This window comes from Anopheles nili, chromosome 2 (genome assembly GCF_943737925.1).
Source record: "Anopheles nili chromosome 2, idAnoNiliSN_F5_01, whole genome shotgun sequence".
Lineage (NCBI taxonomy): Eukaryota > Metazoa > Arthropoda > Insecta > Diptera > Culicidae > Anopheles > Anopheles nili.
The window spans coordinates 63,427,094-63,497,915 of record NC_071291.1 but is presented as its reverse complement, the minus strand read 5'-3'; the positions used below and the strand labels follow the sequence as shown (position 1 = coordinate 63,497,915).

Sequence of the window (70,822 nt, the reverse complement as noted above, 5' to 3'; positions counted from 1 at the left end):
GAGTAAAGGTCAAGTTCACGGGGGGGAAAAAAAGGAAAGTATGCACTAGATGGCCCCGATTGCTCGAGTGAAGCAGTTAATAATGGGGCAGGAAGCCCACCCATTGATAATTGAGTGCGAGGCGATGCCGGGAAAACCCTTTTGCTGGTTTACCGAACGGCGTTTTGTTATTCCTTACATTCAAGTGGCGGGTGGTGCGAAAAAGATAAAAAAAACACTATTATACTCGCATATGCGCGCTTTCGTTGTGCTCATTTTCCATTGCTGCGCGAGATAACAAGCGTCTATCAGTCATTCGTTGAAGCGGGTTAGTCACAGCACTAAAGCACCTGCAGCAGAGTTCCTTTTATGGCAGGAGGTGCCGTGATGACGAGCTTTTGCAAATATTACGATATTACGATAGCCCTCAGGGACCGGTACACGACCACGGCACTGAAGGGAAGCACACAACACGCTAACGAGAAGGAAATTGCTACGGCGGTGCCAACCAAGACAGTCAGGATAACACGTGGTTGGAGCCGTTAAAGGGTGGTGCATCATCGCGTGTTATCAAGAAAATAAACAACCTGGTGGTGAAATTGGATTTAAAGTGACTAATGATCGCGTATCTTGGGTCCTTCCATCGAAGAATGAAGCCTCAAACACAGATATGTCCCTTAAAAGATCGATAACGGTGATCAGCAAAAAGATCATGTAATGTTTTAGTGCTTTAAAAAATTCCACACACCACCATTTATAGGCACAAGCATCCTCGAGGAAAGTCGATCGATTCTTGGTGCATGTTGAGCCCAGCATAAATCATTTCGAGCTCCAGATTTCCCCCAAAAAGTGACCCACCACCGTCTGACCGGTCTGACGTTCCGTAACAACGCTTGACGTAATTCCTCCCTCTCTCTCTCTCTGTCACACACACACACACAGGACCAGGTCCGGGGGCCATCAAATCTGATTAGACCGTCCGCGGTTCGCTTATCGATTCTCGTTCGAGCCGTTCGTAAGCGATTCGTTCGGTGAGGGGTGGGCAATTTTATTGGCGATGATGCTGGGGCCGCGAAAAATCGACCACCAGCGAGAAGAGGAGCAAGCGAGAGAGAGAGAGAGAGTATATATTGTGCTCTCAACCCGGGGCCCTGCGATAGCTATTATTATCGCACCTAACAACCATCGATAATGCCTTGCGCAGAGACCTAAAGCTGACCGTTGTGGTGGTGATTTGTGGAAAACGATTCTCTACACTTTGGGGCGGGAGTAGGGAAAAATAGTAAAAAAAAAAAAGAGTAGCACTTCCAAATCAGGGTTACAACATTATTTGCGTGGGAGGGGGAAAGGCACTTAATATGCGCACAATAATGTTGTCAACGGGGGTGATTGATTAGTGCGCACGCGAGCGCGGAAAAGGGTATTATAATCTCCCATTTTTGGTGTTCGTTTTTGTATTCTTCCTTGCGGCTTTAGGATGTAATCGACTTTACAGTTGTGTTAGCTACAATACCTCCAACGCTGGGGGGATGGGAAGAAAAAACAATGCGAGGGTGGAATTCCTACCAAATGCCCCCCCATTTTCGAGATAAGAATGGCAATAAATAGATCGTCAAATTGGTTCAGGAAATACAGGAATACAAGCGCATATCGGCGGGGATAGATTAGGAGCTGGTATGAACAACCTGCTCTTTCTTAACCTTCTTTTACGCTACACTCTACCATGAGCGTAGAGATGAATGAAAAAAAAAACAAGAAAAACAGCAGTTAATGAAGCCTCTAACAAAGTGTTCCTTTCAGATGTCTGCTCGAGAACTTAACCGCAAGAACACGCCCTTAAGCGAGTTCACCTGACCGTGGTCTGTTGCGAGCCCTCGATCCTCGGCCGCAATGAAACGGAGAAGAAAAAAGTGAAAGGAAGTGTGCTATGTTCGGAACACCGGATGGAGCAACAACCTTGCGGGTATAAGAAGAAACCCTCGCACAAGAACAACTTTAGTGGCTTTCGAAACCTTATTGCAAAATGGAAGCCCTCGCAACCCTCGCTCTGGGGAAGAAGAACGGGGACAAGGCAAATACACAGTGTGCGTCATAAACTGCTTCAAACACGCTACACCCTTACTGGTGGGGGGTCTGGGGCGAATCCTTGCGGTCACGCCGGAAGCAAAACCACACCACCAGGTTGCGTGGAGCAAGGCGAAAAAAATAATAAGGGAGCAGAAACGAAAGACCACAACGGGCTGTTAATGACATTCCCGTCGAATCGGGGGGGAGGAAAAGAAGGACGAATGGACGAAAAACCACGGGAAGGGAACAACAATTTTTCAATCTGCCAACCACCGATTCCCGAAGTTTAGCACCGAGAGAACGGGCAGTTTAGCATATTTACGCAATCCTTTAATCCATCACCGGTCAACTAAAAAAAGGGGAAAAAATGCCACCGGATTATGACTGGATCTCGGAAGGGTTTCAAAAAAAAACAAATTTCACCACGTCGAGACAGGAAAGGCCCTCAGCCCCAGAAAAGGCTCAGAAAAGTTTCCCACACGCGGTCGATTTGGCCAGCAAAACCGAACCGGCCAGAAAAGGAAACCATTGACCGTGGCCTGACCGGGTGATTCGAAGGAGGTGGTGGGTGGTGGCCACTCTTTTTTACTTAGGGTTGAGTGTGTGTGTGATTTTTTTTTCTACTCTTAACGCCCATGAACTGGCCGGCCGCGGTCATGCGTCCACAAAACACTTTGGGCATGTCCCGGTGGTGGGGTATTTCCCTCCCGGTGGCGTTTTAGTCACTTCGGTATGCAAGACTTGTTCGACTTGTGTTGCCTCCCATCCTCCCAGTCACCGACCCCAGTGTTAGCGATGAACCGGTTTTTGGGGACTCTTGGTGGAAGCGTTTATTAGGTTGAAAAAAAAAAACATTGCTTAAATTACGAATTAGCAAATGCTACACTGGAAGCTGGATAGCCTTTGTTTTCTTGTATGTTCAACAGAAAAAACCTTGTTTTTCACCGAACAGAGTTAAACACCTTCAAACAACACCATTAACTGTGCGGAACTAATGTTGCAACGACGGTGAATGGCTGACAAAAAAAAAGGGGATTGCATTTTAGCTCTTCAGCAGACGGCTGTTTGCTCAAGTGCGTCGTTAAGAAATACTTTAAACCGAGCAGGGTTATTCTGTAGCAGATCGCGTACTTGTTTGAACCGTTCGTCCTTCGTCTAATGCAATTGAAACCGATGTGAGGCCATCGGGTCGCATACAAAGTTGCGGAAAATCACTCGAATGCATTCTGGTACACACATGCTGGTGATTTATGCAAAAACAAAAAATGATCATTCTTTTTTTAGCACAATGAACATTTTTTACACAAGGCCACTCGAGCCCTTAGAAACTACATCGGGATGTTACATTGTTAAGCCACATCACCCACTCACACAACAATTCTATTCCCCACTGATTGCATTTCGTGCAGCATGAGCGAGACGATCAGTTGATCGACGATCATTAGGCGGCGAAAATCCCATTATTCTGGGGTGTCACTTTGATAACTGTGCGCTCGATTGCTTCACTGGTTGGGGTTTTTCTCTCTCTCTCTCTCTCTCTCTCGCTCTAGACTGTGTACAGTAGAAGCAAGGCCAAGGCAACACACGCACGGAATTTTGCACCACAATGCAACAGTAGATCACTCACGGAAGGTAACGATCGTGCATTCAAGATCGCTCCCAGACGGACGGGCGCGTTCATCGCTTTTTTGCGTGTGCATATTTAAAACGCGAATAAAAAAACCCATTGCCCACCCCTGCGTGGGAAGGTTTCCACGGTGAGAAAGCATTTTCCATCGACAGCGAAGACGTTCGAGTGGTGTTGATAACGATCCATTGATCGTTCGCCCTCTCAACTGAATGTCCTTCCCGCAGAGCTCACCTGATAACATCGCCACTAAGCTCGATCACATCCTTCACGTAGTACAGATCGTGCTTCCGTTGGTACGCCTCATGAATCAGCACCTTTTCCGCGTGCTCCAGCGAACACTCGCGATGTGTCGCCAACAGCAACCAATGCCGGCGCCAATGCATCACCAACCGCAGGACACCGAACGTCAGCAGGAACCCAACGTAACACAGCATCGTCTTGCGCAAACACCTCGCATAGCCGGTGATAAACATCTGATCCTCCTCGCCATCATTCAGGATATCGTGCACGGACGCCTGCAGGCTGGACTCCTGCAGCAGCTCGGCTAAAGTAGACACACCGTCAGGATGGGTTTTTTCATGCTCAAGATCGTACCGCTGATGTGCCCGCTGGGGCGCGTGCCTGTGATTCGCTGGCCCCTTAGACTTACGCGCATTCTTGATCTGTACCGCCGTCACCGGCAGCCCAACGTCGTCGTCCTGCTCGTGCTTCCCCGGTGTGGCCACCACCACCGTTCGGTTCGGTTCGTCACACACGGCATCATCCCCGGCAGCAGGGCCGTCAACACCGACGTCGTGTGGCCACCGGTCCGTGGCACGTTGGTGATGATCGGTGAGCGTGGTGTCCAGCTGAACGTCGGCGGTGGCTGGTCCACCGGACGCCGACCCTGCTGCCGCGTACCGGTCCGTTCCGGACGCTCCTTCCGCCAGTGGCATCATGGGGGTGGCTCGGGAATGCGCTTGCGGCTAGCGTTGCAAACACAAGCAAACAAAAGGACACAAAGCCCCCACCCGCCCCAACGATTGGGGGCTGTATCAGGGTGGTTTCACCCGTGCGACACTCCGGCGCGCGATCAAACTGGCCACTGTGAGCTGAGCGGGCGCGAAATCAACGCAAACGCACCGCCACCGGTGCCTGGAACGACTGCCGACGGTGGTGGCAGCACGCTGCTAAACGGTGCCGACCACCCTCCAGGGAGAGGGGGTTGAAATGTCGCTGTTTGTGTGCCCCCGGTGATCGCTCCCCTCCCACACACACACACGCACACGTGGAGGAGGTGGGGAGCGCGTACGCCCACACTCACGCTTGTGTCAGTGCCGTCGTCGGTGGGTGCTGCAGCACTGCGTCAGGTTCCGGCGCCAAACTCCGGTGGTGTTGGTGTGGCCACCGATGCACCGATAACACCGATAAGCTTATCACCCGGGTACGGGGGGTTATGGTGGTGGTGGTGCGGGGTATCTCCACGCTGGTCGGCGCTTGTCAGCTGCGCGATCCAGCCAACGGTGAGGGGCGCGTACGTGTGCTATCTCAGCACAAGGATGTCACTCTCCGGCACGGCAGTACAGATCGGGCGCATTGTCCTGGCCCTGGTGGCAAGCGACACAACGATGACGTGCGAAACGGGGTGAGTTGGTGGTACCGGGATGCAACCGAATGCAGCACAACACGGGCAAGATGACGTTTGTGATGACGTTGGTGACGTTGACAGAACAACAGCGAACTGAGGCGCTGATGAAGGTCGCGCACTGGTTTTGGGTGTTCCTTTTTAAGGATAACTCGTTACGTTGCGTTCGCCACAGGTTTCTCGGTGCATCGATCACGTTCACGGAGGTTGCGAGACAAAGGAGCGTATAGCGGTTTTTACCTGCAAGGATGAGAAGCAATCGAGACTAATGAGTGTTTGATGCCAGGCGGACAGCTGACTAGACGATTTAGGGCAGGGGCAGGGACACGGGTGAAACCGATCGCGGGGCCGTTGCCGTCTAATCACATCTGCCACGTCTGTTATGGCGCGAGGTTGCCGTTGGTATAGGTTTAAGGAGCACCATGCAAATAACAAGCATTTACACAAGCTTCGAGTCGTGGCTCTTGCAGCTTTATGCATTATTTTACAGTGCATGTTATTTCAATAACAAAAATAAACCAATTTCAAAATATCATAACATCGCTGGGAAACGCTTTAAAAACTCAAAAAGCAGATTACAAGCTCTCCAAACGCTCGATAGAATAAACTACAACTGCTAGGTATTAATAATAACCAGTCAATTTTGTTTTCCATCGATCTTGTACTTCTTCTGATCAAACATGCATGATCACCTCCTGCACCTGGAGCAGTGCCAACTATTCGAAACGATCATTATTCATAGGAAAGAGAAAACCGCTTGCTGCAGTTCGCGTGCGTGACGGTCGTGACGGAATTTCGTCGCCATTGGCAACCAAAAAACAACCAAAAAATGATGTCAAACGTTTTCGCTTGTATGACGATCAATTAGGATTCGCTTCGAACGAGCCTGAACCTGTGTTGCGTAACGAAAAACGCACCGAAACATGTGATTCACTGCCACGGTGGAGAGTGGCACAAAATGGGTTCCGCTTAATTTGTCCGCTTATCATGACGAATTACTGCGATTCACCAATTTGCTCTATCAAATAACGATAATTTATCGCTGCACGAGGCAGAAGATAGCTTTGATCTCGGTGTGCCACCGCAACATTCAACAGTCCGCGCTGGCGTTCGTTCCACCTGGTGCTATGATAAGCGACGGAAGCTTCTCGCGGGTGTAACAGGCTTCCGTCCCGTTATGACCCATATGGCCCTTCCAAAGCAGCGTGGATTGATGCGTCATAAATTCCGGCAGTTGCGCAAGGGAATGCCCTGAGAAAACCGATAAGAAACACCCTGCGACACGAGCTGACGCAAAACACGCTTATGCTTATGGAAATGAACCGCATTAAATTTTGGTCCGTTCGTGCCGGGACCCGGTGGTGGTTCCTTCGGACGACGGTAAATGGAAATTTTTGCTCCTCGTACGGATCGAGCAGCAACAAAAAAAAGGGCTCTCCAAAAGGACCTATTCGAAAGAAAATCAATGCTCGAGGGTGATGAAGCACGGGCTGCTGGCTGTCTAGAATGAAACGCAAATCGGAAAAACAAAATCACACACAAATACGCACCTTCTCCTCGCGCGGAGGGGCTGTGCGCTGGTCAAGCACGGCTTGGTGGGGGGGAGTTGAATGGAAAAATGGAGAAGGGCAGGAAGTTGGCACTTCCTGGTTTTCCCAACCGATCGATAAACGAGCGCTCACGCGCGGTGACGTTGGTGATTTCGGTGTCGAATGCCGACGCCGCCGTCGTGTGTTGATATGGGTCGACCGACACACACAGACACACACGCTGGCTGCCACGAAAATATCCTCCGTCTTCGTCCTGAGGGAGCTGGATCGACCGGGCAAGGAGCGATTTCCGCGGTAGACTACACACACGCACGCACGCGCGCACACGTGGGAGGATGGATTTTCCGCGAGACACACGCACGGTCTGTGGAGTGTCTGGCTAGCGTTGGTGGGGCTGGGTTTCGAGTTCCCGTGGGGGAAAATGTGCGAAGGATGGGAAGATTTGGTTGGTTCGTTCGATTTTCGTTTTTCCGTTTAATTTTCGCTTGATGACTTCTGCCGCTTGTATCAACTCTTGTCAATCACACAAAAAACCGTACGGGAAGCAGGTATTTTGTATGATCCCAAGGGACCGCGGCATGCAGTATGGTCGTTTTTTCTGTGACACGTCGCGAATAAAGATGCTAAATTGTGCTGCGAATTAAATCAACTACATCCTCTCGCGGGATGGCAGGGGGCGCCGGCCAGTTTCCAGTTCCGGTGTCGGGGCACACACACACACACAGGCACACGCGCGCGCGTTCACCGCACCGTTTCGTCCTTTGCTTGTTTCCTTTTTCACCGCCTGCTGGGGTCGGGAGCTAGCGACGGTTCATCGTCGTCATTGAAACCGAACATAGCACTGGCACGGGTGTTGCAGCTGCACCACTGGAAGGTTATTTGACGGCCTCCGCGATTACTTTTTTCACGGTTGTAGTCTCCACCTTTCGGGGTGGCCAGACGATCGCAGGCGGCTGTGATTTTTTTTGCTTTTGCTTTTTTGCTTTTTTAACTCCCGTACCCCCCTTCAAGCACACGGACACACATACACACACACAAACACACGCGGGCGCACACCGAGCGCGTGGTTTCACGCTGCTTCCGGTTGGGTGGCGCAACGGGGCTTTGCTTCCTCTTCCTTTTGGGCCTGCCGGAGTTAGCGAACGGTTTCGCGAGCAGATGCTGCGCGCTGGTGCGAATTGACACGTCTTACAAGCGCCGCAGACAGTTTCACCACCCTTTGCGGGATGTTATTTTTTTTTCTTCCTCCCCACACGCACTTCACGCTGTCGCGCGCGCACTACACCAAAAAAAGGGAGAAAAAACAGGACGTCACCGACACGAGGAGTGCACCTGCGGGAGGCGGCAGAAAAACCTCTAAAATTCCGAACCCAGAAATAGGAGCGATAAAGTTGAGTTTGCCGTTTTTTCACTTTTTTCGTTTTTGCAACACGCTGCACGGTACAAAACGCCACCGTGGAAGTGGAACCGCACCCGGGTTCTGAGCCGTTGCACTCCGCCGAACGCACATCCGCGATATGTGCACCGTCGGTTGAATAATATCGCTCGTTATCTAGATTCACGGGAACAGTTCTCGCGCACACACAGCGTGGTTGAGGATGAGTTCTTCTTCGTTCACTTCTTCGAGTTGGTTTTGCTTCCGCAACGGTTCTGCCGCGGGTCGGCTGGCTCGGACCTTCCGGAAACCGGTGGTAATCTGCGGACCGACGAATCGCCGCGGTACGACCTTGTTTTATGCGTGACTAATTTTCGCAAACCTTGCGCGAGGGCTGCAATTTGAAGAAATTCCTCTTTACAGCCTTGTTTTGGCAGTTTCTGAAATGGCATCTAAACTGTCATCGGTGTCGGTACAAACGTCAAATGAAGGGTTTACAGGATACGGTAGAAGTTGTGGCGTGAATTTCAAATACAAACCGACAATCGTTAAAAACGTTTAACCTTCCACCTACTAAACGTTTAATGAACTATCAAATTTTCTAAATTCTTATATGTTTTGAAAATTTTATCATGCTAAACAATATGACTAATATGTCCAGTTGTTTTCAAACGCTGACAAAAACTACCTATGCAAAGATGCGGTAGGTCTATATTGTCGGTGTGATTTAAACATCAAGTAACGTGACCTGCGTACAGCATTGCTGCATATATGCTCTTTTATATACGACTAACCGTGATAATATGCTACATAAGAGGCATCTACCTTTATTTCAGGCGTCTTTAAACGCATTGTTCTTCATATTCACTAATCAAAACTTATGAACAAGTTTTCGTTCCGTACAATGGTTGAACTACGCGTGTGGCGCGAATCAAATTCTTTTGGCCTTGCTCTAATGCATATGCACAGTGCTCCCACGCGCAGAATACAAATGCAAAGGAGCTATCTCCGGTTTTGCTGTGCGGATTCGCCGACAGTCATAGCAAGTGACTCTAAATTGGCGTTGATGTCATTCTCCCCATGCCCACGCTTTTCGCTTGTATGCCTTTATCATCAAATGACCTTATCATCAAATGGTTTCGTACGCAAACCAATTATGCCGATGCTACTGATTTTCATTCAATTGAGGCAGTTATGTAACAGACCGCGCGTAGATGATTTGAGTAAAGAAGCTGTCCTATGAGTGTGTTGGAGGCACATATGAATGGGCAATTATGTGTGTGCAATGTTGCATAATTTAAGCGTAATGATTTTGCTCAATTTATCAGCTAGAAAGAGTTCCACTGGTGTTGCTGGAGATGGTGATGTTGATGAATGAAGGTGACCGTTTCGTACTGGTAATGTTTTATAAACACTAAGCTTCAATAAAACAATGTGTGATGTTTTAAGAATGTTGTTGAATCATTGTGAGAGTTGATGAAAGGTTATGTGAAAAATATGAAGATCAATTGAGTGTTTTCTAAGTTCAACGGTAATAATAAGTGTTATCTAATTCCTTTTTCAAGGATTTGTACAGTAATATAGTTATAAAATGAGTAAGAATGAGAAGCTTTTACAAATCACGTTTCTTATGTATTCTCCTAGATGGCGCTGATCACCTATTGAGTAAGCTTTGTAACAAGACTTTCGAACAGAACATATTCAAACATTCTCGGATTAAATTATTCTAAGCAGTGCATTACATGTATAAAAGTGATCAATATAAGCTTGTAGATATAATATAAGTTTAATATAATCATTGCCAAACAAACTCAACTTAAATTGGCAACCTCAAAGCACAAAATTAAAACGTTGTAATTTGATAAAGTTTTTTTGTGTACAAATTGTTGTGTGACGAGTTTGTGTTACATTTGCTCAGCGATTTGCCTAAGTCAACAAATAATGTTTAGTCTCTTAAGCACAGGGACAAATCAGATTGCTGCAGGGAGCTCGTCGCATTTAGGACTGTTTGAGGCTCCCCGCTATCCCTAATACAAGCCAAGAAGTTCAGCGTAATGGACCTTAACATCCCCACGCGCCTCTCGGATGGGAAAGTAAACATTTCAATATAAACACAATCCCGCTGGATTTTCTAGGATTTTGTAGCAATATTTGTAAAGAGGTTTTTTTTACTATAGCACAGCATAGCATAGAACATATTATGTATTCATCGGACTCATTTTTCAAACAAAATTTCTTAGCAATTGAAACAGATGTTGAACAAAACGTCCATGCTTAGCCCTCCCAGTTTAGCTTAAAGTCAAGAAAGAAAGAACAGCATTACGGCTTTACCCCAAACCAAGAGGCAACATTAGAATATTCGATTTCGCATTCATTGCCCTTCTTGTGGTATATTCGCGTTGCATCCAAAAATAAATCCATTCATGCTAGACATTTTTTGAGGAGTGTCCTTAAAGCCATTACGACAGCTTAGATTTTTTTACCACACATACACAATCCCCAAGCATTTGTGAAAAAAAATCGCCCATCTCTGTAAACCCGCAAAGTAGTACATGCAAAACGATCCTTCCCGGAAGTGTTTTTGTAGGCTGTGGTTGGAAAATGGAAAAATGGGTTGGTAACATGAAACTAAAAATGATGAGATTTTTTTTCTTATGCGCAGCTTTATCTGAGTTCATCTTTCTATTGTTTTTTTTATTTATTTCAATGCTCTATTTTTCATGCGTTTTGGATATAAAAATGCGAAAACTGCTCAATAAGAACATAACTGCTCAAAACAGAATAAGTATTCAAATAAGTGCAAATAAATGATTTAATACATTCAAATTTATAACATTTGCAAATCAATATTCGTTGCCATTTCAATCGTCGCCATTTGCAAGTGTAACGTGCGCTGGGAAGCATCCCAGACCGATGATTCCCGTGCCGAATCCCGGACCGTGCCTCCGACGGTTGAATGAAAATTTTAATATTTTCCCAACAATAATCGAGCGAATTGAAACGCGTCATAGCAGCAGGCCATGAGACCATGTCGAACCAGCTTACGTGCAGCCGGGCGTGGCATATTATCATGATGTTTCGCTTCCATCGTCCGTGGTTACCCCTGGCAACCGTCGACGCATCCTGGCCATGATGCCGGAAAAGTGCACGAGACACAAACCTCACACCGAATTTCCATCACAAAATTGATGCCGGGAAATGTGGCTTGTTCCTTTACAAACTGGGAGAGCTGGGAGTTTAAAAATGGTTAATTAATTGCATCGTTCACTACAATCAGCGCAACCAGTAGGAACCATGGAAAATCAAGGCTTTTAGCCCTTTGGGAGGGTTTATTGTTGATGCGGACGTGCTGATGAACAATTTACCGACGGAGGGTCAAAAGGGATGAGCATTTAACAAAAAGAATTATCATATTAATTAAAATAGACATCTTAAGCGGCCTTTGCATCAACATCGTTGTTTTATAATGTCAGAGTGATAATTGTTATTGGGCTAAATGGATCACATTGAACGAATCTTTTTGAATGATACTGAACCATTTTGAGCCAACAGCAGTTATAAGCCTACAACATATTCAATGAGCATATAATAGCTATGCTAAAGATTTACCCACAGTTGTATGTTCTCTCCCTCACTTTATTAATGATTATGTCTCGCGTGCATCTGACAGAAGTCATTTCCGAGCGCCCAAAAGTACTTAACTCCATCAGGATGATGTGGAAAACATGCCAATGCCACCACCCACTCTCACAGATCCGCCTGAGTAGCTTTTTAATTGAGTTCGCGACTATTCGACCATCAAGAGGATTGCATGTCTTCATCTAAGCCCTTTTCCGGTAAAAATTTCCACTAGATTCCCACCCTTCAGGATATTCCACAGGCGACGCAACCAGCGGAAGGCGGCTTATCAGCGAACAGGATCATATCTCGGTTTCCACCGCAACCGATCCACTCGACCTCGAGCTAACCAGAACATGGTGTGGCTTAATGCGCCGTTGTTTATCACACGTTAGGGTTCGGACGAAGGGCTAATCGACGGATCCTGGCACCACCACCAACACGAGACGCCTCCCAACACGTGCACGTACAGTCCTTCAGGGTGTGGGATTGTTTTTGTCACTTTGATTTCGCGTAAGGAGCTTACTGTTTTTCCGGAGCTGTCGCCTAGGCCTGCGGGCTATTTGGCTCACTTTCTGACACCCCGAGCGGGTTCATTAGCTGGTTTTGAGAAAACACCACCCCTTTTTGGAGGTGGGGCGTGTGATTAAATGTCCTAGCGGCAATCAATATCAAGAAAAACATGGTAAAAAATTGATCCTAGTCTTGTTTCAGTATCCATTCCGAAGAGCAATGCATGTAATAATTCGATCACTAATCGTCTCACATAGTTTGATCGTGAAAAGGATGCAATTCTATGACAGTTCTCACCGTCGAGCGATGAAACCTATCGAAGCAATCACAGACTAACGTTCTCACAAACAGTGCAAACATCCCATTTCCGTGGAGAGGTTGCAACCACAGCCTACTCAAACAGACACGCCGTCCCAAGCGGCGGGATTGAGTTTCCACTATTTACACATCAATTAATTCGAATAATGACTTCTTCCGATTGTTCCGCAAACGAACCTTTTTCGGTCCTGGAGAGAGTGCACCCGAGAAATGAACAACAGCTGAACCAACTCTTGCCTGAAGTGGTTCAGGCGCAGTACTTCCAGCTTCCCAAGCCCAAATACTTCTGCCCGAAAAGTGATCCTCGCCCAGAGACACTTTTACCGCTCACGAAGGGCCACTTTTTGTTCCTGACCCGTTGCATGATGATCTCGTTATTGCGCTCTCTGGAGGTCGAGGTTTTGCGCAAGAGTGCAACGCAACGGAACGGATAATTGGCAAATTAGACCTGGCCAAAAGCTGAGCCATTTACCGCAGCTTAAGGCTCTCGAGGGCGATTGTTCAGTTGCACGGCATGAAATTGGGTTTTGGGATCGACAATTCGCCATGGATCATCTGCTCGTGACGATTGGTGGTGAAGACGAACACGCTTCATTCCTTTACCCATCTCTATGGGATCCTTAACGTTGAGTGAACAATGCCTTTTAAGCCTTTATGAGGCTTATGCAATCACTATTCAGCATCTCATGAGATAAATCACTCGGAAACTTCCGTAAAATTGATTAATTTCACTCCTCCGTGACACATTACATATGTTCTTATTTGTGTTCAAGGATGAAGCCACAAAATGTCACCTGCTTCGGGTTAATTGCCGACGGCACCAGTCCTTCGATGGCGTGATAGTCATCACTCAAGGACTCCAGGATGACACCTTCAATCGAAGAACATATTTCTCCCGACAATGGAGTCGTTTCAACCCCCGCAGGGCAATATGCATTAGGCAAATGAGACAATATTTGTGACACATTTTTCCCCCACATTTCTGCACCTTTTATCGTGGCATTAAGCCCCGTCCCTTCGTAAGACCCCGAGGGCGTGTAGGAAACGCTGGTTTCCATCTCATACGTGTGGGATGGCGTCACCGTGGCTACGGATCCGTGTCCCTTTTGCCTAACGCTTTGCATAAAAAACCGGTGTGCATCTTCATTCCATTGAGCTCGTCGGATCAACCCTCAACCATCCGAGGACTACGATGATGATGTCCCAGTAAAGTCAAGCGTAACGCCCGGAAGCAGTAACGCAAGAGCACCAAGCAGCAAGTGTTGTCGTTGCCATTTGTCGGAGCCTGTGTGGGCTGTTCGGAAAAAGGGCTGAAATGATATGCCACCCATTCCAGACAGGTAAACATGGCGCCCTTTCGAGAAGGACTGGGCAAGGATAATACACACCATCCCGGGGGTCTATTCCTGGTGTGGAACCAGAAGTACATAGCGTTGGATGGGTGGCACGAAAAGTTCTTTAGGTTGAGTAGGGTTTTCCTCGACAAACACCGGATTTGGGAGCTTTTGTAAAAAAGTTTTTATTTGCGCCCAACCATCTTCCGTGACAGTGCTCTCTGGAGGCAGTGGTGAAGGGGAGTTCTGGGGGATCTTTCCACCCACCCAACATCTCTCCCTATTCCACACACGCCCCCTTGTACACTGCCGTGACCAGGATTCGAACCTGGGTTACTACGGCCACAACGTAGGGTCCTAACCACTAGACGATCACGGCTACAGACGGTGGCTTGGTTTAGCCCCATCGAACCCCAAACAGCTTCGAATCAGAGACCTCTCTCCCCACTCAAAGCACGCGAATGTAGAGCGCGTGGCCAACGCCAAGTGAAAGGCACCGCCCGAGAAAAGCGTCCAAAGCGAAAAGACACACAGATGCTGTGGTGGGGAACGAAAGCAATTGCTGGTTCGGATTGAAGAAACGAAAGCATGGTGCTGAGAGATGCAAAAAGAGATTATATGTTGTTGGAACGTGCTTCAATTGGAGTGTTATTCAATGGTTCAATGTTCAAATATGGTGTCATTTACCATTCGATTTTCTTGTTGATAAAATAATACACACCTGCAATGGTTTGTGGTACAGTTTTCCCCAACAAAATAGTGGGTTTTTCTCGTGTTTTCGCCCGGGATCGAACCGGGGGCCTTCCGCGTGTTAGGCGGATGTGATAACCACTACACCACGGAAACTCATGTCTATTGCAATCCGAGGCTTGTTTTTCATTCAATTTCTAATACATAAAGCATGCATTTTCCAGTGAAATATCAGTCAACGGCTATGTGTATCGAAAAGAATCACTTATTCATGGACTAGTTCAGGTTTATGAAAATTAAAATCAATTTAAACAGTGAGTTAACATAACCAAACTTTCATAATTAAAGCATACATTTATTAACAAAAGACTGCTACTGCAATCACGCTTCTACCGAAGACTTTCTCAACCATCTCAAGAAAGAATTGTTCTCTCCATTTCTCGATTCTGAGAATAGCAGTTCTTGGAAAACATAACCAACCCAACGAAGCGATCAAAGCACTGCACTCTACCCATTTTCTCGAAGGCGTGGCCTGCGAAAACCCCGTGAAATGGTCTCGTGCACTAGGTCCTTACCGAATCTCTTCCAACCTAAAGCGCTTGGTTGGAGAAACTCTCCTCTTTCACCGTGCACATGCACAACGAGATGCAAATGCATCCAACTCACAGAATGCACACAAATGCAACTGAATGCGTCGAACTGTGGTGTGTTTCGCAACCGCAACCGAATGCAAATGGGAGGCGAAATGAAAACATCAATAAATCAGCACGACCCGATTCGATAATTCCTTTAGCCGTGCAACGGACGGTGAACAGGACATTTGAGGTCCTGTTCGAGCCGGAGGGCAATCGGTGGTTCGGTTGAACGGTTATTGATTATTTTCATGACTCATTAGGATAATTGACTCCCTGTGGCGCAATATGGGCAGAAAAGCAGGCTTGTACGAGAGCGAGTGAGGTATTTTGTAGATCCTTTTTTTATTAGGCCTCCAAAATTCAGCCTCCAATCAGATGAAATATGCATTCTCATCGGAAACGCATGCCAATTGGTCCCCAAAAAATAACCATCAAATCGGTGCCTTATACAGTAGCTAGTTGCTACTGTATAAGGTTCTCAGCCCAATTTCCCATCCAGTAGCACTTCCCTCCACAGACGACACCGAAAGGATTCGAAACAAAACACATCCCTTTCGCTCGCGGAAAACAAACAACTTGCCAAATTAATTGTAAATACGCCACCGCACGCTTGCACCCGGGTGTGTGGTTTTTCCATCCCGTTTTTCTTCCAACGATCCGGCGTTGATTGAATGGGAAAACCTCCGTCCGTGTGTTGTCTTGTGGCCATGGTTTTTTGCTTCCCCCATGATGCCTGTCCCTGTTTCGTTCTATCGCCATTCCTCGAAGCCGATTGGTGAAGGAAAACAACTCCAGGGCAGCCTAAATTTAATTATAAATTGTTGTTTTTCTTCCAGCTTCCATCCAACAAGGGCCAACTGGTAAGGCCATTCGCCAGGACCTCTCTCCCGATGGATGGGAACCAGCGTCATGCGTTACGCTGAAAAGGAGCCTTGCGGCAAAACTGCAACCGAACGATGCGTCGAATTCACGTAACAAACACGCTTTCGGGGGTCATGTCGACATGTTTTTTGCTAATCTTTCACTGCACCATGTATGTGCGTGTGTGAGGATGATATGGATGGATGAACTGGACTGGTATGGGCTCTGATCGAGAGGCAATAAAACAACCGGAAAGAAGGTTATCTGTGAGAGTATGTTTGGAGCATCAGCAGCAAATATTATTAGCCATTACTCAACAGAGCTACAACAGCTCTCCATAACACACGATATAGCCAAGCTAACTAACAGATAAATCTACTCCCTTCCGTCTTTCATGCTCTTATTAGAAAGGCATGTCCTGGCAAGCCCAAAATATCCCGAGCTTACGTCACCAAAATCGATAAAGCTCTCGATTTCCCCGGAAAAATAAACGGTATCGATCGCTTCCCGAAAATCCACATCAAGCGATTTGAGTCGACGAGATTGGATCCTCCCATCGGTCGCTCGCTAATCGGTTAATAAGGTTTTGCCAAATACATAAACTACCACCCACCCGAGCAAAAGGACTCCACGGACCCTCGGCACCATCCTTGGAGCAGGATCCTCGCGCAATGGCCGTCCTAAATACATTATCTAACACCAAAGGTCGTCCTATGATGGTGTGGGTGTGCCTGTGTGTGTGCACCAGTGTTTAAGGTCTTCTTCCAGTACCTCCACCACCACCCACTGGGCCACCACCACGACGGAGCGGAAGATCGGAAAATCGGGGATTAGAGTGTTTTCCTTGGCATTTAGCCAATCGCTTTTCCGATAAATACGATCTCCCAGCGTCCATTTTACTCTCACCTCTCACTTGATCGCTCCGTCTCACTCTCACCAGCACCACTCTCTCTCTCTCTCTCTCTCTCTCTCTCTCTCTCTCTCTGTTTGGGGCTACAGTCTCTTATGTGTCCTTGCCAATCAACCAACGCGCATGGCATCGGCGTGCGGAGGAGGATGCGCTTCCTTTTCGCGTGCGCGGAACGTTATCTCCTGCCATCCATCATGTTTTTGCTCTCACTCTCACGAGATTTTTCGTCTCACTCATTCCCATCGGTTTTCCCATCGCGAAACACCCGCCTTGGCGTTGCTCCTTTTCTTTGGGGTCATATGGAGACGGTTTTCTCAAGAAAGCTCCCATCTGTGATGACAAGATGTGTGAGAGAGAAAGAGCGTTATTTAGAGCACATTTTCACATCTCTGTTTTCAGCTGTGGGTCTTCTCGACCCACGGCCCGATGCGAAGAGAAGCGATAAATACATAATCCTTCTAATTTTCCTAAATCGGTAATCGTTTGCACCCTATCCGACGGCCTTTGCCGGGTAAATGAAGACAGCTCCTAAACATGAACATGACGACCGATCTGGGATCTCGTGTCTGATAAAAAAGGATAAGATTTCGGTTCTTGTTCTACGTAAAATAAGAAACGGGTCCTTCCTTGGGTAGGTTTGAATATATTTAGAACTCAGTAGGCTGTGGAACCTTCGCAAGGAGGATCCCTTTTTCCGATGACATAACTGTTTCCCAACCAAACCAGGGCCAATTCCGTCGGAGTAAAGAAAATGTCTTCCCCATGCAGAATCACAGTAAATCAGATTTGGAAAATAAATAATCGCTTATGTGCGAACGATGCGCGTGTCCTCGGCGAAATGAACCGAGCGTGACCAAGCGAGCGAGAGAGACAGAGACAGCGAGAGTGAGAGTGAGATGGTTTCGATTTCATCTCTCACTCACTCATCTCATCATCACCAGATCCTGGCGCACTGGTATCCCGATTGAACTGGGCGCTTTTCTCGCGTGAAAATGCAACCAACGCGAGCAGCTTTCCCACTCTCACACAAGCTTTTCCAGCTACGCTTTTCCAAGCCAAGGCGGACCCGGAAGGTCCGCGGATTATGTGCGGATCAGTGTCGCACGTCCAACCAACGCCCGGGCGAAGCGGAAGGACGTGCCGTCGGGGTCTCTCTGTCTCTCTCGCTTTTTTTCCCGTTTCCCCGAACATCACAACCTCGGCACACATAAGCAGTAAATTTGTTTACCTTGCTGCTTCCATTGAAGGATTTGCCGCTTAGTGACGGGTGGGAGACGAGGTGGCGTGGAGGGACGGCAAGGACGACTTTCCTGCGACTCAGCGGACCATCCAGCTCAGGATGGCACCGAGGCTCACTTTCGAACGAACTGTCGGATCGCATGGATGCATCCTTGCTAGCGGAACACACCTTTTCGAGTGATCCTTGTGTGTCCTTTTCGTATCCAAGTAGCCCAGGAGTCAGTGCAACGTCGGGTCGGTTCGTTAAAACCGACCGGAAATGGTAAAAGTGCGAGTTCCTTAATTGAGCCTTCCGGAAAAAAGGGGCTCCGATCTAAAGCCCGTCTAATTGATCGTTTTGTCGAGGACTAAGCGCCGGAAAAGGAATTACACACAGTAACAATACCGAGCCTCCTTTTGGCGGTGGAACAACAATAGCACGTGGAAGTGAGTTTGCTCGCGAAAGGACACGTCGGGGACTTTTGGAAGGGACTCCGTGTAACGGCATCCTTGTAAACCTACGCTTCTTGCGTTACATCGTCCGTGTGTGTATTTGCGTCATTCGGAAGTAAACAATCCCAAACGAACAATAGAACGTTAGAAACCCTACAATAAAAGGTCCCAGTGAGGTCCCAGTCCTCACCACTTGCTCACAGCTTCTCACGTGCAGCTTCTCACCATGATGGACTGGGACATTATCGACATGTAAGTAGATTACTATTTATTGTTCTTGCCGCGCGTTGTGTCAACTAATTGTCCTCGAGCACCCTCGAGGCGCTTCGGAGGGATTCCCTAAATGGACGTAAGATGATATCCACCCTCCGATGTTGTTTGGAAGGCTCGGACGCTGGTCTTTTCATTGAGCCGGAACATGAGCCCTTTTGTGTGTGACTTTCGGATTTTTGTCGGCATTTTCGGACCAATTCTGATTCCATTTCTTTCTACTCGACGTAGCTTCAACTTCGACATGGACGAACGTGAGCTGGACATCAGCATCCGGTCCATTCTGTTGGAGGATACAATGCTTCCTTCGAGCCAGGACCAAACGGCACTACCATGCGAGTTGGATCCCGTTCCATCGAGGCAATGGTCGTCATCGTCCTACTGGAATCCATCCAAATGCACGTAAGTACTCCACAGAACCCTCTACAGTGGGATTAAGACATTACGTTCGCACCATTTGGGGTAGTTAAATAGTCGTGTTTGTCCGTAAACTGTAAACTATTTGCTCACGGCACTAACGGAGTGCATGTGGTGTGGATTAGCCGCCAGTAAATATTCTCCCGCTTATGGGACGAAGTCGACGACGAAATGTTTGGCCTATTTTCCATCATCTCCTCAACCGTGTTTAGGGACGTTGTAAGGCTTCCTTAAAGCAACCAAGCACGGATGTGAACATGAGGCTGATTGATATGATATCAGTCTCGGGTCTGGATGTCAGTTGAGAGATGAAAAACCCATTGTCGGTTGCGAATAAAGCACGTTTCCATGTTCGCCGATCCACACCCCACTAGCAGCTTCCATGAGGGACGAATGCAATTTATGACCCAACTTGGATGGCTTCATTTAGGGCAATGAATGCGTAATGAAGCACTTTACAGTGGAAAATAGTGAGTTTTCATGTCTGCATGGCCATCCCCGGTGTAGGTGGTTGCTGGTGGTGAAAAATAACAAATGAATCCATAAACGTGCGCGATGTTTTTATGTCCCACATTTTCCTCACATTTGTGCATGTGTCATGGAACAAGAACACATTCAAATCCGAGTGAGTTGGATTGATGGCCGTTTTGAGTGTTTCCATGGATACGGTGAATCAAAAAACGTTGCTGACGTGATGATTAGTGAGCTTGAGATTTGTTTTCGACATGACCAACTAATCGATAAGCTAATTACTCCATGGGACATAAAATGTTCAACTCCCAGCTCCATTTCACGACTCAAAAGCCAATGGTCATCTTTCCCCGTTGAAGCCTGTTGCACGGACCACAAGATCCTCGCCAAGGCTTCCATCTTCTCACTTGGGAACGGCGTGTGATGAAAACTTAGTCGTGCCATGCATCCGTCGAGTAAAACCAGCTCTCAAACCCTTTCTCAGGTCGGTCACGTGGACGAGACTCATGAAACATTCAACTCACTGGCCGTAAGGACGCTCTTGTGTGTTCCTTTGAAACGCAAAGAGAAACGGCAACTACTTTTGTGGAACTTTCCTTCAACTCAATCCCGATGCCGTTGCAAACCAAGAACCGGTATTCGCTGGAAATCCATTTGCCAAAGAGATGGGGAAATGGAAAAACAATCGGAAAATGGCAGAGAAAGTTTCATTGCTTGGTAAATGTTTAATGAAGCGCACACAGGATCCCGGGATCAATTCTTGGCCCAAATCGATAGCTCGGCTGTTTGTTATTTGGGTTTTGTTTGATGAGGCGACTGGAGTGAGGTGAGGTTCGAAGAGAATTTTCCATCATCCCTTTTGCAAGAACGCTCTTTTGTTTAAGGTCAGGAAAATGTTCAAATGTTACACATTTACAGAAGACAATATGCTTCATGAATGTTTCAACAGAAAACCTCTCATAATGCTGATAAGTTTCAAGGAGTACGTTAAAGGATCCCTTATATCAAGAGAGGATAAAAATTGATTTAAGAAAAATCACTGTTACTTTTTCATAATACTCCCGTGGCTCACGTAAGACTTCATCGAATCAACAGCTGCTAATTAACCTCGCTACAAAAAAGGTTCAAGAAATTTCTTGCAGGAGGATGAGGAAATTATGCAATTTTTCATTTGCAACAGCTTTTTTTCCGTGGCATAATCTTAGATTTCGACCCCGTTGCAATTAATTAGAGCTGGGTTTTTATTTGCCTGATTCCCGTTCTCTTCCACAAACTCCACGCACAACCAAGAAGCCATATCCTGTCGAACAGTGGTCCGGAGGGATTCTTCTGGCAGGAAAAACCTTCCCTAAACTTTCGCGAAATCAACACGTTTCATTCGAGCTCAAACTCAAGCGAATAGAAGAAAAAAAAAACGATTCAGCAAACAGTCGCGTTGCGGTACATTAAAAGATAATGAAATAAAAACAGCCAGACTCGTGCTGGCGTCGAGAAAACCCTTCGACATCTTGGAGACTAGCGAATATTTAATGAGTAGCCAGGGAAAAACAATAACGCCAGATCCGTCGATCCACTCGCTCAGCTAATTAGCGGTATTTGCATAGGCACACACCGTGACCAAAAAGGGCAGTCACGAACGCCAAACCGGACGGAAATTATGCGCCATCCCCGTGAAGGTGCATAATTTACGAGCGCTTTCACGCGGTGGATCCGGAAATGTTCCGGAAACGCAAGCTATCGCTAAATAAATATCGACCCGAAACGTTCTGCGGTCGCCGTATTTGAATAGTTTATTTAACGGTCCACCCCCCACCGACATTATGCATAATTTCTAATAACACAACCGACGTACCGATAGTCGATCGTCCGTTTAGTAGAACACACCCTGCATCGGTGCCATGGAAAACACGGGAAAATGACATTCTCGAAACGGCCTCCTTTGATGCATCCCAACTCATCTCGGTGGATCGAATGCCACCACATCCTTGCAAAAAGATAGATGAATTTTCCATCACAGCAGCCATCGAGCAGCTACTTCACCCTCCAGCCATTTTCCACGCGCGCTTTTCCAACAACAGCAAAAAGCGCACACAAACGAAAAGGGGCGTTGCCGAACCTTTCCGACGGATCGACCAATCAGCCTTTTGCGGTGCTGTGATGCCTGCAAGGACGATGGCGCGCGTGTATCTTTTCCCGTCGTGATGGTGGCGCATCACATCCGTTAGTCGGTGGCATTAGGCTTCCGTTTGCGGTTTGGTTGTGGATTTTTCCTTCACTTCAACGCTGTTGGGTGTCGTTTTCCCGACGGCATCTGGCTCCCGTGGTGAAAGGTCTTCATCACAGGAACTGATTGTTGTTTCGCTTGCAGGACACCGACGGAGAAGCTCGAGGAGGACTCGGATCAGGACTCCGGACACGGTAGCGAACTGTCGGAGGTATCCGCTTCCAGCACTAAGGTAGGTGTCAGTGATTCCTCCGAGTGTTCCATTCGCTTCACTTACTAACTGGAGGCTGCTTTCAATCCCGAATTCTTCCCACAGGACATGGCCATTGCACGCACACACGGCAGTGACGCGGAAAATGACATCCACGAGGACGCGGTGCCACTCACACGGTGTTGTCCACACTGCGACAAACAGCTCCCAAATCGGGCGGCACTCGAGCGACACCTGCGACTCCACACGGACGAAAGGCCCTTCCGGTGTCCCGTTTGTCCCAAGGCATTCCGGCTTTCATCCACGTTATCTGCACACAAGCGACTTCACGATCAGACCGGTCCGAGTTTGCGGTGTGAAACGTGCGATCGGACATTCACACAACCCAGTGCTCTCTCGAGCCACCGGTTGCTTCATGAATCCGTTCGTCCACACGCCTGCAATCTGTGTGGGAAGCAGTTCGTGAGACTGCATGCCCTCAGGACACATGTCCGTGGGCATGCCAACGAACGACCATTTCAGTGTGACCAGTGTGGTAAGGCGTTTGCTGAGAAACACGTGCTTGTGCGCCATCGAAAGACACACAGTGATGAACGGCCACACGCGTGTCCGGTGTGCGATAAAACCTTCAAGGAACGGTACGATCTGCTTCGGCACTCGCTCATTCACAGTGGATTGCGACCGCACCAGTGTCCTGAGTGTTCCAAGACCTTCGTTCAATCGAACGCGTTGGCCAAACACCGGCGGTGTCACGAACGGGAACGTCACGGACGAAACCGAATTGTCCTGGCGGTGGCCCGGGAACCAACCGTTTGCTGTTGAGGCGATGGGTTACTGGCAAGGATGTGGACAGGATGTGGACAGGATGTGGACAGGATAAATACGACTGAGGTGGGCTGCTGAGTAAATGTTATCGTTGTGGGGGAGGGTTGAACTGGATGGTGTGGAGTGACAGAGCAGTGTCAGCAGGTGTGCCAAAAAAGGAGAAGAAGAAAAAAAGGATACAGATTGATGTGACAGAACCAATATGAAAGTGTTTAATTAGTGATGAAAGAAAAACCAGAGATTGTGTGATATGTTTTCTTTATTTAAAGCATTAGGTGGAAGAGGCAATTTGTCTGTTAACATGAATTGTGATTCCTAAAAATAAATAAATAATTTCTGGCTAATATACTGGTGGAACATACAGCTTTTGGGATCTCAGATGTGTCGGATGCAGTGATCAAAAACTCTTAAAATTCCAACCACTTATGATTATTTCTTAACATCGTTGCCTCCAGTCCTATTTATCATTTCTGTCATTCCTTAAACAAATCAGCTACATTTCCCTCATACATTGCAACAGGTTCACTACCAGACACATCTCGATAAACACGTTTTCGGGACGCCCAATAACGTCCTGTACTTTAATGTAAGGATTAAAGATACATTTGTAGAGATTTACTCTCAATTATAGTGAGCTGACTCACACTATAAGCTTTATAATACTCCTTATTAGCTTTCTAAACTTGTATACCTTCTAAACAATACAACACAACCTATACAATAGAAGGGAACAAATAAAAATAACTGATATCATAGCTGATTGGATATAGGTTATTTAGCTCTGAGCAGTTAATCGCAATCAGTAAATAATGTGTGCGCTTGTTTGGTTTCTGGTTCAACATCCATTTTGGCTGTTTTGAGACGCGCTTGTTCGTATGAATGCAATGGTGCATTTTATGCATATTTATGCATTGGTGCAATGGTGCATATTTATACCTAAACCACTCATGCACATGCAGTTTTGTGTAAAATTTAGCTACGGTTCCTAAGTTTTGTGTGAGGTAAATAGTGAGAATTGTTTCGAGCCTATTGCTTTAGAGAGTTCCAGAAACACGGAACTGATCCATTGGAGTTGGATGTTTAACAGCTATGCAACAGTTTTAAGATGATAAATCCATCCTATTGGCACTGCCTGTAAAATTCTGATTGCGCAAATTACTTGCCTTGATAATCCTCGTAAGACAAAAACTCTACTGTAAGGTTTAAATACACATCTACCAAATGTTGACTTTTTTTCGGATTTTAAAACACAATAAACAACAATAGCTCATCAATCATGCTTTTGTGTAAAATTTTCAAATGCTAAACTAGAAAGCATTTATAATACCCTTGAAAGAAAGCAATATTGTATCAATTGAAGCATTTTATTTGTAACTCACTTACAACGGAGTTTAATTATTTGATAACTTTTTATTACCAATTTTCAAGAACTTAAAATATGTGTTTCAGTAGAAATAAATCCATATATGTAATTTAAAATCTTCCAGCTTCTGCGTGAAACTAGCCAGACAGCGTTTATTTCACCGTTTCAAAGGACAATCGATTATTTAAATTAAGAACCCGTACCAACAGTGTTAAGAGATAAGCCCTTTATCTACAAAATGATGACCTGGACGTTTGTACCCGACGATTGAAACGATTAATAACGGAAAAGAAAAAGAAAAACATCACACAATCATAAAGCTAACAATCACTTTCCAAAAGCATTATTTCTATAAGTTCCGTTACTTCAATCTGTATCGTTTTTTTCTTCTCTTCTTCTTCTTTGGCACACTACTGCTGACACTGCTCTGTCACTCCACACCATCCAGTTCAACCCTCCCCCACAACGATAACATTTACTCAGCAGCCCACCTCAGTCGTATTTATCCTGTCCACATCCTGTCCACATCCTTGCCAGTAATCCATCGCCTCAACAGCAAACGGTTGGTTCCCGGGCCACCGCCAGGACAATTCGGTTTCGTCCGTGACGTTCCCGTTCGTGACACCGCCGGTGTTTGGCCAACGCGTTCGATTGAACGAAGGTCTTGGAACACTCAGGACACTGGTGCGGTCGCAATCCACTGTGAATGAGCGAGTGCCGAAGCAGATCGTACCGTTCCTTGAAGGTTTTATCGCACACCGGACACGCGTGTGGCCGTTCATCACTGTGTGTCTTTCGATGGCGCACAAGCACGTGTTTCTCAGCAAACGCCTTACCACACTGGTCACACTGAAATGGTCGTTCGTTGGCATGCCCACGGACATGTGTCCTGAGGGCATGCAGTCTCACGAACTGCTTCCCACACAGATTGCAGGCGTGTGGACGAACGGATTCATGAAGCAACCGGTGGCTCGAGAGAGCACTGGGTTGTGTGAATGTCCGATCGCACGTTTCACACCGCAAACTCGGACCGGTCTGATCGTGAAGTCGCTTGTGTGCAGATAACGTGGATGAAAGCCGGAATGCCTTGGGACAAACGGGACACCGGAAGGGCCTTTCGTCCGTGTGGAGTCGCAGGTGTCGCTCGAGTGCCGCCCGATTTGGGAGCTGTTTGTCGCAGTGTGGACAACACCGTGTGAGTGGCACCGCGTCCTCGTGGATGTCATTTTCCGCGTCACTGCCGTGTGTGCGTGCAATGGCCATGTCCTGTGGGAAGAATTCGGGATTGAAAGCAGCCTCCAGTTAGTAAGTGAAGCGAATGGAACACTCGGAGGAATCACTGACACCTACCTTAGTGCTGGAAGCGGATACCTCCGACAGTTCGCTACCGTGTCCGGAGTCCTGATCCGAGTCCTCCTCGAGCTTCTCCGTCGGTGTCCTGCAAGCGAAACAACAATCAGTTCCTGTGATGAAGACCTTTCACCACGGGAGCCAGATGCCGTCGGGAATACGACACCCAACAGCGTTGAAGTGAAGGAAAAATCCACAACCAAACCGCAAACGGAAGCCTAATGCCACCGACTAACGGATGTGATGCGCCACCATCACGACGGGAAAAGATACACGCGCGCCATCGTCCTTGCAGGCATCACAGCACCGCAAAAGGCTGATTGGTCGATCCGTCGGAAAGGTTCGGCAACGCCCCTTTTCGTTTGTGTGCGCTTTTTGCTGTTGTTGGAAAAGCGCGCGTGGAAAATGGCTGGAGGGTGAAGTAGCTGCTCGATGGCTGCTGTGATGGAAAATTCATCTATCTTTTTGCAAGGATGTGGTGGCATTCGATCCACCGAGATGAGTTGGGATGCATCAAAGGAGGCCGTTTCGAGAATGTCATTTTCCCGTGTTTTCCATGGCACCGATGCAGGGTGTGTTCTACTAAACGGACGATCGACTATCGGTACGTCGGTTGTGTTATTAGAAATTATGCATAATGTCGGTGGGGGGTGGACCGTTAAATAAACTATTCAAATACGGCGACCGCAGAACGTTTCGGGTCGATATTTATTTAGCGATAGCTTGCGTTTCCGGAACATTTCCGGATCCACCGCGTGAAAGCGCTCGTAAATTATGCACCTTCACGGGGATGGCGCATAATTTCCGTCCGGTTTGGCGTTCGTGACTGCCCTTTTTGGTCACGGTGTGTGCCTATGCAAATACCGCTAATTAGCTGAGCGAGTGGATCGACGGATCTGGCGTTATTGTTTTTCCCTGGCTACTCATTAAATATTCGCTAGTCTCCAAGATGTCGAAGGGTTTTCTCGACGCCAGCACGAGTCTGGCTGTTTTTATTTCATTATCTTTTAATGTACCGCAACGCGACTGTTTGCTGAATCGTTTTTTTTTTCTTCTATTCGCTTGAGTTTGAGCTCGAATGAAACGTGTTGATTTCGCGAAAGTTTAGGGAAGGTTTTTCCTGCCAGAAGAATCCCTCCCGACCATTGTTCAACAGGATATGGCTTCTTGGTTGCGCGTGGAATTTGTGGAAGAGAACGGGAATCAGGCAAATAAAAACCCAGCTCTAATTAATTGCAACGGGGTCGAAATCTAAGATTATGCCACGGAAAAAAAGCTGTTGCAAATGAAAAATTGCATAATTTCCTCATCCTCCTGCAAGAAATTTCTTGAACCTTTTTTGTAGCGAGGTTAATTAGCAGCTGTTGATTCGATGAAGTCTTACGTGAGCCACGGGAGTATTATGAAAAAGTAACAGTGATTTTTCTTAAATCAATTTTTATCCTCTCTTGATATAAGGGATCCTTTAACGTACTCCTTGAAACTTATCAGCATTATGAGAGGTTTTCTGTTGAAACATTCATGAAGCATATTGTTTATTGTAAATGTGTAACATTTGAACATTTTCCTGACCTTAAGCAAAAGAGCGTTCTTGCAAAAGGGACGATAGAAAATCCTTCTCGAAACTCACCTCATCCCAATCGACTGATCAAACAAAACCCAAATAACAAACAGCCGAGCTATCGATTTGGGCCAAGAATCGATCCCGGGATCCTGTGTGCGCTTCATTAAACATTTACCAAGCAATGAAACTTTCTCTGCCATTTTCCGATTGTTTTTCCATTTCCCCATCTCTTTGGCAAATGGATTTCCAGCGAATACCGGTTCTTGGTTTGCAACGGCATCGGGATTGAGTTGAAGGAAAGTTCCACAAAAGTAGTTGCCGTTTCTCTTTGCGTTTCAAAGGAACACACAAGAGCGTCCTTACGGCCAGTGAGTTGAATGTTTCATGAGTCTCGTCCACGTGACCGACCTGAGAAAGGGTTTGAGAGCTGGTTTTACTCGACGGATGCATGGCACGACTAAGTTTTCATCACACGCCGTTCCCAAGTGAGAAGATGGAAGCCTTGGCGAGGATCTTGTGGTCCGTGCAACAGGCTTCAACGGGGAAAGATGACCATTGGCTTTTGAGTCGTGAAATGGAGCTGGGAGTTGAACATTTTATGTCCCATGGAGTAATTAGCTTATCGATTAGTTGGTCATGTCGAAAACAAATCTCAAGCTCACTAATCATCACGTCAGCAACGTTTTTTGATTCACCGTATCCATGGAAACACTCAAAACGGCCATCAATCCAACTCACTCGGATTTGAATGTGTTCTTGTTCCATGACACATGCACAAATGTGAGGAAAATGTGGGACATAAAAACATCGCGCACGTTTATGGATTCATTTGTTATTTTTCACCACCAGCAACCACCTACACCGGGGATGGCCATGCAGACATGAAAACTCACTATTTTCCACTGTAAAGTGCTTCATTACGCATTCATTGCCCTAAATGAAGCCATCCAAGTTGGGTCATAAATTGCATTCGTCCCTCATGGAAGCTGCTAGTGGGGTGTGGATCGGCGAACATGGAAACGTGCTTTATTCGCAACCGACCCGAGACTGATATCATGTCAATCAGCCTCATGTTCACATCCTTGCTTGGTTGCTTTAAGGAAGCCTTCCAACGTCCCTAAACACGGTTAAGGAGATGATGGAAAATAGGCCAAACATTTCGTCGTCGACTTCGTCCCATAAGCGGGAGAATATTTACTGGCGGCTAATCCACACCACATGCACTCCGTTAGTGCCGTGAGCAAATAGTTTACAGTTTACGGACAAACAGGACTATTTAACTACCCCAAATGGTGCGAACGTAATGTCTTAATCCCACTGTAGAGGGTTCTGTGGAGTACTTACGTGCATTTGGATGGATTCCAGTAGGACGATGACGACCATTGCCTCGATGGAACGGGATCCAACTCGCATGGTACTGGCGTTTGGTCCTGGCTCGAAGGAAGCATTGTATCCTCGAACAGAATGGACCGGATGCTGATGTCCAACTCACGTTCGTCCATGTCGAAGTTGAAGCTACGTCGAGTAGAAAGAAATGGAATCAGAATTGGCCCAAAAACGCCGACAAAAATCCGAAAGTCACACACAAAAGGGCTCATGTTCCGGCTCAATGAAAAGACCAGCGTCCGAGCCTTCCAAACAACCTCGGAGGGTGGATATCATCTTACGTCCATTTAGGGAATCCCTCCGAAGCGCCTCGAGGGTGCCCGAGGACAATTAGTTGACATAACGCGCGGCAAGAACAATAAATAGTAATCTACTTACATGTCGATAATGTCCCAGTCCATCATGGTGAGAAGCTGTGAGCAAATGGTGAGAAGGACGCTCACTAGGACCTTGTGTTGTAGGGTTTCTAACGTTCTATTGTTCGTTTGGGATTGTTTACTTCCGAATGACGCAAATACACACACGGACGATGTAACGCAAGGAGCGTAGGTTTACAAGGATGCCGTTACACGGAGTCCCTTCCAAAAGTCCCCGACGTGTCCTTTCGCGAGCAAACTCACTTCCACGTGCTATTGTTGTTCCACCGTCAAAAGGAGGCTCGGTATTGTTACTGTGTGTAATTCCTTTTCCGGCGCTTAGTCCTCGACAAAACGATCAATTAGACGGGCTTTAGATCGGAGCCCCTTTTTCCGGAAGGCTCAATTAAGGAACTCGCACTTTTACCATTTCCGGTCGGTTTTAACGAATCGACCCGACGTTGCACTGACTCCTGGGCTACTTGGATACGAAAAGGACACACAAGGATCACTCGAAAAGGTGTGTTTCGCTTGCAAGGATGCATCCATGCGATCCGACAGTTCGTTCGAAAGTGAGCCTCAGTGCCATCCTGAGCTGGATGGTCCGCTGGGTCGCAGGGAAGTCGTCCTTGCCATCCCTCTACGCCACCTCGTCCCCCACCCGTCACTAAGCGGCAAATCCTTCAATGGAAGCAGCAAGGTAAACAAATTTACTGCTTATGTGTGCCGAGGTTGCGATGTTCGGGGAAACGGGAAAAAAGCGAGAGAGACAGAGAGACCCCGACGGCACGTCCTTACGTTTCGCCCGGTCGTTGGTTGGACGTACGACACTGATCCGCACATAATCCGCGGACCTTCCGGGTCCGCCTTGGCTCGGAAAAGCGTAACTGGAAAAGCTTGTGTGAGAGTGGGAAAGCTGCTCGCGTTGGTTGCATTTTCACGCGGGAAAAGCGCCTGGTTCGACCGTGATACCAGTGCGCCAGGATCTGGTGATGATGAGATGAGTGAGTGAGAGATGAAATCGAAACCATCTCACTCTCACTCTCGCTGTCTCTGTCTCTCTCACTCGCTTGGTCACGCTCGGTTCATTTCGCCGAGGACACGCGCATCGTTCGCACATAAGCGATTATTTATTTTCCAAATCTGATTTACTGTGATTCTGCATGGGGAAGACATTTTCTTTACTCCGACGGAATTGGCCCTGGTTTGGTTGGGAAACAGTTATGTCATCGGAAAAAGGGATCCTCCTTGCGAAGGTTCCACAGCCTACTGCGAGCTAAATAAATTCAAACCTACCCAAGGAAGGTGCCGTTTCTTATTTTACGTAGAACAAGAGCCGAAATCTTATCCTTTTTTATCAGACACGAGATCCCGGATCGGTCGCCATGTTCGTGTTTAGGAACTGTCTTCATTTACCCGGCAAAGGCCGTCGGAACGGGTGCAAACGATTACCGATTTAGGAAAATTAGAAGGATTATGTATTTATCGCTTCTCTTCGTATCGGCTCGTGGGTCGAGAAGACCCACAGCTGAAAACAGAGATGTGAAAATGTGCTCTAAATAACGCTCGAGCTCTCTCACACATCTTGTCATCACAGATGGGAGCTTTCTTGAGAAAACCGTCTCCATATGACCCCAAAGAAAAGGAGCAACGCCAAGGCGGGTGTTTCGCGATGGGAAAACCGATGGGAATGAGTGAGACGAAAAATCTCGTGAGAGTGAGAGCAAAAACATGATGGATGGCAGGAGATAACGTTCCGCGCACGCGAAAAGGAAGCGCATCCTCCTCCGCACGCCGATGCCATGCGCGTTGGTTGATTGGCAAGGACACATAAGAGACTGTAGCCCCAAACAGAGAGAGAGAGAGAGAGAGAGAGAGAGAGAGTGAAACGGAGCGATCAAGTGAAAGGTGAGAGTGAAATGGACGCTGGGAGATCGTATTTATCGGAAAAGCGATTGGCTAAATGCCAAGGAAAACACTCTAATCCCCGATTTTCCGATCTTCCGCTCCGTCGTGGTGGTGGCCCAGTGGGTGGTGGTGGAGGTACTGGAAGAAGACCTTAAACACTGGTGCACACACACAGGCACACCCACACCATCATAGGACGGCCTTTGGTGTTAGATAATGTATTTAGGACGGCCATTGCGCGAGGATCCTGCTCCAAGGATGGTGCCGAGGGTCCGTGGAGTCCTTTTGCTCGGGTGGGTGGTAGTTTATGTATTTGGCAAAACCTTATTAACCGATTAGCGAGCGACCGATGGGAGGATCCAATCTCGTCGACTCAAATCGCTTGATGTGGATTTTCGGGAAGCGATCGATACCGTTTATTTTTCCGGGGAAATCGAGAGCTTTATCGATTTTGGTGACGTAAGCTCGGGATATTTTGGGCTTGCCAGGACATGCCTTTCTAATAAGAGCATGAAAGACGGAAGGGAGTAGATTTATCTGTTAGTTAGCTTGGCTATATCGTGTGTTATGGAGAGCTGTTGTAGCTCTGTTGAGTAATGGCTAATAATATTTGCTGCTGATGCTCCAAACATACTCTCACAGATAACCTTCTTTCCGGTTGTTTTATTGCCTCTCGATCAGAGCCCATACCAGTCCAGTTCATCCATCCATATCATCCTCACACACGCACATACATGGTGCAGTGAAAGATTAGCAAAAAACATGTCGACATGACCCCCGAAAGCGTGTTTGTTACGTGAATTCGACGCATCGTTCGGTTGCAGTTTTGCCGCAAGGCTCCTTTTCAGCGTAACGCATGACGCTGGTTCCCATCCATCGGGAGAGAGGTCCTGGCGAATGGCCTTACCAGTTGGCCCTTGTTGGATGGAAGCTGGAAGAAAAACAACAATTTATAATTAAATTTAGGCTGCCCTGGAGTTGTTTTCCTTCACCAATCGGCTTCGAGGAATGGCGATAGAACGAAACAGGGACAGGCATCATGGGGGAAGCAAAAAACCATGGCCACAAGACAACACACGGACGGAGGTTTTCCCATTCAATCAACGCCGGATCGTTGGAAGAAAAACGGGATGGAAAAACCACACACCCGGGTGCAAGCGTGCGGTGGCGTATTTACAATTAATTTGGCAAGTTGTTTGTTTTCCGCGAGCGAAAGGGATGTGTTTTGTTTCGAATCCTTTCGGTGTCGTCTGTGGAGGGAAGTGCTACTGGATGGGAAATTGGGCTGAGAACCTTATACAGTAGCAACTAGCTACTGTATAAGGCACCGATTTGATGGTTATTTTTTGGGGACCAATTGGCATGCGTTTCCGATGAGAATGCATATTTCATCTGATTGGAGGCTGAATTTTGGAGGCCTAATAAAAAAAGGATCTACAAAATACCTCACTCGCTCTCGTACAAGCCTGCTTTTCTGCCCATATTGCGCCACAGGGAGTCAATTATCCTAATGAGTCATGAAAATAATCAATAACCGTTCAACCGAACCACCGATTGCCCTCCGGCTCGAACAGGACCTCAAATGTCCTGTTCACCGTCCGTTGCACGGCTAAAGGAATTATCGAATCGGGTCGTGCTGATTTATTGATGTTTTCATTTCGCCTCCCATTTGCATTCGGTTGCGGTTGCGAAACACACCACAGTTCGACGCATTCAGTTGCATTTGTGTGCATTCTGTGAGTTGGATGCATTTGCATCTCGTTGTGCATGTGCACGGTGAAAGAGGAGAGTTTCTCCAACCAAGCGCTTTAGGTTGGAAGAGATTCGGTAAGGACCTAGTGCACGAGACCATTTCACGGGGTTTTCGCAGGCCACGCCTTCGAGAAAATGGGTAGAGTGCAGTGCTTTGATCGCTTCGTTGGGTTGGTTATGTTTTCCAAGAACTGCTATTCTCAGAATCGAGAAATGGAGAGAACAATTCTTTCTTGAGATGGTTGAGAAAGTCTTGGGTAGAAGCGTGATTGCAGTAGCAGTCTTTTGTTAATAAATGTATGCTTTAATTATGAAAGTTTGGTTATGCTAACTCACTGTTTGAATTGATTTTAATTTTCATAAACCTGAACTAGTCCATGAATAAGTGATTCTTTTCGATGCACTCAGCCGTTGACTGATTTTCTACTGGAAAATACATGCGTTATGCATTAGAAATTGAATGAAAAACAAGCCCCGGAATGCAATAGACATGAGTTTCCGTGGTGTAGTGGTTATCACATCCGCCTAACACGCGGAAGGCCCCCGGTTCGATCCCGGGCGGAAACACGAGAAAAACCCACTATTTTGTTGGGGAAAACTGTACCACAAACCATTGCAGGTGTGTATTATTTTATCAACAAGAAAATCGAATGGTAAATGACACCATATTTGAACATTGAACCATTGAATAACACTCCAATTGAAGCACGTTCCAGCAACAGATATTCTCTTTTTGCATCTCTCAGCACCATGCTTTCGTTTCTTCAATCCGAACCAGCAATTGCTTTCGTTCCCCACCACAGCATCTGTGTGTCTTTTCGCTTTGGGCGCTTTTCTCGGGCGGTGCCTTTCACTTGGCGTTGGCCACGCGCTCTACATTCGCGTGCTTTGAGTGGGGAGAGAGGTCTCTGATTCGAAGCTGTTTGGGGTTCGATGGAGCTCTACCAAGCCACCGTCTGTAGCCGTGATCGTCTAGTGGTTAGGACCCTACGTTGTGGCCGTAGTAACCGGGCCCCACGTTGTGGGGGCGTGTGTGGAATAGGAGAGATGTTGGGTGGGTGGAAAATCCCCCAGAACTCCCCTTCACTACTGCCTCGAGAGAGCACTGTCACGGAAGATGGTTGGGCGCAAATAAATACTTTTTTATAGAAGCTCCCAAATCCGGTGGTTGTCGAGGAAATCCCTTCCCAAGCTAAAGAACTTTTCGTGCCACCCATCCAACGCTATGTACTTCTGGTTCCACACCAGAAATATACTCTTCCCCGAAGATACCCCGGGTTGGTGTGTATTATCCTTGCCCAGTCCTTCCCGAAAGGGCGCCATGTTTACCTGTCTGGAATGGGTGGCATATCATTTCAGCCCTTTTTCCGAACAGCCCACACAGGTTCCGACAAATGGCAACGACAACACTTGCTGCTTGGTGCTCTTGCGTTACTGCTTCCGGGCGTTACGCTTGACTTTACTGGGACATCATCATCGTAGTCCTCGGATGGTTGAGGGTTGATCCGACGAGCTCAATGGAATGAAGATGCACACCGGTTTTTTATGCAAAACGTTAGGCAAAAGGGAAACAGATTCGTAGCCACGGTGACGCCATCCCACACGTATGAGATGGAAACCAGCGTTTCCTACACGCCCTCGGGGTCTTACCAAGGGACGGGGCTTAATGTCGCGATAAAAGGTGCAGAAATGTGGGGGAAAAATGTGTCACAAATATTGTCTCATTTGCCTAATGCATATTGCCCTGCGGGGGTTGAAACGACTCCATTGTCGGGAGAAATATGTTCTTCGATTGAAGGTGTCATCCTGGAGTCCTTGAGTGATGACTATCACGCCATCGAAGGACTGGTGCCGTCGGCAATTAACCCGAAGCTGGTGACATTTTGTGGCTTCATCCTTGAACACAAATAAGAACATATGTAATGTGTCACGGAGGAGTGTAATTAATCAATTTTACGGAAGTTTCCGAGTGATTTATCTCATGAGATGCTGAGTAGTGATGGCATAAGCCTCATAAAGGCTTAAAAGGCATTATTCACTCAACGTAAAGGATCCCATAGAGATGGGTAAAGGAATGAAGCGTGTTCGTCGTCCTCACTGAGCCTCACGAGCAGATGATCCATGGCGAATTGTCGATCCCAAAACCCAATTTCATGCCGTGCAATTGAACAATCGTCCTCGAGAGCCGTAAGCTGCGGTAAATGGCTCAGCTTTTGGCCAGGTCTAATTTGCCAATTATCCGTTCCGTTGCGTTGCACTCTTGCGCAAAACCTCGACCTGCAGAGAGCGCAATAACGAGATCATCATGCAACGGGTCAGGAACAAAAAGTGGCCCTTCGTGAGCGGTAAAAGTGTCTCTGGGCGAGGATCACTTTTCGGGCAGAAGTATTTGGGCTTGGGAAGCTGGAAGTACTGCGCCTGAACCACTTCAGGCAAGAGTTGGTTCAGCTGTTGTTCATTTCTCGGGTGCAGTCTCTCCAGGACCGAAAAAGGTTCGTTTGCGGAACAATCGGAAGAAGTCATTATTCGAATTAATTGATGTGTAAATAGTGGAAACTCAATCCCGCCGCTCGGGACGGCGTGTCTGTTTGAGTAGGCTGTGGTTGCAGCCTCTCCACGGAAATAGGATGTTTGCACTGTTTGTGAGAACGATAGTCTGTGGTTGCTTCGATGGGTTGCATCGCTCGAGGGAGAGAACTGTCATAGAATTGCATCCTTTTCACGAGCAAACTATGCGAGACTAGAGATCGATTTTTTACATGCATTGCTCTTCGGAATGGATACTGAAACAAGACTAGGATCAATTTATCAGCATGTTTTTCTTGATATTGATTGCCGCTAGGACATTTATTCACACGCCCAACCTCCCAAAAGGGGTGGTATTTTCTCAAAACCAGCTAATGAACCAGTTCGGGGTGTCAGAAAGTGAGCCAAATAGCCCACAGGCCTAGGCGACAGCTCCTGAAAAACAGTAAGCTCTTTACGCGAAATCAAAGTGACAAAAACAATCCCACACCCTGAAGGACTGTACGTGCACGTGTTGGGAGGCGTCTCGTGTTGGTGGTGGTGCCAGGATCCGTCGATTAGCCCTTCGTCCGAACCCTAACGTGTGATAAACAACGGCGCATTAAGCCACACCATGTTCTGGTTAGCTCGAGGTCGAGTGGATCGGTTGCGGTGGAAACCGAGATATGATCCTGTTCGCTGATAAGCCGCCTTCCGCTGGTTGCGTCGCCTGTGGAATATCCTGAAGGGTGGGAATCTAGTGGAAATTTTTACCGGAAAAGGGCTTAGATGAAGATGTGGAATCCGCTTGATGGTCGAATAGTTGCGGAACTCAATTAAAAAGCTACTCAGGCGAATCTGCGAGAGCGGGTGGTGGCATTGGCACGTTTTCCACATCATCCTGATGGAGTTAAGTACTTTTGGGCGCTCGGAAATGACTTCTGTCAGATGCACGCGAGACATAATCATTAATAAAGTGAGGGAGAGAACATACAACTGTGGGTAAATCGCTCTCATAGCTATTATATGCTCATTAAATATGTTGTAGGCTTATAACTGCCATTGGCTCCATTTGATTCAGTATCATTCAAAAAGATTCGTCCAATGTGATCCATTTAGCCCAATAACAATTATCACTCTGACATTATAAAACAACGATGTTGATGCAAAGGCCGCTTAAGATGTCTATTTTAATTAATATGATAATTCTTTTTGTTAAATGCTCTTCCCTTTTGACCCTCCGTCGGTAAATTGTTCATCAGCACGTCCGCATCAACAATAAACCCTCCCAAAGGGCTAAAAGCCTTGATTTTCCATGGTTCCTACTGGTTGCGCTGATTGTAGTGAACGATGCAATTAATTAACCATTTTTAAACTCCCAGCTCTCCCAGTTTGTAAAGGAACAAGCCACATTTCCCGGCATCAATTTTGTGATGGAAATTCGGTGTGAGGTTTGTGTCTCCTGCACTTTTCCGGATTCATGGCCAGGATGCGTCGACGGTTGCCAGGGGTAACCACGGACGATGGAAGCGAAACATCATGATAATATGCCACGCCCGGCTGCACGTAAGCTGGTTCGACATGGTCTCATGGCCTGCTGCCATGACGCGTTTCAATTCGCTCGATTATTGTTGGGAAAATATTAAAATTTTCATTCAACCGTCGGAGGCACGGTCCGGGATTCGGCACGGGAATCATCGGCCTGGGATGCTTCCCAGCGCACGTTACACTTGCAAATGGCGACGATTTGTCGAACAGAGATGATAAAATAACAATACAGAATAAAATGGAGTGATTGAAATGGAAAAATATTAGAGGTAATCGTCTCTGGTTCGATGGATTGATTGACAGATTGAATCATGAAATCCTTTGATTTTAAGTTTTATAGATGTAGTGAATATATTTAAATTTACTAGACAAATATTCCAATGGAATAATGGGCAAAGCGTTTCTAAATCCTATCTGAGCTCTGTAAAAAATGTTTCCCCCTAATCTGATGCAATTTAGGAGAGCTCTCGCGGTAATCATAATCGAAATATGGATGGAAAATGGATAATACGAAGGAGAAGAATAACAGAACGAGGAAAAAAATCCGCATCAAGGAAAAAAAATCCGACAATTTAGAGTTTCATGTTACCAATCCATTTTTTTTTTCGTTTTTTCGACCGCACCCTATATAAACACTTCCGGGTAGGATCACTTTGCATGTATAATTTTGTATGTTAAAAAAATGTACATTTTTTTACAAATTCACGGGGAGTGTCCAATGTAAAAGGTTTTTTACCATCGTGATGGCTTTAAGAACACTCCTCAAAAAATGTCTAGCATGGAAGAAAGGTGGTTCATTTTTACAAGAAAGTGAATAAACCGTTATTACGCCAATGAATGCGAAATTGAATATTCTAATGCTTATTTGGTGGTTTGAGTAGAAACCATGGGACAGAATATTCTTCCTTTACAAATGTTCAAAATATTCTAAAGCAAATTTTTTTTGGTGTAACTTCCCTTCCCTATTCTAGGGAAAAATCCTTTGTGGCTGGAATGGCTAAAAAGCTTACAAACAAGTAAGTGTGTAGCAAAATCTTGAGGGATTGTGTACTTATTAAAATGTTTACTTTCCGTCCAGGACGACCAGGAAGGACCAGGGAGCAATTACGTTGAATTTCATTGCTTACCTTAGGGATTCTTCCGAGCTAAAAGTTTCCTTAAATGGTGCATTTTTTCTCACAGTATTACTCTTTGTCGCTCCTTGAGTGGAATATTTGTTGTTTTAGACAAATCTTTGGGGAACGTTGGGCATACAATTTTTGATACTGCAACTTGAACAATATCACTACATTGTGAGTAATTGAGTGTTTTAAGTAATTTGTTGTAAATTTAAAAAAAAGTCTATTAAAGTATAACCGATTTATCTCTTGATGCTGGAAAGGATTCCTGTCCAGGACATTATCCTTTGACAAGGTAATTAGACGAAATACGGTATCGAAGCTTAAAGGATATCGCTCTCTCATTTTCTCTCTCTTTGTTGAGAGAAAGATCTCCGAAGTAAAAGCTCAAGCAGGCTCAGTCGACGTAGCCAACGCTTCACATATAGATGGCGCTAGTGGTATCCATTTGAAACTGCATGCATGTTTTTGCTGCTTTTAAAATTTGTGCTGTTGAGTGCATTGTAGATGCAGAAATGGTCGATTTTATGCCATATTTTGCAGTTATACGAGGGGTTCATAGCTGCAAGTAGTTTGCTTAGGGAAATGTTTCTCTGATTTCTTATATGCTTCAGATCCTCTCCATCCTTTGTCAACCGATGCAATTCATGGAAGACACATTGTTGCCCTGAAATTACTAGAAAACTCAAGAAGGTAGAGAAATCTAGCAGGCCGAAGTAACCGAATTTGCCGAGCTGGCTTAGTCACTTAGAATTTACCCTAGAAACACCGGACAGAGGAAACCGATCCGGAAAAAGGTTCAAATAGGCGCCTGATGAGAGTAAATGTTTTTCAGTAATGGCTTTAAAAATAATGTAAAGAAACGCTTTAAATTAAAATTTTAATTCACATAGAATTATCACAAGAATACATTCACATTGTTTTATTACACAATTATCGATGAAATAACTCAATAAATAGCCTTATTTACTGAGAATAATAGGTAGACATCGCTTCACATGTGGATGACGCTAGTAGTATCAAATTGAAATCTGCGAGCATTTTTTGGCTTTAAAATTGGTCCTATAGTATTAATCTGGAAATTATGTCAGATAAAAAAAAATCGAATAAAAACACAGAGTTATTTTGCAAAATTACGGAAATAAAAACACAAGGCAATAATCTACAAAAATTGAGCTCTGTTAATCGCTGCATTACTTTTTGATGTAATTTGATTGCACTTACACTGCTGATCGCCACCCACACAGAATCGATTCATCAAATCGCGCCCCGACGGCCGATTTCCCACGCGGCATGCGCTTAGAACGGTGGCCGGCCGAAAAGTTTGCTCCAACATGAATTCTTCCACCATCGCCCGCCAGATTGATGTAATCAATTTTACAACTCTACCCATTACACCACTGCAACAATGTCCCGAACGCGCCCCACCGGCACAGCATTGTTGCAAAGTCATCCGCCAAATGGTTGCTGACCGGCGGCAAAAGCGCCCCATCGTCGTTTGTCCGCGGTCCTAATTGCGGTTGATTGATCACTCATTTTCAGCTGCCACTTGACGGTCGGTTCTTGCGCGTCGCCCTTTATCACCGGGCAACCCAACGAAGGGATGAATGGGGTGGGTTCGCATTTACATCGAGGTCAGTTCCTCAGTGCTTGGCCGTGGGCACGATCGTCAGCCGGTGCGGCAGCGCTTCTTAGCCGATAAGATAAATGGGCTCATTAGGGGGTTTGTGGCCAGACCCGGTGTTTCTTTCCCTTGCGCGTGGTATCGCTTTTCCGAGCGCTGGGGTGGCTGCGGGAAAAGTTGGCTTTAAAATTCTTTTGTTCCACTTTCCGTTCCCCACCAAACGAACCCGGCCGATTTGAGCGGGGAAGCCAAATTTAAACCATTTGCTAATGCTATCGGGAAGCATTTTCTTATCGCGAAGGAGATAACAAGAAGGAACACTTCCGAAACGATCGTCAGGTGTATGTTCGGAAGCGCTTGAAATGCTATCCACCGTGAAGCGTAATGTGAGAACCACCGTAAAGGGCTTTATTTTTTTCCAAATTCAATTTAGCATTAATGCGACAGCGTTTTCTCATTTTTCACCCATAGCTATTCCACAAATGCAACCCACTTGCGGTGGGTAGTTTTTCCGCATGAACTGGAAAATTGTGTGCATCCCACTCAGCGTCACCAGTTCGCTTTCTTCACCCGCACAGGGCTCTGGCCTGCCCAGGCGATGCGTCATTAATCAATGCAATGTGCCCCGCGGGGAGGGCTTCGAGAAGAGGCGGAAAAACGCACCGAACGGAACCCGGCGGGTGGCCAGAGAAGGACGAGAGAGATAATGAAAAAGGAAAAAAAAGAACTCGTCCAACGATAGCACGCTGCTGGACCGAATGCGGCTAATAAGTGGTAATTTTTTAATGGACTGGAAACGAAAGACCGAGAGCCTCTTTGCGAGCTCGGTTTGGTGTGACGAATTTTTGGAGGTTATGTTGGGACCGCTCCTATCGATCGATGATGACGATGGTCGGTCGGTTTCTTGGGTTTTAACCGACCGCCGGAAGCGCCTGCACGGAGGTGGCTCATTTTCCGCCCTTGAGATGAGTCCTCGGTCTCAAGGGTTGGGTGTGAAAATGGAATGGAATGATGGCGCCGGCCAGGAGGAATGCTGTTGACTCATCGATGATGAGTGCAGGAGTCCATTTGGTTTGTTTGGAGCTGTGAGAGTGCGGCTCAAAGTTATCGTACGTGAAAAAAATAATCTCCCTCCATTTCAAGGTTTTCCGAATGCATGAAAAAATACCTAAAACAATGATGATTTTCCGGCCGCATTTGTTGCTATTTCGAGAGTGCGCCTAATTGTTGCCTTTCCATTGCGAAACCGTACATTCGCTCGTTAATGAAAAACAAAACGAAACACACCGACTCCCCGGTTCGCGAGATGAATGATGGCGAAACTGATGCCGAATGAATTTTATCGAATTTCGCAAAAGCCCGGAAGGTTGCCTCCTCCCACGCGTACAAAAAGCCACCCATTGTCCGACCGCTAATTTTCGAGCCGTACGCGCTAGAGCACGCGCACGGTAGCATGCAAATATATCAGGTGAACCATGCGGCTCACAAATAATAACCACCACAGCGGGTAGCTCTATTTAATTAATGGCTGCGTTTCCTCGAAGCGAAGGCTATTTTTCGTGTGGTGGACCACGGGCGGAAAATATGAGACGATTTTGTGCTTCCGTGGGGGGAGGTTTTTTTTCCCTTCCACGCACGCACACACACACACACGTATCGGCGTTGTTCCGTTGCGATTCTGACGAAAGCTCGACATCGATCACTGTCAGAGGCAAACGCGCGTTTGGTGGAATCGTTGGAATTCCAAGGCACTCGGGAAGGCCCTCGAAACGTTCGAAGGCTTCAATCGAGAAGGCTTCGGGTGAGAGTGACGGGCGAGACGACGAAAATGACGCGGCTAATGATGGGTTAGGTTGCGGCTGGGGTTTTGCGATTTGGATGCTCATTTCCCGGAACTTCCTGGAGCCTCTGCCAAGAGCCCTCGATTTTATCGTCATTACTCGGGCGTTTGGGTGTGATTAAAAAAACAAGCGAACGCTCCCCGAGGGGGGTTGATCGAAATTGTGCAGCGCGAGAGAAACGAAGGATTAAAAGCTGATTAAGTTGGCGTTCTTACAGGACGATGTAAAAATGCGAAATAGCTGAGGTGTGCTTTACTGGTTGAGCGATTTACTGAGCGATTAATAATGGAAGGAAATTCCGCACACATGCATTAGCTGCATAAGGTTGTTGCGGCATATGAGAAGGTGATTGGAATTTAAAATTCTAACTCAAAGTAAATTGAGAACGTGAACACCTGCAAAGTATTTTCTGCCTGAAGCTTCATTTTTAAATTTTGTTTCAACGAGAATTTATGCCATTTATTTTCGTCCTTTTACGGGTTAGCAATCGAAGGAGGCTGTGCAAATTGATTAACTTAAATGTCATTTTAAAATCGCTTGTGACAGTTAATAAATGTAGTAGGAAGTACTTTTGATTTTGTTTGGTTATTTTGATCAAAAAAATGTTTTTCTGTAGTTTCAGCATAATATCAAATATGTCTAGCGTTTTGTTATTTTCGAAAAGCCCTAATTTAGGGCTTCTAAACTAATCATATGCCTATTCCAATATGTTTCCCAACTATGCACAAATGCGCTCCTGCCTCGGCTCGAACGTTCCGATTGCAGTTTAATTTCACCTATTAAGCTTCATCTGGCCATTGTAAAACAGCCGCGTTTGGAGCCCCTCCCCACCTCTTCCCACCCCCTTTCCTTGGTGCCCATTTTTCGTTCCGCCCGCTACACATCGCAACCATTGTTCCGGGTTGACCCTTTTTGCCCCCCTTGCCAGGAGTGGTGCACCGAGCCAGCACCGACGACCGGCTGCACAAATTAATTAGCCCTTCGCATCGGTGCAACCGTCCCGGGATCTGGGAATTATTGAATCGAAACGCACCCACCACCGTCACCGCCGATCGTTTTGGTGCGACGGACTCGCGTGGCCAATATTGGCCCGAGCTAATGAACCGTCAAATCACTCCCGAGCCAGAAGGCTTTCCGGGCCATCCACGTTGGGATGGCAAAACGAACCGTCCGAAACCCCGGCCCACGTTGGTTGGTCATGTTCACTCGCGTCGGCCCCCGTTGGCGGCACTAATTTGGGGCAGATTGGTAAACTAATTCGATTCGCAAAGCCTAGCCCCCGTGGAATGTCCTTTCCTGGTGGGCCAACCACGGCAGGCGCGCGTTTCGAAATCGAGCTTCTGGCCGTTCGTCCTTAAAACCGGGTCTAGTGGGACGTGCCCGCGGAAAGAGTCATAAATTAGTCACCTGGCAAAACCCGGTGTGGGGGGAATTATCCCCGAAACGCGGCCTTGCCTGCGGTACGATGAGAAATCAGTATGGGAACCAGGACGAGCGCATTTCCTTTTTCCCCTCGGGGAGGGTGGTCGAAGTGCAAGGTGCACACGTACGTGTGCATTTTCCTTCGAACGAGAAGAACGGGGGCATTAAAACAAAACAAAAAATGAACTGGGAAACAGGACACCCAAAACCACTCGAAACAGCCCGCGACTGCCGTAACTGGGTGAAACGAATTGAATCAAATAGCTGGCGGGAGCCAATCGTACCAGCCCAGTGAGCCGGTCGGTGCAGGCTGGAAAAAGTGCGCACGGAAAATTGGAAACGAACGCGCGGTGCACGCGGGAAATGAAATTGAGAATTGAAGAAGAAAAAAAATGTAGCTCCGAACCGAACCGCAGGAGGCGCTGAAATGGGTGGAAAAAATAGTTCCTCCATCGCTTAGGGGGGATGCTTTTAGAGAGTGAGTAAATTCACGCTTCTTCAGCGCGATTGAGCACGGTTGCCTTCGGTTGCCATAGAAACGGACCGCTTTAGTGGCCGTTCTCTACAAACAGCAAGCGAAAAAAAAAACGGGTGCAATTTTTCGCGAAAAGAAAGCTCCACCGTTGTGCCGCGTGAACGGTTGAAGCCGGTGGAAAAGTGTCCGAAATGTTTTCCCCCCAAAAAAAGCACCAAAAGCAGACACGCAGCTGCCGCACGCGGTGGCTTCCGTCCGCCAAAACTGAAACCCAAATCAAATCGGCCTCGCCGAGAACGCAATTCGTAGCAGGCGATGCGTTTTTCGGATGCGGTTTTCAAATGGGAGAATTGAAAAAAAGAAGGAAAAACCACGTTGTGTTCGATGCCGCAGGTGAAAGCATCCCGACGACGTGACCTTTTCGTTCGAGAGAAGCGATAAATGAAACGAAGAAGAGGAAAAAAAACTGATCCAGCAGGACGCACCCTACCCGAACCTGGGTTGTGGGTGTGAAGCCGTGTGGAAAGAAAATGCCGCCTGAAGTTGAATGTGCACTGGAGAAGGGGGAAACGAAACGAAACACCGAGCGGTCATAAAATGCAATTGTCATTCGTTGTGGCCCGAGAGCGGAGACGGAGTGGAACGGAAATTCAATTACGGCTGCTCAGGTGGTGGACCTTTCGAGGGGTACGCGTGTGTACCTGAACGACAGCAGCAGAAGGACACCGTTCCGTTTATCCTTGAGGTGTCCTTCGGCCGAGTGAGGGACCGAGGGACCACCGTGCCTTTAGTCTGGCCTTGGGTTGTCCCGGTGCTAATTATGCTTGATTCTGGACGCTAGCTCAAACGCACGCGCGGACAAAACGAACTGTTATTTATGGCCTAAACAAACTCGATTATGGAGAAGTGTTGGCAATTTTGAGCTTTTCAGCTGGGAAGAATGGCAGTTTGAGAGGTGTGTGTTTTTTTCCTTCAATAGAAAAAAAACCCCCTCCACGAGGCTGAATTAAAGGCGATAATTTGTGTTCTTGGCGAGAGAGGGAAGTAGAAGCAGAAGAAAAACACCAAAACATTATCCTTTTCCTCGAAGTAATCAGCAAACGACGGCACTCAAAGTCCTGCACGAAAAGCAACAACCAAAAGGTCAGTGACGATTCAATAGATAAAAACGGAAGAACAAAAGCGAACAGATTAGAGATATGACACGAGTACGCAGCAGATAACTTAATGGAAATGCGATGTCGTGTTGCGTAAAGAACGCTTCGTTTCTCAATAGTTTGTCAAAGAATTAGCCACAAAACTTTAGCTATTTTTCTCGATGTTTTTTGTTGTTCACCACGTTTTATTTTTCGTTTCCTTTTTGTTTGTTTGTTTGTTTGTTTGCTGAGTATATAGAGCTGTTTCAATAATGTGTCTTCTCTGTTGTCTGTTGGCTCTTGTTGCGCCAGTACATCATTTAATTACATTCCTATTCTGAGCGTGAGCGTTTGTGTGTGTGTGTTTTTGTTGTGTTTTTACTGTTGTATTTTTCACGTTTAATTCTCTCCATCCGCCGATTACGTTTTTTCTTTCTTTTTCTCGATCTTTTTTTGTAGTTTTTTTTTTGCGTCAAATTTTCATGTTCGATTTTCACTGAGCTCGCAACCATTCGCTAAGGGTTTCCTCAAGTTTTTGTTGTATAATTCATACTGGATCATCACAATTGTTTTTTACTCACAATTCTCTCTCTTGTTACTCTATACTTTTACTATTATCCTTACTATGCCCGCCCTCGGTATCTGCTCGGGGTGAATGCGTGACATTTCATAAACACAAACCGAGCCAGATCCCGCACGAAAAAGAGGCCGTTTAGGGAGCGGAAAAGGGCGCATTGAGGGAGAACGTGCCCCGATAAGAGCGCCATCCCAAGGACGATGGACGAAAAGCGCATGCGCATCATTAACTATCCGTCCCTAAGTGGGTACGAGCCCTCGATGGATGGGATGGGAGCGATACAAATACACTTACTGCACTAGGGGGTTGGTTTTAAGTGGCTTGCGTACCGAACCTTTGGCCCATTTGCCGCCTTTGTAAGCCCCTGTTTTTTTTGTTTAATGTTTTCTCTTCAACCTATTTCGCCTCCAGCAGCTCACCCTAGCCGGCGGTTACAATTACGCTTACGGGGCTTAAGTGTGCGGTAAAGTGTTATCCTTCCGAACACACGCTCGTACCGCTTTTTTCCGGCTTCTTCAACTGCTGCTAAATGTCATCTTTAATTGTGTTCTGCTTCTTCGATTTCTCCTACCGTGCACCCCTTGAAAAGCCTGATCGGCGGCCATCACGATCGAGGCAAGATCGAGTGATCTTTGATCCTTATGCACCTTCCGGTTCGTTCGTTCATGTCGCCTTCGTTTTCCTGTATGTGTGAGCGTTCGTTTTGGCGAGAGATCGGTTTGTGATAAATCTTAAATTTATCCTCCCCCCCCCCAACGAAGGAGAGAAGGGGTGCTTTATTTACTCAGCGAAATGGGAGAAACATAACTACGGGAGACGACGACGGGTAGAACGAGTGGGATATCGGTTGGGGGAGTGCTGAAGGACACAAACGCGGCTACTACATTACGTGGCTCGGCAGCTACCATTAGCTGGCCTCGGTTTCGCCCGCTTCACCATAATAATTACATAATTACACAAGCCACCATTTAAAGGGTCGAGCGCGCGTACGTGTTTTTAGCGACACACAGAAGTCAGAAGAACGTCGGGGGTTTTTCAGTTTTTGTCGAATTTTGCATCTTTATTTTTACGTAATTCTTAATTTACTGAATCTGTAATTACTTTAAATATTCATAATTTTTTTCCGTTTTAATCATTACTCGGGTCGCGCCATTAATTTATCGCTTGATTTTATGGGTTTCTATTTTTTTTCTTTCTCTCCTTTTCTCCTTCTCTTTCAATAGTGTTTTTTTTTGTGTCTCATTTGTTTCATTTCGTTTCTTGCTTTCTTCCTTTGTGTTTCAACATCTTTCATGTTCATACAGCACCTCTCTCTTTCTCTCTCTTATTCTTTCTCTTTATCTCTCGCTTTCGTTTCATTTTACACATTTCCCGTCCCCACATGCCCACGTACTAATCAGTTATATTTATATTTATATACCTTTATTCATATATATATACTTCTGTTTGTGATCTGTTTTTCCTTGTGTGTGTGTTTGTTCTTGTTCGTTTCATTTTTTGCATTCTTTACATTGGGGGTTTTCCCTCACGATTCTTCCATCGAATGATCCCTCCTGCCTTCTGCCGTCCCGGCTTCTGTGCCGATATTTGAATACCGTGAAGGTTATGCTGTCGATCACACCTACGATCCTGCGATCCACCTAACAACTAGAAGAAATGATTCGATTTCGAGCTTCTCTTTCTCCCTCATTTGCGCGTTTCCGGTTTACCTTGCATCCACTACAGATTGTGTTTCTATCCTGACGGCCGGTTCTGTTCTATTTCTTGCGTGGAAGGGAGTTATTTCTGTTGTTGCATTATTTACTTTACTTTTTATTGAGCATCAGTGGTTGGTTCCTTCTAAATATTCGTCCTGCATACGTTCTTCCTATTCACCTTCGTTTCAAACGAGATGCAGTGATCGGTAGCTATTTGCAATGTTCAAAGAACCAAGAATCCTTTCAAGGATTACGGAAAATAAAATTTATTGTTTAAGTTAGCTACTAACTTAAGTTCTGGCGCAATTCTAACGTCACATGTCTGAGTGAAACAATCTACTTAGTAGGCTATGGAGCTCAATCAAAAACAAAACGGTCACGTAACAAACCAGCAAATAATGACATGACGTCATCAAATGTGTGACGTCATCGTTGCGAATGACCCGCACCGATTCATTAGTGTGATTTTTAGGCCAAAACCGGTTAGGAAAATCCCTGGTTTGGAGTATCCTAGCTTTTACAAGGATGTTCTTGTTGGACGGGATGCAAAAAAAAACGCACACACACACGCAGGATAACGAACAGCTTCTCAAAAAGCCACAGATTGCCGATCACTGAGCCAGCTCCATGGCGCCTGCAACGCACAACCTTCGACGGAGGGGGGGCTGGAGGGACGATAAACGGAAGCATGGGGGGCAGGTTTGCAAGAGAGGGAAGAAAGCACGACTAACACGCAGAAACAGAGAACAGTGGAACACGAGCGGAAACCGGTATCTTTTTCCACTCACTGTGTACAGCTATCTCTTGCTGTCTCTTCAGCACCCTTTTTGTTTTAAATGTAATCCTTTTATTCTTGTTAATCCTGCTTCCGGAAGGGTGGGGGGATGTTTTCTATTTGATGGGGGGGTATTTTTTTTTACTATATCTTACATGGACTTTTCCCCATTCAGCCACACCGTTCCTGTCAGTACATCTCTCGCTCTATATTCGTTTAAGTAGCATAGCTTCGTGGCGGGGAAATTGCTGCCACCTATCACACGCGCTCTTTTGCGCCCCCCACCCCCCTTTTCGGGCGGGGGTGGCACCGGTATTAAGAAAAAGGAAATCTCCCCCTCCCCTCGTTGGAAACGGTACGGTATGTGTTTGTGTAAGTGTGTTCGTGTGGGTGTGCGTGGTTTGCTCTAAAACAAAACTAATATGCCGCTAAATGCGCTGTCTCTCGGTTCTCTCGGTCACGTTGCACCCCACAACAACCCCAGCTCACCCCCCGCCGTACAGGGGTGAGTGGGTTGGGTGGAGGAAGGAAGGAATTAAAACCTCACGCAGGCGCACGTACGCGCGCGTGGTCCTAGCTTCTAACAGGAGATTTAAAAAAAAAGAAAAAGAAACGTAAACCGCCCTCTTAACGTGTACCACACACCTAACCGCGGCCATCGTAACGCGTGTATGACTAATACGTACTAATAATATTATAATAGTTAAGTTTAAAATAATTATAATTATGTAATAATAATTAAAAAAAAATAAAACGATATTCACATATAGATACAAGTTCCATGTACATTTACATTTATAAAACAGACTAGCGTTTCTTGCGTTCGCACGATTTCGCTCACGAATCCGGACGAGCGGACGCGAAAGCGGACAGAGACGACGTGTGGTGATGATGGTCAGGGATCGAGGACGTCCTTTTACTTTGTTTGCTTTATCGTGCGCTTCTTGCTTTATGGCAAGCGCCTCACCGGAGCGTATATGTGGGGGGGAAACTGTGGGGCAGAAGTGGCCTTACGTTCCTGAACTGTACACACATCCACGCATGCACATACATACTGATCAATGGAGTGAACGATGGATAGGGACATATATCTTCCAGAACTCTTTCTCTCTCTCTCAACTGCGCCCTGCTAATATACGACCTCTCGTAGACGACGGATTAAATCATCACAATTAGTTTACGCGTTTAATAGTTTCTCTCTCTCTCTCTTCCACTCAAACACATACACTCTCTCTCTCTCTTGCTATAGGATTTATCTGGGGGGAATCGTTTGTGAGTTGCGTTGTTGTCTCCAGCGCTAGCTTTCAGCTCATCCCTGCTCCTGTCTCCTTCCACGGGGGTTTGATCCTTAACCACTGGCGAATTTGGGGGGGAAAAAAAGGACACACCATGCTCCAATGTAAGGAGCAGCCTCGGCGTCTTGGAGTTCCACCCCCGTAGGCCTTGAAGGATACCCCGCTGGAGAGCAGAAGACAGGGTGACAAATAAAACATAAAAAAAACATACGACAAGAAAAAAAAACATAAAACACAAAGTGCACAGAACAGAAACATGATTCCGAATCAAGCATCCGCTCGGTACGCAGTCCGGTGGAGACGCCCACAGCTTCAGTTCAGTTTTGTTATCCCTCTTTACTTCTCGCGCCAGCTTTTTTGTTCTCTCTCTCTCTCGCTCTCTCTCTCTCTCTCGCTTTCGCTCTCGTCCTCTACTAAACACTATTTACACGCACGGCATACGCACTCAAGAGGCGCCAGTCAATGAACCCACCGCCGTGTCGCATGCCGTGCCGCTTTCTAATATCACCAAAATGTGTGTGTTTTTTTACGTGTATGTATGGGATTACGGTGGCGCGCCTAGCTGAAATCTCTCTGGCCACAACCGAAGGAGCAGCTTACGAGCCGATAAACAGCTGCTGTGGCTGCTGTGACTGTTGCTGTTGCTGCTGTTGTTGCTGTTTGCCACCGGGTTTATCACGCAAATTCGTCCTTGAACCGAGCGTCGGTTCTTCAAGCGCTCGGAACCGCACGAAGCCCTGTTCGGCGACGAGCATACTACCATCTGGACCAACTGGTGCCATCTTACCAGCGAGTACACCAGTCACGCCGGGTACGGCACCGGGACCAGTTGGTGTTCCGTTACCGCTCCCACCGAGACTGGCCGTTGGTGAGGAGGACGATTCCGTCCCGTGGTGTGTGTGCGCGTGTGGATGCCCGTGATGGTGGTGATCGGAGCTGGTCGCGTACGGTACAGGTCCACCACCGGTGGTGTAGCTCGAACTCGACGATTCCCGGGAGCGCTTCTTGCTGTGGTAGTAAGCTGCGGCATCATCGAATCCACCGTCCGGTCCGTGTGGGATCCTTTCGAGTGAATCGGCCGCACCCTGCCCGTTCATTAGCCGATCGTTGAAGCTACCCGGATGTGGAAATCCACCGTGCGCCGCTGGATGGTGATGGCCACCCTGAGGTTGTACACCTCCCGGAGGACCACGCCGTTGTTGTTGCTGTTGCTGCTGTTGCGGAGGTCCTCCAGCCGATCGGTTGTTGGACGAAGAGGACGATGCGGACGAGCCGGAATTGTGGTTACGACCACTACCATGCTGCTGGTTAAAGTGCATCGCACCGATATTGTTCAGTGTGCCACTCTTCCGTACACCGATCCGCCTGTCAAAGGAATCACCCGGTCCCGGTGCCATCCCACCCCCATGGTGGTTGTAGTGGTGATGATGACCCATCGTATTCGCGCCACCACCACCACCACCGAGGTCATTCTGCAGCTGACCACTCTTGAGCGTTTTCAGGTTCTTCGACGCCCGGAACTCCCCGCGAGCTATCGACTGAGCGGCACCCAATGCGGACGGTTGCGGCAACGTTGGCAGATGCTGCGGATCGAAGTTTGGCCGCTCGAAGTTCTGGAAATCGTAGTTCCGGTGTGGTGCCGTCGCTCCAGCCATCGGATGACCTCGCAAGGACTTCGTGTCGTACTGGGGCGCCCCAATCGGTTCCGAGTAGCAGTTGTCCATGATGTCGTGGTACTGGTTCGCCGATGGTCCACCAACACCATGCTGCTGCTGATGATGGTGATGCCCGCCGCCATGTTGCTGCTGTTTCAGCTCAAAGTTGGGGTTCTCGTAATGATCCGGCATTGGGTCGGTTTCGTTGAGGAAATCATCACCCCCATCCGGGCCGTGCTCGTTGTTGCTGCTGCCATTGTAATTGTTGCTGTAGTTGTGCGATGACGAGCGCATACTGTTCGTCTCGAGCGATCGCTGGAACTCGCTACCCGGTCCAACACCACCTCCCGGCACCGGTCCACCAAGCTGCAGATCCTGCTGCGCCCCTTGATCGAGGTTGAGCGAATTTAGCGCAAAATTATCGTCGTAAATCGGCTTCCCGGTGCGCATCGTGTACGTGTGCAGATTCCGGTTCGTGTTGCACACCGCCGGATAATCCGTCTCGAAGTTCTCCTGGCTCGAGGAGGACGTACACGGGAACAGCGCGAACCCACTCGCGTTCGGTTGCTCCATGTCCTTTTCCCGCTGGACCTTCGAGGTGCCCGTCTTTAGTCCTGTCACCCACGACAGCAGCGCCACGATCACGATCTCGATGAAGCGCAAGCTGAACTGGTAACCCCACTGGAACCAATCGATCTCGATGTGGGACGCCCACAGGGTACCACCACCGGCTCCACCACCACCCGGTCGTCCGCCAGGACCTTCCCCGGGTAGGCCACTGCTCGGTGAGAGTTTGACGCGCGTTTGCGAGCTTATGCTGATCGCACCGTAAATCTGCAACGAGGCCAGCAGAATGAACAGCAGCGCCGTCGCGATCGTGATGTGGATCGCGTACGATAGGTTGTTGTACCCGTGGATGTAGTTTTGGCTTTTGTTCAGGATGCGCTTCAACAGCCGGTACATGTACAGGTACAGGATGCCGAGGCTGAGACAGATGAAGATGTAAATGATCTGACAGATGAGCGATAGCACTCGTGGGGGGATCTGGATGTTCGTGGGTGGTGCGTGTCCTCCACCAGCACCACTTCCGGTACCCCGTGCACCCAGCCCACTCGCCGCCAGTAGCTGCTTGTTCTGGAGCTGCAGCTGGTGCTGTTTGTGATAGAACTGCTGCGTTTCGTACGACTCCACGAGGTGAAGCGTGATGCAGAGGCCAACGTGCACTCCGGACCCGATCATGATGGTGAGCGGGCGCAAGATCGAGCTGTACCGGTTCGTTTTGTGGTTGATCGAGCGCAGCAACAGGAACAGGATCAAGATCGCAAACGTCGTGGTGAGGAAAGTCAACGGCAGATTGAGCAGCAACTCGGACGTGAACAAATTGAAGCTGAAATGGATGTTGTACGCGTCGTAGCAGAGGTAGAAGATGCGTAACAGACAGATGATGATCAGGATCAGATGGATGCTGATGAAGTACGATTGTGAGAACAGATGCGTCAGCTTGTCGTAGAAAATGATCTTGAAGATCGAGTACACCGCCAGGATCGTGAACAGAATCGCCGATAGATACACGTGAATGTTCCACGCGATCGTCCACGTGCTGATGTCGGCGATCTCACCCTGAAAGTTGCGATCATTTCCATATCCTGGTGTATCCTCACCGCTACCACCGCTTCCGTTCTTGATCATGACCGATTTGAGGTTAAGATTCGGCATCCTCTGGGTGATCGGTGACGAGGACGATGAAAGGACATGCATGGAGGACACGGTCGAGGTAGCGGAACCGGTGTTCGACGTGCTTCCTCCTCCTCCTCCACCAGGCTGGTGCCGACCATTTCCCTCCTCAAACGGATCATCATCTTCATCCTCCTCCTCATCATCATCGTCTTCGTCCTCATCCCGACCGGTGTCATCTCCCCCACCGAAATGATTCCTCCGTCCATCCCCTTCTCCACCAGCACCCTCGGGACCTGCACCACCTACATCACCACCATCCCGCTCGCGATCACCATCCAACCCCACCGGTCGGTTTCCAAAAGGTCCGGAACCACCCGGCCGATCCTTGGCGTTGCTGAGCGAGGTCGTACCACCACCGAGATCGAACCCAGCCGGTTGGTTGTTGGGACGCGGTGGTAACGTCACCGAACGCAACAACACATCCGGGATCGTTTGTGGCCGCCCGTTTGAACCGGAAAGGATGCGCGAGATCGACGGGAAATGCATCCCATTTGGCAGGATCGCGCTCGAGTTGGCGTTTTCATCCAGCAAGTACAGCTTGTTGTTGCCATCGTACCCGCTCTTGGCCGCGTCCAGCTTGCTCGACTTCTCCGAGGGTGTGTTGAGGGCCTTTTTCCGTTGCGCTTCCATCTGCGATTGGGACGAGGAAACTCCACCAGGACCACCACCGGCAACCGAGGGCATCATACCGCCGCTTGGATCACCTCCACCACCCGGCAGCTTCCCGGGCAGCAATGCCCCATTACCACCCCCGTTCGGGGGCATCCCACCGGCAGGTCCTGGTGCACCGGGAACAAGATCCGGTGGGCGCATCGGGATCCGCTCGTGTCCTGGCATTAGGCTCGGTGGTGGCAAAGGCCGTCTGTTTGCGTACGTGCCCGTGTTGATGATGGTACTGTCGCTGTTCGTACCCCGCAGGGTTGGTTTGTCCGCGAACGGATTCGTGTAGTTGCGCGGCAACGGGGGTGTGAAGAATGTGCGGGAGGGTGGTGAGTACGCCGGAATATCACCCGCAAACATCGAGTTCGTCGGGAAGCCCTTCTTTGCATTGTGACCTGCTCGCGCGCGAGAGAGAGAGAGAGAGAAAGCAAAAGGACCCCCCAGGGAGGGTTGAAATTTAGTACCGATCACAAGGACCTTTTCCCACACACACACAGAGGCATGCCTGCGATCACTTACCATGCGGATAGGGCGTCGAATTGGAGTGCCGATGACGATCGTGGTTGTGATGACGGTTTGGGTTCGGGTAGGTCGGGTTGCTGTTGCTTTTAAGGATCTCCGCGTTTGGTGCCGACGTTGGCAGCACGTGGTCTCGCTCGAGATCCAGCTCGTAGTTCCGGTGGTTCGCGCTGATCTGCTGCTGGTTGTAGTGGGCGTCCTTATCGCTGCCCGGACCACCACCACCACCACCACCACCGGGACCGGATCCACCGAGCGTGTCCTTGTTCTTGTTGTCGTACCTACGGGCGGACGAAAGTAGGAAGCGTTTTAATTAACGGCCTGTTTTTCTCTCTCTTTTTTACTTCTTCACGTTCTAATTGACGCCACATTTCACATGGAAAACGGGGGTGTGTGACCCCCGTAACGGAGGAAATTGGTCTCACGTTACACAACGTTCCGGATGGTGAGTTTACTATTTTGGGTTCATTTCCTGCCATAACGTTAACGTTCGCTTTCGGCCGCTTTTCCCTTCCCGAAGGAATTATGAAGCCGCATTTTTTTTTGGAGGAGTTGTTTTTCCCGGCTGCTGCCCCCCTTTACTGACCAGTTTTTCCGGAAGGCTCATGAAGGGGGAAAAAAAACACCCTTCTAGAGGTGTGGCAGGAACGACAACCATTTGCATACTGATGGTGCCGTCGTTCGTCCAGTGGGCATGATTTATTGGTTTTTAGCTTTCCCAGACGCGGTCTTACCGGTCTACCGTTTCGAGCAATTTCCCGGAAGGGGGATTCCCTACCGTCGCTTTTCCTGTGGGGGGAGGAATTGAATTCCCGAAAATTCATGCCCGATAATGAAAAATGGGGGCCACAAAAATGCCACCATTCCCGTAGGTCTTCTGGGAGCCCCACCTTTCTAGGGGTGTGTGAGTGAGTGTGTTGCGGAACTTTGAGATTGGTAAGCATTTTCCGGTGGTTAAGCCACCCCACGCTTTCCCCACGTCGAATAAATCACCCCCCCTCGGTCTAAAAGAACCGGAACTTACCGGAACGTGGTCAACAGCGGCGTCGAGACGGTCGTCAGGCTCGGCACGTACACGTTGTCCGGTATGCTGCGCTTCGTGGTCGTCGTCGAACCGTACGCGACCCGGCTAAAAACGGCCGCTATGCTCCGCTCCAGATTCACACCACCCAGCTCGTCCCCGAACGCCTGCACCGGTGCCTTGTTCTCGCTCGCACCCCCAACACCACCGGCCGTATCGAGCAGCACGGCCACCGTACGATCCCCCAGCACCATCAGGATCAGCAGGATGGCGTACCCCACGAGGGCCACCCCTGAAGGACTAAACCATCGCACACCAACACGCCGCCGTCGCCACGTTTGCCACGTCGTCGTCCTTCGTCGGCTGCGAGCTGGGCTGTCGATACTACTGGTGCTGCTGCTGGTGGTGTTGCTTTTGCTCCTTTTGCTGCACCACCCGGGTGTTGGGTCACTTTTGGTAGGGCTTACACTAAAACCGCCCGCGGCCACGCTTGTCGTCGCGTCGGTATCGCTGCTATCACTGTGGCGCATCATCGTCAGCTCCATCCCACACACGCGGCTACAATCACCCGGTGCTGGTGAGGCTGCCGTTGAGCCGGTGCTCGTTGTGCCCATCCTTCGATCGGTCGGCGGGTGATGGCCACCGGTCAGTAGCGCAATTTTGTAGCGCTTGTGTAGCGACCGGGTGCCCTCACAGCACGACATGCTGCGGATGGGGCCTGGGGGGCCTGGGGCTGCTCGCCGAAATGCGGCTGCAGATGGTCCTTTTGCTAATCGAAAACCAATCGATTCAAACACACACCGTTTTTTTTTTCTTCACTCAATTACTCACTCTCTCTCTCGCTCGCTCGCTCGCTCTCGACACACACTGCACTTCACTCGAACGCAGTGCGACACTTTCTACCAGCTCATCGAGTTTCTGTTTTTTTTTAATTGGGTTAAGATGCACACACCTACACACACACACAAAGCACCACCACCTCCTTCACGGCTGCTGCACGGGTTTTGGTTTGACACCCTTTGCGTTTTCGTGCACTTTTTTGTTTGTCCACCGCCCTTAGGGAAAGCTGCCGTTCGTGAAAGAGAGAGAGAGAGAGAAAAATCATTAGAAACCATGTTTGAAACAAAAGATGAAAAAAGAAGGAAAAAAGGAAAAGCCCACTCCCTAACCCCATCATACGGTGAGAGGCGTTCTCTTCTTCCTTTCACAGATCCCAGGGGGTGGGGGGTGGGGGGGTGTACCACGGAAGCTGTGGGTGGAAGAGGGGCGCAATATTAGGGGATGGGAGTTTTCACGCCTCACGAAACGCGCGCGTGCGTGTGTGTGTGGTTGCGCTTTAGTGGGATTTGCTCCCCCATTTCATTTGAGCGAAGGTCCGTATCGGTTGTGTGCAGGGATGATGGTTGGTGGGTGGAGGGTGGGGGGTGGAGGGTGGTTTTTGTCTCTCCAGCTCGAGGATGAAGGAATGGCGGGGAATCCGTCCGTGCCTAATGCCCGCCTTCTCTAGAAACCCTTAAGTAGTTGCCTTCCAGCGGTGTTTAAGGGTACCTGCTGCTACCCTTATTCTCTCTCTCTCTCTCTCTGTCTGTCTCTCTAAACCCTCAAGACCCATGATGCTGGGTTGTGGAGTGGTGGGTTTGACCTCGCACGTTCGCTTCACTCCCGCGTTCGCGCCCTAATGAACGCGGGATCTGCGCCAGGGCAGAGTTGTTCGCTTCTCCACGGCATCTGCCACCAGTTCCGTGGCCGTTCCCTTCTTTTCTTGTCTCTCTCTTTCTCTCTCTCTCTCTCTCTTTCCACCGTTCGCGAGGGGTTTTCGAGTTTTATGCTCCATAGTCCTCGGTGGCTCCGTCTCCAGAGGGTTTGGTGGGGGAAGGCGTTCTTGAAAGCAAGCGGGGGGTGAAACCTTTCGGAATCGTGAGTGCGCGCTCGTTGTTCCGCGGGTCGTGCCGTCGCGGTGCATTAAGATTGCCGCCGTCGCAGCCGCCTCCGGGGGTGAAGTCGAGTGGATTCCGGACGGGCGTGGAGAAAAGGGAAAAAAAAGGAAGCAAGCAGCAGAGGAGGACGACGAAAAAGAAACACGAAAGGAAACCAAGCATAGGACCTACGGCGGGTGCTCGAGAAAGAAAGAGAGAGAGAGAGAGAGAACTCGGAAAATGGGATCGCGATCGAGCGCGCTCGTTCGGCTCGGAAAGATGGGAATATTTAATTATTCGTTTCTATCTGGCGTTTCTCGTGTGGTTCTTTCTCGCTAGCTGGCTTGAGAGGCGTACGAACACCGTAGCGAGGTTTCTTTTTTTTGAAAAACACCCAACGAGCGCCAGCCTCACAAGTTGAGAGGGCCCAGAATAGGGACAAGAAGAAAGATTGATCGTTTGCAAGGGGATGTGTACTTGTACGCGGGGACCCTCGTAAAGGGCGCTCGTGTGTCGCGAGTTGAGCGCGCTTCTAATAAAATCACACCCGTAAATCACAACGCCACACGCCACGGGAACTGGGGGTCCTTTTCGATGTAACGGACGCGCACGTTCACGGTGTTCAGAACATGCTGTGGCCCCCCTTTTAGCCGATGGTCGATGGTTCGCTTCCGGCGTGTAAAAGTCGCATCCTGCAGATGAAAACAGAGAGGAAAAGAGAGAGAGAGAGAAAAAAACGAATTAATATAAAAAAGGCAACATTCTCGCATTGAAAGCAAGGGAGCTAAAGGTAAGGTCGTATGCTGCTAAAAAAAAGGGGAGAGGATGCAAAACGGATTGCGGATCTATTTGTGGTGGGTTGATTTAATTTCCCGTCCCGCGGTCTTTTTAAGGACGTGGAAAAGCTTCCGCACACTCACAGGACCCACGACGATCAGGAGGAGCTTGAGATGTCACCCGTCCTCGGATGACACACATTTCGATTACGTTCCGATATTAGGGTTCGATTGTTTGTTGTTTTTTTTTCAACCGGGAGGAACTAGCGTAAAGGGACAACCGGACAGGGACACCCCGATTAAAGCGAAAACACAAGAAACGCATTAAAAACGCGCCCGATCGTGGGGCACGATCTGGTGGCTTGAGACTTGGTTTCGATCGTTCGAGTTTTAAGTGCTTTTCCTGTGCTTTTTCTCTCGACAGGCCACGTTTGCGGCGTGTCATTGCATCAGGGCTGGACAGGGCGCGAGATAAACTGGGAATGGCCCCTTTTACAAGACAGAAAAAAAACCCATACACCGGGCATCGTTTTGGAATTCTTCCGCACCAACCATCTGGAAGCTGGCGACAGCGGCATCAGCGGAATTTGTCAACCCGCTTTCGTACGACGTGATCGCTAATTTTCGACCCTAAAAAAACACCAACCCGAGGAAGAGAGGGTCGAACGTTTGACGGGGCGTATCGGGAAATTATCGCTTTATTTAATGGCTTCGCGAAAAAGGGACACCAGCGACGCGGCCGCACCGCGTTTGATGGATTTTCCATTCCCGGGGATCGACGATGCCGCCGGTTAGATAGCGCTTTCGTGTCGGCCATTTAAAATGGCCCGATAAGCGCGCGCGGTTCCAATCGAACAGAAACCCGCAAAATAAATGAAATGCCACTGTTGTGGTGGTTGGAGGAAGGTGGGGGAATGTCCGCGAGGTCGCCAAAAACTTTGCGCGCGACATAAATCAAACAAAACTCTGGGACCGAGAACAATGGTCAAGAGGCCTTCCTGCAAGGCGGCTCTCTCGCATAAAGAACACTAAGAAATCAAAAAAGCGAAAGACTCCGAGGTTTTTGCGGTTCCTTGGCCAACCCGCCACTGGTTGGGCTCACTTTTTCCCGGGCCAAAAAGGATACAATAAAGAACCGGCACCGCGAAAAAGTGCCGCACAATAGTTTTACGGCGTATAGCTTTTGCCTCCTTTCCCAGCTTCGGAAGGAACAAAATCCGGAGGCTAGTAAAAGTAAAGTAAAGGAACCCAAAAAAAAAAAGAGGAAAAATTCCGTTCCGGCAGCCAAAAAGGAGTTCCGTTTGCCAAGAAAATGAAAGGCAACCGGGCCGGCCGGCAGGATATTTCGCGACACACTCTATAAATAACCATTGTTTCGTTGAATAATAAGCGACCCCACAGAGCCAGCGAACGCGTCCTGGAGGTGGGAAAATTGGAAATCGAGCTGTTGGCGCCAACGGCAATGCAAAAAAAAAACAAAGTATCGGAAAAGTCCCCGACACGACAGGAAAGACCAACAACAAGAAAAAACCGCCGGCAATGGGATTGGGCTGGTGCGAAATGGCTTTGTTAAAATATTGCTATGATTTATGCCATGGAAAATCGCACCCTGTAAGAGAAAGCAGTACAAGGGGGGAAATGGGATTCAGGATTCCCCCCATTGGGTCTCCCAATTCCACAATTTTTTCCTCCCAAAAGATGGCCCTTTAGCTGACCCAGAAAAAAAAGCTCGCGCATCAGATTCGCCACATTTTTTTTGTTCATTATTTCTCTCTGATTTCCCCAACGATCCTCTCGCTTATCGGGGAAGATATTAAATTCGCACATTCATGCGTGTGTGTGTGTGTCCCGGGGATAAGTTCCCTCCCCCCCCCCGCGCATCCCCATTCCTCCCGTGGGGCTTCATCCGCGATTCGAATCCCTTTTCCCCGTAAAGGCTTTCCGTGAAACGGAACCGATTGACCGATCGGTGGCTGAGACCGGGCACGGTCTGAGACAGCCCTCGCGGCATCGTGTGATTGATTGACGGAACCCGGACAGGCTTTTGGGGTTGCGTGGAAAAAAAGCCCCCGTAGCCGAAGAATGTCAAAAACCTCGTGGAATCCGGTGGGGAGACAACAAAAAAAAGGGGGGATCCAAATCACCCCGCCCGAAGGGGCGATTCGATGTGTGAATTAAAATATCCCACACATCGGGACACCCCACCATCATCATCCTCATCATCATTCCATCATCATCCCATCATCCCGAGAGTCGGTGGGGGAAGCTGGTGGACTTTCTTTTTTTTTGGTTCGCTTTTTTCGTGCTCTTTTTCTCTACTCTTCCTTTCTCGCGCGGCGTGTGTATCGATCAACACTGAACAATAAATATTTATTATGTTGATTTTAATTTGGATGAATGCCTAATTAGCACGCACATCAGGCGCGCGCGGGTTCTTTTCCCATGTCCCCCCTGCCCAAGGGGGGAGGATTTTCCACATGTGTTTGCTCTCGCGAGGGCTCATGAGGGCTTTTTTATGTCTCATTTCGTGTGTCAGTGGCTGTGTGTGTGCTTCATCGTTTTATTACGATCAAATTCTCGCTCGTTTTATGTAGCCCGCTTTTTTTTTCTCTCTCTCCTTTTCGTCGCTTTCTTTCTATGGTTTTCTTTCCCTATCCCCACAGGCTGACCGGGAAAGGGTTTTTGGTACTTAAAACACGGGAGTGTTCGCCCCCCCTGGAAGGGTGGTGTACCATAATTCGCTACGCTCGAGAGTCCTCGCAGCCACCGAAGCCGCGCACCTCGAGGGCAAATTCGAGTGCCCTACTAAACCGCGCTCAACCGAAGAGAAAGTGCCTCTGCCCGGAGGATGCCCGAGAGTGGGGGGGGCCCATTTTAAAATATTAGTGAAACAATAGCCCACTCCCTGCCACCCCTTAAAACAACCCCCTGTTCGACGAAGCCGTCAAGAGCCCCCCCAGCCGCCGCGAGATGGGAATTGGAAATGAAAGAAATGAGCGGTAAAAGTCGACAACCGGGAAAGGCGCAAGCGAAACGTCGCAAACGAGCTAAACGATCGCACCGAACGCTGCCGACATCCGGGGCTCGAAAACGCCTCACTTGGGTCGGTTTAGGCTCATATTCTTTGCCTTTTTTTCCATTGCTTCTTTTCCAACATCTTCTTCTATTGCTGTTTGGGCTTTGTGGGCTCTCGGTTGTCGGTTGTTTGAGTAGGCTTTCTTCCGTGGCCTGCGATAGCGACTCGCCAGTTCGATCTGCCATCGTCATCAGGTCGATCTGCCATCGTTATCAGATCAGGTTGAAGGTTATCAGCATACGTACCGGGTTCGTAATGCGCTTTAGCTGTTAATGATGTTTATTTGTCGGTCAACTTTAGGCCAATCGCAGCTTATAAAACAGCTCGAACCGTTGTAAAACCGAAGCTTCTTGTAAACATCAAAACCCCCACTCAAAATGGGCTATTTTTCTTCGCTAACTCCACTCGGCCCCATCAAACTAACTCCCCAAAAATACCACCGCAAACGGATCAACCACATCACGACGATCTGTACCAAATCCAAATTGACGCAGAGCGTTAGCAGGAATGTGCCACCCTCATAAATCCGGCTCCACTTTCGGGGCATCGTCGCCCTATCGAACACACACGGGGTTACATCATGGTTCCGGCGCGTCACAAGTTTACGATCTAACGAAAAACCAAAAAAAGAAAAAAGAAACTCCCCAAAAACATGCCGTCCCGGGCAGTGTGTGTATGCCGCAATATTTGGTGGTTGGCGATATAAATTTGAAATTTAATCACTGCGCGCGATGCAATCAAAAAAACCGGCCCTCAGTCTCGCCACCACCAGACCCGAATAGGCAGCAAATAAAGCATCATGGACGGGTCAGGATGAGCACAAGATGCGCGTTCCACCATAAGCCGAGCCGCCGATGGTCGACAACAACGCCGGGACGGAGCGCAACGTGATACGGTTCCGATATCGAGTTTCCGGTTTACGAGATAAAATCCATTAACCTCGCCGGTGGCGGGACATCAAATCGGTGCGGTTCCGGTTCCCGCGTGGTTCGACGATTGTGGTTTTTGCTTTTAATTAACTCCCAACCGAGTAAGGGACCGTTTTTACAACTGTCACACACAGACGCACACGGTACCATCTGTCTTCCGTGTGGTTGTTTCCTGATGGTGGGGGGATGTGAAAAGCGGGGCCATCCACCCACACACCACCCCGTGTGCCCTTCAGTTAATCATCGATTAACTTTTACAGCGAGATTAAAAGGCCACCACCACACCATCGAGTGGAGCTTTGTTGCGCGATTTTGGGGTGTCGGAGATGCCCGTTGGTGCGCTCATTTTGATTGAACTATTTTTATGTACCTCAATATGGCCCACCAACCCACATGGGGGTTGGAGTCCTTTCGATGAAGCACCTCTTCGGGCGTGTAAAAATAGGGACATGGGGCTCTGAACTCTGGCGAGAGTGCGCGATTGGAGACAATTTTACTGCAGTACGGGTCGTTTTTGTCATCGTTGGCCACATCGTCGTTTGTTTGACGAGGGTACGAGAATGCAGTTCGTCGTAACGGTCGCTTGTTTCTTTTTTACATTTTCTTCTGTTTTGCGAGCCCGAGATTGGCGCACAAATTTGTTTTCCATCGAATGCACGAAATAAACGGTCGCCCGAAACAAACGCCACGGCCGCTGGAGGTTCGGGATGGTGGAAAATCGAGGGCAAAGCTACGCCAACACACCGCCACGCCGTTGCTGAAACGCCCGAAACCTGAACGAAGTACAAAGGAAAGTTCGTTCCGAGCCGGGGGTTAATGTTGCGTTCGTTTGATTCCTTGCGTTCCTTGCGGGCAATGGACGGCGGGACTGTGGCTGGGCGAAGCGAAAAAAAACAGGTTCTCTCTTCGATGGTTTGCGATTTTTCCATTACATCGGCGCTGTTTGCTTTTGCTGTCCAACCCAAACCCTCCCTTAGGGGTGGTGCGTTTTGCATTCGTCGTTTCGCGAAGAAAGATGTCGCGACCGGTTTCCTTTTGTTTTTTTGCTTTTCTTCTTCGCAAAGCGGGACGACGGAATATCAAACTCGTAAGGTCAAACGGGCGATGCCCTTGTCGCGTTTGGGTGGGGGGGGGGGGGGGGGATTTCGGGGAATCGAACTACACACCACTGGAAGAAGGACACCACCCTTATGCGAAGGATCAATATCCGAAAGGTTAATTAAAGAACGCTGTACTCGGCTGTCAACGCGGTGCTTTCGCTTCAAGTGGAAACCTGAAACGCGCCAACGCAAGACGACACTCGCGAGTGCATTCGTTTCCCAGCCGGATTTAATTACGCCGGTGTGGCCGGTTTCAAGATGCTCCTGCAGGGAGGAGCATTTTTTTCCTTCTCATCCCCCATTAAACGACCGTGGGCAACAATAAGCGAACGATAGGTGTACAAAGAAAGGCTAATTGTCGCTGGAAAATTTGCCCTTCTGGTGGAACACACGCGGCTCATTGCGGTGGAACATCAAACCACCCTTAGTTCCCATACGCCACCACCTCATTCGGAGCCCAATTAAGGCGCCACAAAGCCGTCCGGCGTGTGTGTGTTTGCAATAAAAATTCCTCCACTCGCTCATATGTTGCGCGGCTAATTATGACGCGGCTTATAATGGCACGGGAAAACGCATCGCACCGTGTGTTTCTGGGAGGGTTGTACGGAGGTCCTTTCAGGGGGTTGCCTCATGAAGTGAATCCGAACAAAAAGAGAGAGAGAGATGCGTCTTAATTTTCGGGGCCACCGACCGGAACCTCTCGTCAAGGAAAAAACCAAAATCCCAAAAAACTTCTGGAAGAAACGCCAAAGAAAAGAAAGCTCACAAACCACCAGCCAAAAGACTCCGCCGGTAATTAGTTGTCGTTTTTGCAAGCAAACAAAAAAAAATGAAGGGAAACGCACACGCGCCCGGTTTTGCGGGAAAATCTGTCATCAACCCGCCGCTCAGCTGCACGTGGACGTTGACGTGCGGGAAAACTGGCCCCAATGGGATGGAGACGACGACGACGACGACGATGACGACGACAACCGCGGTGGTCTTTGAGCAAGTTAATTACTTTATTACCGACCGCCGGTGTCCCATATGCTGTGCGCCACGATGACGAGTCCCGGGGCAAAAGGATGATGATGGAGTCGCCATTGCCACTGTACCCCACCCTACCACCCACCCAAAAATAAAACCTCCCCCGAGGCAAGGCTTTTGGCAAGCGAACGAACCCAACTGGGGCTAGTTAATTTATGTGCCGGTTTCGATGCCGCCATACTTTCCTTTCGCACACACGCGGCATCGTAAAGATGGCAATAAAACGATCGCCAAACGCACTACTCGGGGGGATATGTCTGGTTGGGAGGTGGTCTGATGAAACGAAACGCGAACCGTGAGGAACTAATCCTCCCTCGAGGCCAAAAAGGCGCGGAACATGAGGTGAGAAGCGAAGACACACACAAAAAAATCAATCACCCGCCCGTGTGGGTGTCCTCGTTTCTCGGTTTTGAATATGACCCAACAGAAAATCGGTAAAAAAAAGAAGAAGAAGAAGAAGAACAACACCCCCCAGCTTCTTCGCACGTGTGGGAGAGAGCGAACTCTTGGAGCTGAGCGAACCAGCCACAACAAGACGATCGCGCGAACGTCGTGCAGCTATTAAACTTACACCAAAACCATAAACATCCGCGCGCACGAGGGTTGGGAGATCCATAAATTATCCCACCCCTCCTGTGGCACACACACACACTCACACACACGCGCGTGCAGGACCGTGAATGCCGGGGATGCCGTAATTCCGTACGGCCCAGGGAAGCCTTGCTCCAGAAACTAATAAACGACACACGGAAGCGCGGTGCAGCCTCGAGTTCGTGTGCTATTATTATTATTAGTTTACGCCCGAGGGGTGGGACAGGTCAGGTACACGGGGGCGCCATTTTGTCCGATCGGTCGTCCGCGCGTGAAGAACGCAGGGCGGGCTTAATTAACGGACCAACGTCAGGGAACCAAGCGAGAAAGACCATCCAGACGTACTCTAGCCCTCTAGCGGGGTCTGCCTGTTCGACTTATTCATTTCGCTCTTAATTTACTACCATTTCTTTATCTTGCTCTCTCACTCACTCTCTCTCTCTCTCTCTCTCTCTGTCTCTAGCTCTCGCTGTACAAACCTCCCCTAGGGGTGGCTTTCTTTAGCATCCGTTTCGAGAGCCCCGAGAAGTCGACGGCTTTGTTCGACGATCGGCGGGCACACATTTTGGGGCAAAACCCCCATCCACTGGAACGCTGGAAATTGTCGACATGCCCGGGAAACTCGCAAGACATCAATCAACGCCTTCCCGTTAACAGCGTTGCGCGATCAAGCCCCGTGCACAATGAAGAGATCTCGCGATCGAGTGACTTCCTGCCGGGTTGGCTGTCTGTCTGCTTGCGATCGCGCGCACATCCGAAAAGGCCGGAAGGAGACTCTCAAGCTGACGTTGAGCTACAACGCTTCCATATGGCACTGTGACAGATAGACACACACATACACACCTCGGAAGGGAGGATAATTTATTTCCTCACCTCAGCCGCGAGGAAATCGTAAATCTACGCGACACGCCGGGAAAGAACTTTTTCGAGAAGACACACACAAAAAATATACGAAGAAACGGACACCACCTTCAAGGGAAGCCCACGTCGTTTTGCTTCGCAATTTGCTGACGATTTTTCAAAGTCCCTACACCCCGCCCTGAAGGGCGGGCCGCCATATCCGGTAAACTTTTCCGCAGCACCGTGAAAGCGACAAAACTGGGGGGGTTTTTCCGTGAGATTCCCGGCCGCGTGGCTCACAGAGAAGACACACACACACACCGGGTCGTCGCCGAAAGCGTAGTTAATTCGTGTTGCTTTTGTTTGACCACGGGAGGAAAGTGTTTCGCTTTCCCGGCAGAGGTGGACCTTGCCTTTGCATTGAAGATGCAAACATTAATTATGCATCTGCAGCATCGCCCATGGACCCCAGGGGAAAGTTTTTCGCAGGACGAAAAAAAAACCCCGCCCCGAGAAAAGATGTGGAAAGAAACGACTGCAGGATAAGATTTTTCCCGTTTTCCGTGAATGCTCATTCCGGTGCATTCGTTTAGGGAGGGATTCGAAAAAGGGAAAGAAGTTCATCCTCAGAAAACTTGCCCGGAAAAAGGGACTCGTGAAACGGGAAAGTTTTGCCCCATTTTTTTTTGCTCCCAGCGTACGGACGTCACAGGGATGGATTCTTTCCACCTCACGCATGGCCCTGAAGCAGGCGGACATTAATTTTTCACCTGCGTCCACGGTTCGCGGGCGCACTTTATCTGGAATGCCGGAAACTTTGGCGGCACCCGAGGCACCAGAGCCAACGGAACTTCCAACCGCCGGAAGGGTGCTACGCGAGCGAGCCTTTTTTTTCTACCGTTTCTCGTTACAACACACACGTACAGCGGTATACGGTGCTTAAACGGATTGACCCACAGACCCGTGTAACAGCCCGCGGCTAGTAGCCGATCGATGCGTTCCAGGAAGGTTTTTTTGTTTAAAGCCTGCCCCCTCCATTTGGCTGGAAATTAATGTTTGTTTTATCCACCAATCGATTTAGGTTATCCGCTCTAAATGTTATTTAATCAAACACTAGAGCTAACGTGTTTTTATTTGATCGCTTCCCATTACACCACCTCAAGCGTGTTTGTTCCATTCCCTCCCGCGAAAGGTGATCCTTTTGACTCCTGCCAGGAGCTCCCCGGGAATGTCATCCTCGTAAATCAACCTCCCAAACGGGGTGGGGGAGCAAATCAGCGCATGCAAATTGCATCTAATGCACCGGCGAATGCAAATTTGCTATTCAATTTGGCAGCGGCATATATTTATCGATGCCGATCGATTTGCTCGCTATCTAATCGCTTCTGGTGAATAAATACGCGCGTACGGGGGATGGGACGCGTTATCGATTCGACGTCGCGTTATCTAAAGCCAACGATCAATAATCATTCGAACGTAAGCGCAAAGTGGGCCATATCTTTTTGGGGGGGGGTTTCGAAGCGGCGTTCCACGCGAATCGCGCAAATGGGCTCTTCATGCGCGCGCGCGCGCGCGAGAGGAGCGTTTCGAGTTCCCATGGGAAAAGGGAGGAAATGTGCGCCTCTGAAAAGCGGAGGAAAAGCAAAAGAGCAAGGTGAAGACCAGAGGAATAAGAAACAAACGGCCAGAGCACCCCGGTGAAGGTTGATTATTTCCTGATGAGCTCGCACCGTGCTCGGAAATTGATACGTCCGCGGTGCCGCGTTGAACCGGGCCGGAATATATTTTAACGCATCTCCACACACACACGCACACGCACAGAGCCGCACACCGATGGGGGTTGCTTTTGACCGTTTCATTAGCGCCGGCTCGCAACGGCAATGGAGCGCGAGCAGCCTTCTGGATAAGGGAAAACGGGCACCACGTTTCGGTTTTTTTTTTCTTCTGGCCCATCCGAAATTTTATCGCCGTTTAATTGGTCCCGCCGCCATATTTTAGGCCCTCGAAAGTGGCTCACATTCCGGCGGCGAAGTGGCCTTTCCTTTCAAGAAAAAGAGCCCATTGGCCAGCTGAAAAAGCCGCCGCCGTAGTGCTGCATATTATTAGCCAGTAAGCGAGTAAGCACGGGCAACTGGAATCGGCGTCGCGGGTGAATTGCAAATGCGCGTAATTATCGTGAGGTTTTTTTTTGTTTTGAGTAGAGATGGCAGCGCAATTTATGGAAATGTGATGGCACACCGTGCGAAATGAAATCGAAACGCAGAATGACACTCCTTTTGAGCGACTAGAAACACCCTGGAACCCGCACCCCACAAAAAAACCTTCCAAAAAGGTAAAAGGGGCCACACTCGAGCTGGTGGTGGGAAATTTTCACGCCACCCAACTATGGAACCGATGGATCAAATTACATTCCACCGCGCGGTAAATGACAAATTTATTTAAATGGCACCCATCGCGGGGTCCGCGTGCAGGTGGTGAGTTTGTCCCGCCCCGAACCGGATGGGGTTGAAATGCGAAAAAAAAAGGCGCAGATGAAAACACAATCCGGGAGCCGGTAAATCACAATCTAAATTAATTGAAATGGCACCGGCACAGGGTCCCGATCCAAGGTGATCTGAAACCAGCGGAAACATAATCTCCGGCTCATCCGAAGGACTAAGGCAGCGACGGCGGCGCATCAAAACGGGACACACCCGTGGCCCTAATGATGATGATGATCAGACCTATCATCAGACGAAGGCAGACAAAAAAAAACGTGAGTCCAAACGCGTTCCATTTCGAATTCCCATGCACGACCTTCGCCGGGCGCACGGAACACAGAGGAAGATGAGAATGAGAAAACGGAAAAATAAAGCGAGTACGGAGCCCCGGGTAATAGTAATAACAAAATCCCTAAAACACACCGAAGGGCGAGAGAATGGCGCAAACGAGACAAGGATCAAATTTCGGACCCATCAGCGCCTAAATGTGGCCCCGTGTGGGTTGAATGCGAGCGCACACACACACGCACGCATGTGGCGGGTGGAAAGCATGGAAAAAGGTAATTTTTCACTGAACTTCAAAACCGCCTCCGACGCCGCCTTCATACGCCTGCAAAGAGGATCGGCAGGCGAGAGAAAGCCCATCCTCCAATAAATATCCTGCAATGCGCTGGCGAGGGTTCGAGCTTGGGACCGAAAAAGGCAAAAACAGAGAAGGAAATCCGAAAAACCGAATGGAACGAATGGAACGAAGGGAACAAGCACCTCGAAACACATGCATCTCGAAATGGCCGGACGGGGGAGAGGCTTTTACGCGAAGCCTAAAACCGCCGTCGAGGTCCGTTGTGTCATCGCATCCAACTCGAAATGGGAACACACCACCCTGGCTTTTTTCGATTTTCCACATTTGCCCCTCGAGGAGGGCTTTCGTGGAAGTCCGCGTCCGTGTGCCCTCAGCGGCAGCTGTTCCCGTTCCGTCGTCGTGTCGGGACCATTTTTTCTTATTTCCTTCTGCTTCATCCTTCGGTTTTAGACGCGCACCTTCCGTACCAACCGGAATATGCGGCCGTTTCACGGTGCGGCGGCACATTTTGGTAGTGCGTTTTCTAGTTTTACTAACAGCAAACGAACCCAGAGTCAGCGAGAGAGAGAGACAGAGAGACAGAGAGAGAGAAAAAAGCGCTGGAAAATCATCCCTTATTGTGTGAAGCGCACACGCGCGTATGCTCTGGTGTGTGGGTTTTGTTCTTTTCTTTTTCGGCGGGTTTTGTTGGTTTTTTCTTCTTCTTCTTTTCGCCTGTTCATCCTCCTCGGCGTATCGTTTGATGGGTTAGCGAGTTATTTTATGATTTTTGCAGCTTCCTGGCCTTCTCGAAACCTGGCTAACAGCGGCTTGGGCTTTGACGGACATTCGCAAACCTCGCGCTGCTGCAGATTCCGACGGGTTTGACCCGGTTCAATGAATGCTGGTGGCCGGTGGGGTGCGTCTCAAAAGTACACGCACGCCTCCGTTGCTCTATTTCGCGAGCCACACGGCCAAAAAAAGGGTTTCGCTGGTTGGCGAGCGTCAGCCGTCAGCAGAAGGCTCGTCCGGTTTTACTCACCAAATGGATGGATGGACGGATGGATGGACGGATGGATGGATAATTTTTCATGCATTTTCAATGCCCTTGTTTATTTTTTGTAACGGTTGAGAGGGAGATGTGTTTTTCCATTGCTATTTCTCTCTCTCTCTCTCTCTCTCTCGTGGCTCGAACGCAATATGATTTTTGATGCCATTCACAATGTCAGGCGCCTGAGGTCGCTCGCAAGTCCACAAGAAGACGGAGCCTCGCCGGACCGCGATATCCATACATTAATATATTGGATAATTAAAAACTCATAACTATGGTAATGGACCGCCGTGAAAGAGAGCCGATTTAAATGCAAATGCGCGGATTGATTGAAACTTCAAAACCCGCAACCCCCCTGCTTTCCGCGATTCCCAAGTCGTCGGTGGCGTCTTTACGTCCATTTTCTCCGGTCGGCCCGGTCGTTTCGGTATTTCTTTTTTCCACCCCTTTCTTTTGGTTCTCTTATTTTTTGCTGATGTTGTTAGTGTGGCTCGAGGTAGTTCTCTTTTTTTTTTGCCTTCACTTCTTTCATCGTGAAACTGATCCGCCCGCCGCGTGTAATTCCGAGGGGGCTTTTGGGGGAGGCCTGTTTTTTTTTGTTCATCCATCTCGTGCCCGCACGCATAAGCCTTTTGTTTTTCGCTTTCGAAATCATCTCCCCCCACACACACCGACACCATCGACGAATGCTTTTTCCATCGGATGCTTTTTTGTTTCGCCTCGTTCCTTCGCTCTTCCGGACGTCTGACGGGCTTTTCCCAGCAACCCTTTTACCGGGCAGTTTGTTACGCAAAAAAAAAATGAGAGGAAAAACTGGCCACATCTTCTCGGTTGTCACGATGCAATTTCGGGGCGATGAAAGGGTGTGCATTATATCACAATTAAACGCACCACATGCGCGCTTCCTCCGACGATCGTGATGGGAGTGGCACACGGATGTGCGGAGCCGAGAGAGCGTGCATTTCCCTTCGGAAATGGCCACCCTTGGGGGAGGGTGGAAAGTGAAAGACTCACTGGATGTAAAATTCGAACAACTCGAGTCGTGAAACACCATGGGGAGTGCAGCTGTGTTGCGCAGTAATAAAAATACACGGTAGAAGAACACCAACTCCACTTGAACAGGGAGGCTGGCTGGCCTGGTGTGTCGGAGTCTTTGTTCTTATTTTCGGTCGCCCAAAGGAGTCCCCGTCCCGTTCGTCAGCTTGACGGCTCAATCTGGCCGGTCTTCAAGGGCCGCGACGGCATGCCAGAGCATACCGTGATAGAATGTCAAACGCGAGACGCCGTTTTGGGACAGACCTTCTGGGCGTTTAGGGCGAGTAAAGCGAGTAAAGTGTGCAACAAAACAAAGCCCACCCCAAAATGTGGGTCATCTGCGCACCGGGCGCTAAAAATAAATGCGCAATCCCGGCCGGCTGATTGAGTTATGCGCGCCAAGATGCGATCAATTACCGCGTACTCGGGGGTGAACTCGATTTCAAGCGCTATCGGTGGTGAGGTTTTAGTGGGATTTTCCCTTGAAAAAAAAAAGAAACCTTTTCCGAAACCCCATTATCATCACCCTGTCTCTCTCTCTCTCTCTTTTGCGATATCGCGCTCACTTAGTGTGTTTAATTCGGTTAAAATAAAACAAAAGCAACACAACCACCGGATGGTGTTAGCCGCTCCTGGGAGTGGAGACGCAATGAATAATTAATCCGGTTATGGGGTATAATTTTATTCATCGGAGCATCAAAGCGAACGCCAGGAACCAACGCCGGTGGTGAAAGAATAAACACGCTGATGCGCCGGAATTCGCCACCGGAACGGGGGGGGATTAAGGGACGATGGCCAGGCCAGGCAGCAATTGCGGCAACCACCCACCCCTACTCTCGTGGTCGCAAGTAACTCCTCGCACCATTCTGGAGGACAGCAGCAGCAGCAGCAGCAGCAGCAGAGGGCAGCAAAAACACCCTACGGAAAAGCAATTTATCGGAACGAATAAACTACACCACCTCG

At 48.4% G+C, this 70,822-nt stretch overlaps 4 protein-coding genes and 3 non-coding genes across 7 annotated transcripts in view; 2 read left to right on the top strand and 5 right to left on the bottom strand.

Moving 5' to 3' along the window:
• The window catches only part of LOC128727869 (probable cation-transporting ATPase 13A4), an 11,374-nt gene extending 6,760 nt beyond the window's left edge, over positions 1-4,614 (bottom strand). Inside the window, exon 1 of the mRNA XM_053821824.1 lies at positions 3,908-4,614. Coding sequence (XP_053677799.1) covers positions 3,908-4,614 — 707 coding nt within the window. The remainder of the gene's footprint in view (positions 1-3,907) is intronic.
• A 9,701-nt stretch (positions 4,615-14,315) lies between these two features.
• On the bottom strand, positions 14,316-14,387 carry Trnah-gug (transfer RNA histidin (anticodon GUG)). The gene has a single exon. It is a non-coding gene; the product is annotated as a tRNA-His (tRNA).
• Positions 14,388-14,781: 394 nt separating this feature from the next.
• Positions 14,782-14,854, bottom strand: Trnav-aac (transfer RNA valine (anticodon AAC)). The gene has a single exon. It is a non-coding gene; the product is annotated as a tRNA-Val (tRNA).
• A 4,147-nt stretch (positions 14,855-19,001) lies between these two features.
• LOC128727858 (zinc finger protein 501-like) lies at positions 19,002-23,190 on the top strand. The gene is made up of 4 exons (XM_053821812.1): positions 19,002-19,027; positions 19,277-19,447; positions 22,302-22,389; positions 22,474-23,190. Exons 1-4 carry the CDS (start codon positions 19,002-19,004, stop codon positions 23,188-23,190), a joined length of 1,002 nt encoding a protein of 333 aa, XP_053677787.1.
• A 1,675-nt stretch (positions 23,191-24,865) lies between these two features.
• LOC128727849 (zinc finger protein 501-like) lies at positions 24,866-29,260 on the bottom strand. The gene is made up of 4 exons (XM_053821800.1): positions 29,235-29,260; positions 28,815-28,985; positions 25,907-25,994; positions 24,866-25,822 (listed from the first exon to the last, which is right to left on the bottom strand). Exons 1-4 carry the CDS (start codon positions 29,258-29,260, stop codon positions 25,106-25,108), a joined length of 1,002 nt encoding a protein of 333 aa, XP_053677775.1. The 3' UTR covers positions 24,866-25,105.
• A 4,106-nt stretch (positions 29,261-33,366) lies between these two features.
• On the top strand, positions 33,367-33,439 carry Trnav-aac (transfer RNA valine (anticodon AAC)). Its single transcript has one exon. It is a non-coding gene; the product is annotated as a tRNA-Val (tRNA).
• Positions 33,440-49,481: 16,042 nt separating this feature from the next.
• Positions 49,482-55,181, bottom strand: LOC128727827 (uncharacterized). The gene is made up of 3 exons (XM_053821777.1): positions 54,481-55,181; positions 53,457-53,737; positions 49,482-53,332 (listed from the first exon to the last, which is right to left on the bottom strand). The coding sequence occupies exons 1-3, from the start codon at positions 55,179-55,181 to the stop codon at positions 49,482-49,484; spliced, it is 4,833 nt and encodes a 1,610-aa protein (XP_053677752.1).
• Positions 55,182-70,822: the final 15,641 nt, after the last annotated feature.

What these genes read in the sequence shown, in the direction of transcription:
- LOC128727858 (XM_053821812.1), top strand. Translation starts at nt 19,002, where the DNA reads ATGATGGACTGGGACATTATCGACAT. An exon ending in TGGAATCCATCCAAATGCAC is followed by an intron (nt 19,448 to 22,301) that starts GTAAGTACTCCA and finishes TTTCGCTTGCAG; the next exon opens with GACACCGACGGAGAAGCTCG. An exon ending in TATCCGCTTCCAGCACTAAG is followed by an intron (nt 22,390 to 22,473) that starts GTAGGTGTCAGT and finishes TTCTTCCCACAG; the next exon opens with GACATGGCCATTGCACGCAC.
- LOC128727827 (XM_053821777.1), bottom strand. Translation starts at nt 55,181, where the DNA reads ATGTCGTGCTGTGAGGGCACCCGGTCGCTACACAAGCGCTACAAAATT. An exon ending in CCGCTGTTGACCACGTTCCG is followed by an intron (nt 53,738 to 54,480) that starts GTAAGTTCCGGT and finishes GTCCGCCCGTAG; the next exon opens with GTACGACAACAAGAACAAGG. An exon ending in TTCGACGCCCTATCCGCATG is followed by an intron (nt 53,333 to 53,456) that starts GTAAGTGATCGC and finishes GCGCGCGAGCAG; the next exon opens with GTCACAATGCAAAGAAGGGC.
- LOC128727849 (XM_053821800.1), bottom strand. Translation starts at nt 29,260, where the DNA reads ATGATGGACTGGGACATTATCGACAT. An exon ending in TGGAATCCATCCAAATGCAC is followed by an intron (nt 25,995 to 28,814) that starts GTAAGTACTCCA and finishes TTTCGCTTGCAG; the next exon opens with GACACCGACGGAGAAGCTCG. An exon ending in TATCCGCTTCCAGCACTAAG is followed by an intron (nt 25,823 to 25,906) that starts GTAGGTGTCAGT and finishes TTCTTCCCACAG; the next exon opens with GACATGGCCATTGCACGCAC.